Source organism: Pinus tabuliformis, chromosome 3_1 (assembly GCF_031772625.1).
Source record: "Pinus tabuliformis cultivar Carrire ecotype Pingquan chromosome 3_1, CPIR1, whole genome shotgun sequence".
NCBI classification, from domain to species: Eukaryota; Viridiplantae; Streptophyta; class Pinopsida; order Pinales; family Pinaceae; genus Pinus; species Pinus tabuliformis.
In genome coordinates this window covers 865,948,514-866,020,602 of record NC_142301.1, presented here as the reverse complement: position 1 = coordinate 866,020,602, position 72,089 = coordinate 865,948,514, and the positions used below count along the sequence as shown (strand labels likewise).

Below are 72,089 nucleotides of genomic sequence, written 5' to 3'. Positions count from 1 at the left end.
TATATTAATTAACTTAACCAGTATTATTTATTAAAAATTAAAAATATTTTGTATATCATTTAAATTTTAAAATTAAACATTCATTAATTTTATTATATTTATTCACAACAAAGGTAAAAAAAAAATAAAAAATTAATGTAATTTGCTTTTACCTTAGTTGCATATATCATTATTTTAGAATTTGGAATGTAGTGAAATGGTTTGTCTATTTAGTTAATATTGTTTTACGTAATTATGTAGAAAAAGATAAAATCTAGTGGTAGGTGTGGTTTGTTTGTAAATTTGATGAATAATATGAATTAATTTATTTTGAACTTTTAGTGAAACTTTTTATCAATTAGAAGTCGTAATTTTATGGAAGAAATATTATTACAGAGAAATACCATGTTGGCAATTTAAAAAAAAGTTCATTTTGAACTCCAAATCGTTGTGTATTCAGAGTTGTAGAAGTAGGAATCTTCAGCTCCAACAGTGTAATCTACAAAAATACATCGTAGAATGACATACAAAAAAGTTGTATACGTTAAAAAACATTTAATTTACTAATTTCAAATTTCAATAATCAAACTAAGCGACACATAACCCTAACTATCTTGGCACAACTCCCACTAAGTTGTTTATGAAACTTTATACTAAAGTCTAAATATAAACTTAATTCAAGCTAACACATACTTAACTCAATTAACTTCACACTCTCAATCTATACTACTTTACATGAGTAATTACTATTTCTAGCCATATAACCTAAAACCTACCATGCTATTCCTTTTAGCCTTTAGTAGTAACTAGTGTGTTTTTTAACCTTTAGCAATAACTGGCGTGATTTTTAAGCTTTACCAGTAGCCGGTGTGATTTTTAAGCTTTGCTAGGAAGTAGTTGGTTGCAAGCTAGATCTCAAAATGGAAACACCGCAAAGGATAATATAGAAGCGTCGCAAAGATTAATTTGACAAAAGTGAGAGAGGTTTTTGTCCACCATTGATCCAACAAGAAAAACCTCCTTCAGTTTTTACATAGGTCTCATATTTTGGGAGAAATGTCGAAAACATCATTTTCCTCATGAAGGTTAATGCACCTCCGGAGTGACCTTGGTAAAATCAATTTTTCTCCTAGATGGAATGATCCAATGACTTGCTGGATGAGTCAAATAATAAGTAGACACAAAGAGATTTCCAATGAGCTATCATGAGCTCAATTTGGAGTTGAGGAAGACCTTCAAAAGTTGACTGCAACAACACTATGCATTTTGGCAGCCTCATTCTGCACATTTTGACTAGTCTTGGGAGATTGAGATTTTGATAGGGCAAATGAACTCCAAATTGAAAAATTCATGATTTTCTAGAAATTAGACTCTACAATATTTCCAACGAGCTAACCCATGCCTAATTTGGACACTGAGAAGGTATTCAAATCTATTTGAAAGTGGTGCTACGCTTTTGGCCGGGTGGCGCTACGCTTTTGGCAATGGTGCTGCACTTTTAGCAGGAGAGCTTAAAAACCCTCAAAACTTCAAGAAAATTTCAAAATTTCTCTCTCTTACCTTCATTACAAATAATTTGACCTCCCTCACTTCAGTTTTGGTTTGCAAATCACACTTTAAAGCATCATTTCCCATGGTAAATATGAAACCCTAAATTTGCCCCTAGTATGCCTAAAACCCTAAATCCTCATTATTCCTCCTATCACCTATCACTACAACTCTAAACTCTTTCCCTATCCCTTTATCCATTTATCCTTATTCCATATTATTCCTATCCCTTTATCCCTCTTCCCAAAAGGAAATTTCTCAAACAAATCAAGCCCTCCCTTTCATTTTTATCATTCCTACTCCCTCACTCATTCTCTAGCACATAAGGTCATCTCCCATCCCCTCACTCCTAAATCACCCATAATAACTCCTTACATACCTTCTCTAGGGGTACATAACTTCAAAACTTAGCAAACATGGACAAGGAAAGCCTTCCAGTAGTGCTTAGGTGAAGACAAATGAGAAGGCCAAAGAGACTCGAACTATTGAGATACCGGTGTTCTTGACATATCAAAGATGGTCAAGGAAGTTGTTTGCAACTTCCAGGCAAGTGTTCACTCCACAAGATGTGGAAGGGACCTTGCCTTTTTCATCAGTCCACAGGAAAATGTTATCTCAACAAGTTGTGGAAGGGGCTTTGCCTTCTACATCAACAAAACAGCTACAGGTTGAGCAACTGAACAAAAGCAAGTAAAAGGTACGAGAAGATGAATTGGGTGATGACCATGAAAGGGAATTTCAGTTGGAGGAGCATGATGATGAGCCTGAGCAGCATGACACTGAGATCATTGATCTAGAGGTTCAAGAGAGGGAAAATGTCAAAGATGTCATTATTCAGGAGAAAGAAGCCCAAATACAAGCTTTCACAGACAACTTAAAGAGAGATAAGTTTGTCATCACTTACCTAGAGCAAGGAAACAAACAACTAAGTCATAAACATGTCCTCATGGAACTTGAGCTACTGAAGACAAAGAGACAAAGTGACAAAGAGGCTCATGTCACTTTGACTCCTATTGAGCAAGAAATTGAACAATATAGGGAAAATTGGCTTGAAAGAGTCAACCTACATCTTGAAGGGCTCATTGACAAGGCCAACAGGGATAAGAAAATGCTCCGACACATGGCATGCCATTACATGGTTAGTAACAAAATTTGTAACATGAGGATCAGGAAGCTAAAAGCTAGGTTGAGGAGAGCCTTAGAGGGCAAGAAAGAGCAAGATAGACTAAAGATGTTGGCTGAAACCTCCCTAGCCCATCAAAGCAGTTGATGGTGGTGTTCCATGCCAAATTTGGGTAAATTTTGAGGAGTTTTTGCATTTTTGAAATTTTGAAATTCTTTAACACAGAAAATTTGCCAAGAAGGGCAGCGTTGGCTTTTTCCTGAGGCATCCATTGGAGAAAAGGTTGACATTTTTGGATTCAAAATGATGAGGACATGCACCCTAGAAATTTTCAAAAGTTTTGTAGCAGATCTGGTTCACCAAAAGGTCCAAATACTACCAAAAAATAACCTTTCTGCCTCTTTTTGGACATACAAAAGCAGTCTTCGGAGATTCATGTTTTGAGGGGGTAAATGACCTCCAAATTCCAAAAGTTTAGGTGTTCCAGAAACTAGACTTGAATACCTTTTCAGTGAGCTATCATGGGCTCAATTTGGATGCTGGAAGGCCTCCAAAAGTGACTTGATAGTGGCGCTATGCTTCTGGCCAGTGGCGTTGTGCTTATGGCCTTTTTGCTCAGGAAACCAAAATTCACGTGTTTTGACTGTGAATTGGATTTCTCTCTCCTCATGGATGATTTCACTGATGTAATTGATGACATTCCATGTAAATGTAATAGTAAAATAGTGTTAGAGGGTAGATTCATTAGTTAAAGGTGGTTTTGATGCAAAGGAATCAGTTCCCCTCTTTTAGAGGCAAGTTGTTTGACTGCCTATATTCTAGTTCTTTGTTGGGAAATGGTTGAAACAACCCATCTTCTCATGGATTCGACCCCTGAAGGTCAGGATGAGTAGTTTAGATGTCTATATTATGTGTTTTCTTGGTCATTTGGTGAGGTTGGATTCAGCTGGATGCTCATGTACTGAACACATATCACTTTGTAGCAGTTTTGGCAGGAAACTAATAAAGTTGCAGCTATTTTGATGGGATCCCTATGGTATGGAATTTATCTTGTGTTTCTTCTTCTGTTATTATGTTCTAATGTTATTTATGTATGTCTCTTTCATATAATTGCTTCTGATTGGTTGTTTTCAAGCCAGATAGGTGGAATCCATTAAGTTTTGATGCTCTGCCTTGGGAAAACACCAATATTTCATGTCTTTTCTATTGTTTAAGAAGGATTCATGACTTTCTCATGCCATTCTTAGCTCCTCACCAGTCTAGCACTTCACCTCATCAAGCCTAAGGTGCTAAAGCTTATGCCTACCTTGCCCCATAGAACACCCTGCAATTCTGACTTAGTTTCCCAGACCTAAATTGCCCAGCTCCTCCTGATCTGGAAAAACACCAAAAAAACCTATCAAAACCTTTGAGCTACTATACCTAGCATAAAATATTGTTCCTGATCCAATCATCTTGACTGAGATCCATAAGGAGAGAGCCCTCTCCTGACCTAGTAGGGCTAGCTACTAAGTTAAGCTTAGTTTGTGGTTATCTTGGAAATTGCCTCCCTTCAACCTGAGGTAAATCTAGGTGATAACATATTCAACTCAAAAGAGATCGAATACATGGCCCAAATTCAAGCAACATGTGAGGCCATATGGATGAGGAAAATACTTGTGGGACATTACAGTCAGGAGATGGATCCGACAGTGATACATTATGATAATCATAGTTACATTAAGCTCTTTGAGAATTTGGTATTTCATGACAGGTCCAAGCACATTGATATCTAGTATCATCATTTGCGGTACTATGTGTAGATGAGAATTATATTGCTACAGTAACTGAGGAGAAATATGCTGACATATTAAAAAAGGCATTGTCGAAAGTTAAATTCAAATTCCACGTGTGTAGGATAGGGGTGGTGAAAAATCCCTTTCTTGCTAAGAGGGAGCGTTGAAAAAATGTAGCAAGAAAGGATCAAGTTGACTTTAGCCTTAGTCAAATTGAGTAAATTGAATTTCCACATTAGTACAACAACTTGGAGGTAGTTAACTAGTGTGACATGGCTCTTGTGACTTAGTTAGGTAAGTAAATTCGAGTTAGAGGGCTTGGAGTTCAATTATGCATGTTTGATTGCTAAATTTTAGCGATCTAGTTGATTTATTTTTAGTTGTATTCAATTAACCAATCTCTAACTATTGATAGAGTCAGTTGAAGGTCAATTGTACATTGGGATAATATTCTAACTCAAAGATATGTGAGTTAAAACAATGTAAACTTTGAAACGGGAACTGATACTGTTACCCGTTTTGTAGAGGTGGCAAAAAAATGACCCGATTTTCAAAAGTGTTGATGCAGAATACACATGTTTTTTTAAGAACATGGTTTTTGGAACTTTAATTTTTTTCATGTGCATTAAGTTTTAGAATGGTAGTGATTTTCATCCTGATTTTAAAAAGTGAGTATTCTGCATCACACCCTTTTTTTAAAAGACCTATTTTTTGACTTTAAATTTTCTAGTGTGTGAAATGTAAAAAATTATTTTCTAAATTTGATAGTTTTTGAAGTCGTCATTGTATTCATATTTGCTTGTTCTCTATCTTAATTTTTTTTTTTTAGTGGGGTTTTTATTGTTTTGCGTTTTTAAATTAGAAAGTCGATAGTTTGAATTTTAGATAATCTACATATTTAGACATCCTTAATCAATTTTTCAATCCACATGAAATAATTGTTTCTAAAAAACAACATTTTTTAACAATGGACATAAAAAATAACCATTTTTAACATAAATATAACAAAAAAACTAAACGTTTTGATAATTTTTTGCTAGAATTAACATGTCAAAATCACAATTTTTATACAAAAATATTAACTAAAAATGGTCAAATAATAGTTTTTTTTATGAATTTCATGTCAAAAAGATAATAATAACTACTTTTAAAAAAATAAAAATAATGATTAACTTAAAAATCAATGCAAAAATCACATATTACCAATATTGAACGTATAACAACCCTAATTGAGTGTTTATTCTTCTCATAAAATGTCAAAGTCAAAACATTGCAAAGCTTGAGTTACAAGCATAACTTAAATTTAATCAAGAATGTCAGGTAATCCAAACTCTTCGTCCTCTAGAGTTTCATAATTGTCCTCTTCCACAATATTTTCTATTTCATTTTGCTCATTTTGCTCATTTTCCTCTTCTAATGGGTCTTTCATGTCTGCAAATCCCCCAATATATGTCTTTCCATACATTCCATGTAATGGTGATTGGGGTTCCTTTGCCTTTTTTGCCACACGTGATTCACTAAAGTCCCCTTTCTTCAACCCAATTTCTTGCATTGCATCTGGAAGAAATTGAAGAGCATTAATTCTTTGCTGAATGAAATTGCATTGTAATGGATCTTTCTCAATTGCAATGCAATTTCTTCCTTTTTGAAGGCAGCATGCTAGTGTTGTACCTAATTATCAAGCACAAAAAAATAATGAAGTAAATTAGTACAATGACATATTAATTAAAAAAAAGAACATATTGAAATTCAATTCCATGTGGCAAAACGTACCTGAGCCACCCCCCCCGGCCACCACCGCCCGGGCCGCCCCACCTCCCTCCCCCTCCCTCCCCCAGCCGGGCAGGCCCCCCCCCCACCCGGGCCGCCCCCTCCACCCCCCGGCCCCCCGCCCGGGCCGCCTCGCCCAACCCCCCTACCCCTCCCCCTCCCCGGCACCCCCCCGCCTGGGCCGCCCCACCCCCCTCCCCCTCCCCCTCCCTCCCCCGCCCGGCCACCCCCGCCTGGGCCGCCCCCTCCCCCTCCCCCTCCCTCCCCCGCCCGGGCCGCCCCCTCCCCACCCCCACCCCCCGCCCGGGCCGCCCCACCCTCCTCCCCCTCCCCCTCCCTCCCCCGCCAGGGCCGCCCCCTACCCCCCCCCCCCGCCCGGGCCGCCCCACCCCCCTCCCCCTCCCCCTCCCTCCCCCGCCCGGCCACCACCGCCCGGGCCGCCCCCTCCCCCACCCCCGCCCCCCCCCCGCCCGGGCCGCCCCCTCCCCCACCCCCGCCCCCCCCCCCGCCCGGGCCGCCCCACCCCCCTCCACCTCCCCCTCCCTCCCCCGCCCGGCCACCACCGCCCGGGACGCCCCACCCCCCTCCCCCTCCCTCCCCCGCCCGGCCACGCCCGCCCGGGCCGCCCCACCCCTCCCGCCCCTCCCCCTCCCGCGCCCCCTCCCCGGCCCCGCTGCCCACCCCGCCCACCCCTCCACCTCCCCCGCCCCCTCCCCAGCCCCGCCGCCCACCCCGCCCGCCCCCTCTACCCGCACAGGGGCACCCCCGGGTCGCCCCGTCGCGGGCGGGGCAGGGGCGGCCCGGCGGTGGCGCTGCGCAGGCGGTGCCCGCGCAGCGCCAACCCCGGGCCGCCCCACCCCGCCCGAGGGGCGGAGCGTCGATTCCCGGAATCAACGCTCCGCCCCTCGGGCTGGGCGGGGCGGCCCGGGGGTGGCCCTGTGCGGGCGGAGGGGGCGGGCGGGGTGGGCGGCGGGGCTGGGGAGGGGGCGGGGGAGGGGGAGGGGTGGGCAGCGGGGCTGGGGAGGGGGCGCGGGAGGGGGAGGGGCGGGAGGGGTGGGGCGGCCCGGGCGGGGGAGGGGGGTGGGGCGGCTCGGGCGGGGGTGGCCGGGCGGGGGAGGGGGGTGGGGCGGCTCGGGCGGGGGTGGCCGGGCGGGGGAGGGAGGGGTAGGGGGGTGGGGCGGCCCGGGCGGGGGGGGGCTGAGGGGGGCCGGGGGGGGCCGGGGGGGGGAGGGGGCGGCCCGGGCGGGGGTGGCCGGGCGGGGGAGGGCGGGGGAGGGGGAGGGGCTGGGGCGGGCCGGGGGGGGGGGGTTAGGGGTCGGCCCGGGCGGGGGAGGGAGGGGGAGGGGGAGGAGGGTGGGGCGGCCCGGGCGGGGGGGGCCCGGGGGTGGGGAGGGGGCGGCCCGGGCGGGGGAGGGAGGGGGAGGGGGGTGGGGCGGCCCGGGCGGGGGGGGTCCGGGGAGGGGGAGGGGTAGGGGGGTTGGGCGGGGCGGCCCGGGCGGGGGGCCGGGGGGTGGAGAGGGCGGCCCGGGTGGGGGGGGCCTGCCCGGCCGGAAAGAAAAATGATATTCTACCAGAAACATTAATGTGTTTTTCCTTAAAATTTAACTTTGTTTGAGACATAAAAAATTGGTTTTATTAGCATTGTTTAAAAAGTATGAAAATTGACCCTAAAAAAAAATCATTATTCCAGTATCAACACTTTCGTTCTGAAGCTATATTTTGCAGGAAAATTTCGTAGTCACTGCCATTTTTAAAACAACCGCAAAATTGACACCTAAAAAAAAAAAACATCGTTCCAGTATACACACTTTTCGTTTTGAGCACTGTTTTTGTGGTTTTTTTGGGGTTTTTGGGCCAGAGTTCCCGTTTTGAGTTTATAGTTCCCGTTTCAAAGTTTACATTGTTTTAACTAATCAATCAACCCAAAATAGCTTGCATGCATGAAATTCGAATTCCTTAGCTAAAGTGGAGATGAAAAGGTAGTGTAACATGAGTTATATACTAGTTTGAGTGGCTAATTTCCTCAGGATTTGTGCAAGGAAATATGAGGCTTGATGAGAAAATAATTGTCTAAGTGTTGGCCAGAGTTTCTCATTCAGTAGAGAGAACAATTATTCTTTTACAGGTTGTGCCCAGAGATGGAGCAAGCAATTGTAATAGTTCCTCTATTCAACTTATTAATGTAAATAGGCTTGAGGGGTTTTTCCTAGTTGGATTCCCCTAGAAATCACTGTGTACTTGTGGCTTTGCTTATTGCATGTCTATGCATGTTGTTCTAACTTGTGATTTCTATTCCACAGATTAGTAGAGTAGAATTGTGTCTCTTGTTTTTCAGTTTGAAATCTTGAGTGGTTGTAATTTCTATTAAAATTATACACCATTCAGTCCTTCCAGGGTATGAAATTCAAGCTACCCTCCAGGGCATACTCAAATTTCAGTCCGTTGAAAGACATTCTCCCAGATCTGAAAAAGGATGCTACATTGAAACTACAAATTCAAAATTCTTTAGGGAGAAATTTGAAATATTGGTTCTAATGTGATTTCAAGGCTCTAATACCATGTAAAAATTTGATAGAAATTGCAACTACTCAAGAAATCGAACTGAAATCAGGAGACACAAATTCTACTCTACTAATTTGTGGAATGAAAATCACAATTTAGAACAAAAAGCATCGACATTCAATAAGAAAAACCACAAGTACACAGTGATTTCTAAGGGAATCCAACTTGGAAAAACCCCTCAAGCCTCTTTGCATTAATCAATTGAATAGAGAAGCTATTACAATTGCATGCTCTAGCTTTGAGCACCACCTGCAAAAGAAATTTTATTCTCTCTGTTGAATGAGAACTTCTGGCCAACACTTAGTCAATTTTTGCCTCCTCCAGTCTCTTATTTCCTTACACAATTCTAAGCTAATTCTAGCTCCTAAACAACAGGGAAGACACTATTTCCTAGTGCAATTCCCAAGTAATAGATCTCCTGACTACATTAAAAAACTATGCACTCAACTAGTATACAATTAATGTTACACTAGCCATAGCCTCCTCCACTCGAGCTGACCAATTCAAATTCCATGCATGTATGGGCTATTTTGCATTGATTGATCTGTGAATTGACAAATCTCTGAGTTAGACTATTGTTTCACTCCACAATTTACCTTCAACTGACTCTATTAATTGTTAGAGGTCAGTTAATTGAGTACAACTGAAAATAGTTGAACTAGATTGCTAAAATTTAGAAATCAACAAATGCATGATTGAACTCCAAGCCCACTAACTCGAATTTGCTGATCTAACTAAGTGACAAGAGCCATATCACCCTAGTTAATTTCCTCCAAGTTGTCTTGTTGATGTGGGAATTCGATTTAGTGAATTCCACTAAGGTTAAAGTCAAATTCAACCTTTCTTGCTACACTTTCTAACAATATTTTACATGTAGAACTTTAGAGATTAAAATCATGATTGCCAATTTTGATTTTCCATAATTTTGAAAAAGTAAAATGCTTTTGTAGTTGTAAGATGCATACTTTTGAATTATCTTCATATTGAATTTTATATGGTTAGATTTTTATGTATCATATCAAATTCATATTCAAACTTAGTAACTTTGTATCAAAGCTTCTTTCTTCTTAATCTTTTGAATGTACTCTGCCAATCCTATTATAATAGGTTTAAAAAAAATATTTCATGGTTCAAAGTTAGAGGGTTATGCCTTTTAATATTAAATTAATTGAAACAATTAAAGTAATTTATATAATGTCACCAATCATGTCATTTAATGCTACTAATAGTTATATATAATACTATTTTATCAATTAATAATTGTTAAAGTTGTTATTGGCCTTCTTATTTTCCTCTTCTTTCTCTCCCTTATCTTCCACTCCTTTAAAAACCTCTGTTGCTGCAAACTGGTTGTTTTACACTTGGTTTCCAGACACAAGTGGGCTTCTCTCACCAAATAAAAACATATCAATGCGTTCTTTTGGTTGCATCATGTGCAACCACTCATCACAAGTTAAATTATCTCCATCAAAGTTAACATCAACTTAATTTTCATCCACTTTATTGTGGGATATCTGAGCATACATGTGCTCATTAATAATTTCAACTTCACCAAATTCATGAGTTGCGGCTGGATTCACCAATTCACATATCACTTTGAAATCATCGTCGACAAGTGTCTTGTCACAGCGGGATTCACCATCATCTTCACCATCCACGTTACAGTGGAGTCTTCGAGCATTTATATGCTCTTGTTCTACTTCACATACAAATACTCCAACTTCTCTCTTCGTGGTCTTTGTTGCATCTTCTTCATCCATATGCATATCTGCATACTGGGTTTCACTTTTATAGCCTTCACGACCATCATCTACCTTTGAGAGGGATTCTCCAAGTTATGTTGTCCTCCTAGAGTCTTGCTCATCTACTCTCAGATTTGCAACTTATTTCTCTTCTTCGATAGACTCTGGCACATCTTGCTACTGCATGTCACTTTCCTTTTTACCAAAATTTGCTTCTAGGATCTTCCATGCTTCCTTGGAAGATGTAGTTTTTGCTACCTTGCACAAACACTTCTCATTCAATTCTTGTTTTATAAAATCCAATACTAAAACATCACATACTTCATCATATGGGTTATTAGACTGGTACTAAATTAATTCTTTACCTTGAAGAAAGGTTTGTATTTTGACAACACAAAACCAAAATTTTTAGGTGGTAGTAGATCCATGTTAAACCAATCACCCTCGATCTCTTCTCCGTCTTTTGCTAGACTTTTTAGTTCTTCAGCTATGGCTCGAACCTCTCTAATCATGGCAACAATTTATGTCTTTTCTTTTCTATTCATTTTCTTAATGTGTTTTAATCGTGCTTTGCGACCTATGAGTATTGTCTGTTTTTTTTTTGCCTGTCTTATGTATGTGTTCCTTATTATAAGGGTCTTCTAAAAAATAGTATGATTTTCAATATACGCTCCCGTAAGATACAATCTTCACTAAATTCACATACACGGAAATTTTCCGAACCCAAAATCATTATCATGCTTAACAAAACTAAAAAATTTTACTAACACACAAACTTTTATAAAACCTTAAACTCACTTTCCAATAAAAACCTTTTGTTAATTTCTTTTTAATAAAATCCCTTTAAAAATCTTCCAAAAAAATCTCTCCTCCATAAAAAAAAAAGCCCATATCCTTCTCAAACCATTTAACTTGTTTATTCTTAATTGAAAAAACAAAAACAAAACAAAAAATCTATCCTCAAACACCCCTCTCCTCTCTTTATAATCTTTATGATAAAACTCCTTTTTAACCCATGTCCTTTTCAAACCATGTTAACAATGTAACTTATTTACTTTCAATTAAAAAAAAACTAAAAAAAATTCTCTTATCCTCAAACACCCATATTTATAATCTTTATGATAAATCTCCCACGTCACTTTAACTTTCTTATAAATAATAAATATCATATAAATATATTTAACATTATAAATAATAAAATATTATTAAATGTAAAATAATGTTAAATATCAAATTTTAATAGCTTATTTTAAATTCAAATACATATATATCATATGTTTAAAAATCTATCAAATATATATATATATATATATTTATATTTTGAGTAATATAAATATTATTATTGAATATTAAATAATGTAAATATTATTATTGAATATTAAATAGTAAATATTATTATTGCATATTAAATAGTGTAAATATTAAAATGTTTAAATATAGTGGAGTTTTTCTCATTTTAATGTGATATGGAAAAAAATTGAAAATATATAAAATATTTTTGTGTAAAATCTATCAAATTAAAATTATGAAGAGATATCATTGTAATTCATACACACCAGGATGTAACAACAACTTAACTACAGTGCGTAAAAAAATAAAAATAAAATATTATTACATGTTTATTTATGCATTAAATCAAGCCATATACATTAAATCAAACCATATGTGGTGCCACAGAGGCTGAGCAAGTTTCTATGGCATGTCTTGTTAATTTATTTCTACATTACTACCCACAGTTGGCTCTGCCATATCGCAAGGGCTCGCATGGCCTTCCACGAGGCATCCAGGCTATTACTAGACTTGGAAATAAATTCCATCTGCACATGGCTCCACACAACTTGATCCCATGCGACTATATTGATGGCGGTTGTCCATCGTTTCGCTCTAGCTGCGACATGTGGTATGGATCTCGTCCGTTGATTGGGTCTGGGCGATCTGACGGTGAGGAGGGTTTAGGGCTTTTCCAACTACCCAACTCATCGTCTCCTGCCGAAGAGCAGCTCATTTGCAAACTAGAGGTGAGGGTTTTGACTGCTCTGCAACGTTTCGGCTCCCGGTTTCTCTGTTGGTTCTTCCTCTCTGCCTCCATGATCCATGGCTCTCTCTGTTCGTCCTCAGTGGGGAGGTAATCCAGAACCTTCACTCTCTACCATTTCAGTTCTTTATTCTGAGTCATACTCTGTATCTACTTGGGAGTTCTTTCGGTGCATATGGTTAATACGTACTCTTGTTGGTCAATTTTGGCATCCAGCTTCTTAGACTCGGTGAGGAATGGTGATTTCTGTCATCGGCATGAAAAAGCATAAGTCTCTATTTGTGATAAATACTTACAATTCCTTTCATTCCTTTCCCATGCATTTTCCTAACCTCGGGAGGGATTCTATGCAAGGTAGTTGGACAGTGTTTGGTTACAGTCTGCCGAACTCAGGTAAGGTCTGGCTCTTCCCACGAATTACTGGTTGTGTTTTAGATATGATACAGGTCTTTCCCATCCAATTAATAATGTTTGCAATTGGGTTTTTGTAGGTATTCTACTTTACAGTCAGTGTGCTTTTGTGGTTAAGCTTTTGGGTCTCCGACGATTATGCGCACTCGCAACTTTACAAATTGTTACAGGCTAGAAACCCACCATCTCGGATTCTTATGTTTGACACTTTGTGGTTTATGATGCTCGTTTATTCTGGTGAAACACCTAGCTTGAACTTACAGTGCACATGAATATGTGAAATATTGGTTTGGTGATGTCGCACTCCGGAATTTTGTAGTGAACTGTATTTAAGCTTTTCTAAGTCGTCGGTCTTGTAAATTAGTGGCTAAATTTCCAGTTTGAATGTAATTAATCCTTCTGAAGTACTTAAATCCTTGAAGGGATAGAGAAGGGGCCTCTCGGCCTTATTTCGGTTTGGAGAAAAATCTTCTACTTAGTTTCTGAAGTTTGTTAAGTTATATACATATGTTTATTTCTGTGAAAACTTATAAATTCGTTACACAGTTGCATATATATATATATATATATATATATATATATATATATATATATATATATATATATATATGTATAAAGGGTTTGTCTCTGATATCTTGTTGCTGGAAGAATTGTTTATGTTCTCATAATGTAGTTATGATATATATTTTAACTTCAATATTTTTTTTTTACTGAAGGTGAAATAGTTTTTACTCCGAATTTTACATCACTTGACTTTGAAGCGAATCCCTGCTACGCGTTCGTTCAGCCTACGACCCTCATGGCTCCTCCGAATCCAGCGTTCCAACACTACGCGCAGACGCAAGCTGAGGCTCAGAATCAAGATCAAGAGCAAGCCCATCCCAAGGTGGAGGAAGTAAACGTCCATGCCTTACTTCTGGCAGCTCCAGGCATTCCCCAAACCCTTCATCAACGCTTATTCGACAAGCTTCCCACAGAGACTTTCGATAGAGACAACTTCTTCCCGATCGAACTCTGCGAAGATGGCAAGCAGTGGCACCTGGTGCTGTCCCGCAATGCCATGGCCAGGGACTCCATTGTCTTCCTCATCGATCAAGCGTGGCCCTTCCGGCCCCCAAACGCTCGTAATCAGGAAATCTGGGTCTGCGACGCTGTCAGCGGTAGATGGGCAATCCCCTTTAACAGATCTGCTACCTCCGCCCCTGGGAGAACGCTGCAAGGAGCCGGGGTGTTCACTTCTATAGGGGGAAGGTATAAAACCCCCAGATTTGCCATTGATCAATCAGATCGGGATTTCAATAGACAGATCAGTCAAGATCTTGCAGGTCTGATACCCCGGACGAAAAATATCCATGACAGATTTGCTCTTGGAAGCACAAGAGGCCCTGGCACTATGTCTAGGCACTTCTTCGACTCCTTTCAGATCCAAATTTCTCAGCCTACAGGCAGAACCATCCTGGAATGGATCAATTCCTCAGATTTGGTGCTGAATCTCAAACTGGATCTAGAACGGCGGATTGGGATCCCTTCAAGCCATCAGAGACTCCTCTTTCAAGGCAAGGACCTTGAAGACCTTCTTCCCCTCTCTTCTTATAGCATTTCCAGGAACAGCTCTTTGGTGGTTACCCTTTGTCTGAGAGGAGGTGCAGCGGGACAGTCATCCTTTGCTCCTCCTTTCTCATTCAAAGATGCAGTACACTCTGAGAACCCCAAACCCCCAGAGGTCCTTAAATCTAAGCCCTTTTTGGTTGATAAGATAGATGAAGCCCCCTCGGTTGAAATCACCCATGATGATCTTGCAACCCAACTTCAAGAATTTGCAGAAAGAGCCATCATTTGTAGATTTAACGGACTGTGGCCATGATCTCGGGATCTCTATGCATGGATCCATGCAAACTGGACTCATCATTTTAAGATTAGTTTCTGTTCAAAAGGTTACTTCATTGTTCTATTTGATAACATCAAGCATTATAAAAAGGCTTTAGAAGAAGGCCCTTGGTTCATGGGAACTGCAGGGCTCTTCTTGACTCCTTGGTTCCCAGATTTTGATCCAGCAACTGCAGTCATTACCAGGACACCTGTATGGATCAGGCTTCCAAATTTACCTACCCACTTATGGCATACTCTTGTATATAGAGCCATAGGCAACACCTTGGGCATTTTCATTAGGGGACATTTTTGGCGAGAAACCAAAGGTCTCTACACATATGCCAGAATATGTGTGGAGCTGGATTTAAGCAAAGGACTTCCAGACCAAATCATTCTCAAGATCAATGACTTCTTTAGTTTGCAAATTACTGTGGTGTGATTTTTGAAAGGAGTTCGGATTTTCCACAGTGTTCATGTTTTGTAGTCGACGTTTCGAGTCTGCAACTAGACTCATCATCAGGACAATAATGTGATTACGAAAACACTGCCTTCCGCTGCCGCCACTGTCACCTAACAGGGTACCTGCAGAATTCTTGTCCATCGTTGCCTGCAAAATCGAAAAAGGGCAACATTGCAAAGACCAAACCCAAGCGTTGGACCCCTTGTCCTCCGCCGCCAGCAATGAGTTCTGATTCCTCAAGCTCGGAAGATGAGGAGAGCGATGTAGAACCAGAAGAGACGCCTCAGATGATGGATCCGTCCACTGATTCTCCTGCGCACACCACTGTCACAACAATCTCCCAGAAACGCGTCCATGAGACCTCCTCTTCTGAATCGGACAAGGAGATCCCCCTGTTGGAGAACTCCAGTCTTCAAGTTTTTTTAGCTCATACTCCCCAGGATGGTTGGATAAAAGTCAACAAAAAGAAAGGGAAAAAACATCGTGTTGAGAATTCTGCCCCTGTGGGGTAAATGTCAGTTTTTGCTCTCAAGTCAATTGTTGTAGCTCCGTGAATGGTTCACTCCTTCTCCGGGACCGAGGCTGATAGTTTCATCATTTCCGGTCAGCGGGTTTCTTGTCTCTCTTGATTGTACTATATTTTACTTAATAGAAATAGTTTAATTTTGGATTTAAGACCTCTGTGGTTTATTATTTTCGACTTAGTCACCGGAGAATCCACAGTAAGAACCATTTTCTGCCGACATTTCAAATCCCAACTGGGATCCATCATCAGGACAACTTGAATGCTTGATAGAAGAAGAGCTGTTTTAGGGTTTAAATAGTAATGGGGAGAGAAAAGATGAATGTCGGCTCTCAATTTTTGAAAACAATTTTTTGATGAGAAGTCGGCTGACTGATTAATTTAATTAATTTTTTTTTTTTTTTAATTAATTAGTATTATAATATTTAGGATTAATGATATAATGATATTCAAATGATCAAAGTGAATGTTAAAAGAATTAATTCTAGAAAATTGAATTAATATTTAAAATTTTTGATCAATAATATTAATTAATAATGATATTAATTGAAATAATTATTATTATTAGTATTCATTAATATAATAATAAGTAATAATAATAATAATAAGTAATAATAATAATCATTATAATTAATGTTAAAAAGTTATTAATCTAGGAATATTTAATTTTTATTTTTATATTTGTTATATATGTTGGTACAATTTTTATTTATTTATTTATTAATTTTTAGACTAGGATTAAGCTTCGAGAGGAAAATAATAGATAATTGCTATTTGAAAATATTATTGATATTATTATTAATAATTAATATTTATTAATCTAATAGTTAATAATAAAAATTAGAATTAATAATATTAATAATGAACATAATTAGAATAGATTAAATTAATCCAAGAATATTGTATTTAGAATATAATTGAAAATATTAATCAAGAATTTAATATTTATTATTTATTTGGTTATATATAACAATAAATATGTTAGTGCTGATATTTATATTTTTAATTAGAATAATTAGCAAAATAATTTTGAATAAAATTAAAATAGGTTAGAACTATTATTTAAAAGTGTAAATATTAATAATAGTTATTATAATTGGGTTAAAATAGATATTTTAATATTTAAGAAACGAAGAAATTAATATGCTTAATTAATAAAAAGATTAATTAATGAATGATAATTAACAATGTAAATGTTTAATAGTGAATTAATTATTATTATTATTATACCGGTAGCGGGTTAATTTTTCTGATTAGGGGAAGCCAGCTTCCACTAATCTCCATACCACTGTCCCTGTTGAGATTATGCGGGTGTTTGATAATTTCAAGAGCTTCTATGATCTTTCGCCTATGGTGTTGCTCTTCCTTAGCGATAATAGAGGCGCTTTCCAAGCAGACATGGTGCTTAGTTTTTAACGAGTGTTCGGACAAGGCGGAAGTACGAGACCTTTCATTCTTAATATCAGCTCCATGTTCCTTGAGTCTTGTCTGTAGGGCGTGACCTGTTTCACCAATGTAGCTTTTTCCACATGAGCAATCAATTTTATAGACACCTTTAAGTTGATGTTTATCAATATTATCCTTGACAGATCTCATACCTTGCCTAATCGTTCCAGGGGCTAAGAATTGCGTGCTTATGTTTTTCCTTCTTAGGATTTTCGCAATCTTATCTGTAACTCCATGAATGAAAGGTAGAAAAACCCTACCACCTTCAGGTTGATCTCGGGCCTTAGGTTCATGAGATAGCATCCTTTTCTCGGCTTTCTGAATTGCTCTTTTAATCTCATTTTCTTTGTAGCCTATGCCTTTAAAGGTTGAGACTAAATGCTTCTTTTCTTCATCCAGATGATCAGCGTCAGAAATTCGAAGGGCCCTGATAGCAAGAGTGTTTAGAACACCAAGTTTCTGGGCTGGATGATGGTGGGAATCAGCGTGAAGGTAGTTTTCTGTATGGGTTGACTTCCTGAAGACTTTGTGCCCTATGGAGCCATCCTCCTTTCTCATGATGAGGATGTCTAAAAAGGGAATGCTCATGTTTTCTTCAAGCTCCATGGTGAATTTTATTTCTGAGGAGATGGAATTTAGGTGAATAAAAAACTTGTCAAGCTCTACTTTACCATGTGTCCATTTTATATTAGTATCATCGACGAATCTCTTCCACCATACTGGTTTCAGAGAAAAAAAAACTTCAATATTTTTTATTATTTTCGACTTGCTGTCATAATCTGCTAAGGTACCGTTTCCTTCTAGAAGTCGTTTTACATCTTACTTGTAATTATGTGATTTTACTAATACAATAGTTCCAAGAAATGGTTCTTATCCTTTGTCGAAATAAGATTTCGCCTTAGGGTTTTACTACATTTTCTGTTGGGATTTAAGGGTTTGATTTATTTCTTCCAAAACGACCTATTTCACTCGACTCTATATTGCAGAGGGTAGTTATGCCAAAAGGAAACGAAAAGGTTCCTGCATCGTTTCGGGTTTTTGTCAGTATTTTACGAGTGAACAATATATATATATATATATTTTCTTATCAAGAGCTTAGTTAAAAGGGACTCATTGTCTGTTAGTTATTTATATACTACTGCATATGTAATATTGTACAGAAAATGATGTGCGAGGAAGATTTCTTGATCGCTGACTGTTTGACAGTATTATATACTAATGCATATTTATTATTGAATATTACTACATAATTCTTTTTCTAATTCTATTCTTGTAATCAAATAATATCTCATAAAGTCATACCATCCTTTAATTAAAGCCTAGGATACTTATCTTTCTTAAAATTGTAATTCTATGAACCCAGATACGTCTAGAAAGTCACTCCTCCCAGCCTCGAGCCTGGTGATTACGTCCAAGCTCTCCCTCAAGCACATTCTCTATTTCACACCTAGATTATATCCGGCTAGAGTCAGTGCCTTGGGCCTCAGGACTCCACTGTCCAGCTTCAAGTCCTACACTCTGTTGACTGTAAATGAGAAACTTCCCACTGGTCTTTTCCCCCAGCTCTAGGATAGCCCTCTTTTTCCTTCTTTTCCCCTCTATATTTCCCTTTCCAGGGCAGGGGCGTAACTATTTCTTTTAATTAAAGCAAATAGTTATATTTTATTAACATGTCTAAATTCCTAATTAATCATAAATTAGGTAGCAACTCGTTATCTGGCTTTCCAGCCTCAGTCAATGTCACAATGTGAAAGAAATAAATGCATGAAATCATAAATCTGAGTTTCATAACCACAATAATTCTTTCCTAGAGCTTGGGTTGTTACATCTCCCCCCCCCCCATGTGAGGAACATCGTCCTTGGTGTTCTTTATAATTTAAGAAAGCTTCACTCACCTCCGCAAGGTGGTTTCTCTCCGATCAAGAATACGAAGAGTTTCTGCTAGAAACTCTCCTTCCAGTTCGACCTGCAAATACATAATTAACAGTCATAATTTTCTCAAACAATATATAAAAAAACAACATGTATTCTCTTAGCTTATTACCTGAATATTTTCCCAGTTTATTATATGTCGTGGGTTGTAAACATATTTTTTTAACAATGAAACATGAAAAACGTTGTGGACCCAAATGTGGCTTGGTAATGTGAGCTTATAGGCTACTGGTCCAATTCATTCCAAGACTTGAAAAGGTCCACAGTACCGGGGTGCTAACTTAGCACAACCCCTCCACTGTAAGGAACTTTTTTGGGGCTTTACTCTCAGATATACATGATCTCCTGGTTGAAATTCTCTGTATGTCCTCTTTTTATCTGCATACATTTTCTGCCTATCCTGGGCAACCCTTAGATTCTGTTGAACCTTCTTGACAACTTCCTCCATCTCTGCTAGCATGTCAGGACCCAATGCTAGCTTATTAACAGGGTTATTCCAGTCCACGGGCACTCTGCACTTTCTTCCATATAACACCTCAAAGGGGCTCATACCTAGTGATTCATGATGTCCATTATTGTATGCAAATTCCACGAGGTGGAGGTAATCCTCCCACTTATGTGGTTGTTGCATCACAAACATGCATAACATGTCTTCCAGCACTTGATTTACCCATTCAGTTTGTTTGTCCATTTGGGGATGGTAAGCTGTACTAAATTGGATCTAGGTGCCCAACCGTGAAAAAAGGGTTTTCCAGAATGTGGATGCAAATTTCACATCCCGGTCTGAAATTACCACCTTGGGTATTTCGTGTAGGCAAAAAATTTCCTTCATAGATATGTCTACGATTTCCACAGTTTTGTAAGTGGATTTCACAAGTTTTACTCAATTTGTCTACTACAACCATAATCGATTCATGTTTCTTCCTGGTGCAGGGTAAACCGGTGATGAAGTCCAATGATATGGTCTCACATTTCCATTCCGGAATGGGCAGTGGTTGCAACAAACCTGCGATATGCTGATGTTCCGCCTTCACCCATTCACACTCCAAACATTTGGACAAGTACTCAGTAACATCCTTCCTTAATCCGGGCCAAAAATACCCTTTTTTGATGGTTGTTAATAGTTTCTGGTAACCTGGGTGGCCTGCACATGGTTTTCGATGAAACTCATCCATTATTAATTGTTTAACAGAGCTTTGGTTAGGAATATAAATTTTGTTTTCAAAGGTAAGGAGGTAATCAAGATTTATTTTGAAATCTGATTTTTCCCCTTTTAACAGAGCTTCCTTTGTCTGCTACCAAAGAAAAATGTATTCTAGATCTTTGATAGATGCCTCCTTTATAATTTCTGGAATGTTGGAGCATGCTTGGCTGATCTAAACTTCATGAATGCAATGTACCTTTCTACTCAATGCATCAGCCACTCGATTTTCTTTCCCCTTAAGGTGCTTCATTTCAAAATCGAACTCACTTAAAAATGTCGTCCATCTGGCTTGTCAAGCATTTAATCTAGATTGGTTGAAGACGTTGGTAAGGGTGCTATGATCTGTTAGCAACAAAAATTACTTCCCCAACAAGTAATGTTGCCACATTTTAAGTGCATGCACTACCGCTGTTAATTCAAGGTCATAAGCAGAATATCGTTGTTCATATTCTTTCAATTTTCGTGATTCGTAAGCAATAACTTTTCCTTCTTGTGTCAGCACTCCACCAACACCTTCTTTACTTGAATCCATGCAAACCACAAAATAATTTTCTAGATTTGCTACCTTTAGCATGGGTGTAGTGGTAAGTAGGTGTTTTAATCTTTCAAAACTTTGCTGACACTCGACTGTACATTAAAAGTTGCATCCCTTTTTCTGTAAGGAGGTCATTGGAAAGACAATTTTTGAAAATCCTTCAATGAAACGATACCCGGCCAAACCCAGGAAGGATCTGATATCAGCAACATTCTTTGGAGCGGTCCATTCCATAAGCGTTTTGATCTTTTTTGGGTCCACCGCTATTCCCTCTACTTCTATAACGTGACCCAAGTATTGGATCTGATCTTTGAAAAAGTCGTGCTTGCTAAATTTAGCATATAACTAGTTCTCCGGTAAAGTTTGAAACACAATTCTCAAATGTTCTTTGTGCTCCTCTTGATTTTTAGAGAATATCAAAATGTCGTCAATAAAAATTAATACAAACTTATCAAGATAGGGCTAGAAAATACCGTTCATAAAACTCATAAAGGTAGTTGGGGCATTTGTGAGGGAAAATGGCAACACTATGAACTCATAATGACCATAACGAGTTCGGAATGCAGTTTTGTAGATGTATTTGTTGAAAATAGCAACAATAAATGCTAAAAATAGCACTGATATAAATAGCATTTTGGGATACATTCCAATTTTAGTTAGTCCCTAAACTAAAATTGAGAATTAAAATTCGAATTTGATCTTAGTAGTTGTTTGCAAAATAATTAACTAATTCATCTTGAGTTAGTTAGTTGTAGAAAATCAAACATGAAGTCTATGTGAAGACATGCAACAATTTCCCCTTTGATTGAGGAAGTTATCCCTTGATTAAAAGATATTAGGATGAGTTGTACTTTGAGTTGTAATTAGTTAGCTTAGTTAACTGAGTTAAGTCTAGTTAGATTAGTTCCAACAGTCCGTGGAACTGATTGTGAGTTCAATTAGTTAATGCATGCATGCATGTAACTACTGCACTTCAGATAACTGAATATTCTCTCATAAATAACTCATGCACGTCAGTTCAGTCAGAGACCCAGTTGAGATCAGATGATGGGACAATGTACTATCAGTTGCAGGAGTATTCCATTGAGGATATCTCTTGCATGCAGAAGGAATTCATTCCTTGGAGATTGCACAGTTACTTCTGAGTTTTGATGAGTGTGTGATGAGGCCAATTCACACAGGTGGCAGCATTGGACCCCAGGAGAAACTGCACAAGGAAATAGGAGGTTTGGAGGATTGGAGGAAGGCATATGTTGTGTCTATTCAATCTGTGAGTGGTATTGAGGGATTGTACTGAGAGCTGGATAGCTTGTGAGCTAAAGCTTTGTGTAATCCGACATATTTCCACTTGTATGATAACACAGAGATCGAGGTTTTTAGCTGAGGCTTTCCCCAGAGTATTCTTCTGTGTTCATGTGTGATTGATTTCTCATTCTCTATTATATGTGTTCTATTTGATCTTGCTTAAACTCGATTAAGCTTCCGCAAGTTTGTTTGTTGAAGTAGATCAAGTATTTTTCTTTCGTATATTGCATTATCAGGTGATCTACAATGGGAATTTCTACATGGTATCAGAGCAAAGGTGATCAAATTGAAAAAAATAATACAAGTAAGGGAGTAGTTCGAAGTTTGAAGTTCCTGATTATAGAATTCGAGTTCTTATCACATCTCAAATTTCACCAATGGTGCTCAACGGTTTAAGACTTAAGTATGCCCTTGATGGAAACTCAAATTATATAGCCTGGAAGGATCGCATGGAAGCGGTATTAGAGGAAAATGGTCTAAAGGACTTCATTGATCAAGAAGTCCCCAAGCCAGCAGCTGCTAATGCCCAAGAATTGGCGAAATTAAAGAAATGTGTGGCTAGAGCGAGGAGAATCCGTCTGGAGGGAGTTCGAGACCACATAGTCTCGAGTCTCCATGGGAAGGAGACACCGTTTTCAATGTGGAAAACATTGAAGGATCTATATCAGAACAACATTGATCAGAGGAAGCTAGCACTGAAAGACAAGCTTCGGAAAATCAAGTGCGAAAAGGGCGACACGATCTCTACATATCTGAACAAGCTTACCACCTACAGGGATGAGCTTGGAAGTGTAGGGATCACGGCAGCCGATGATGACATGGTGAGTCTTGCTCTCCTCGGTCTTCCTAAGAGCTGACATAGCTACCAAGACTCGGTAAATGGAAGAGAGAAACTGTCAGATTGGGAATGACTTTGGTCGGATCTGATGCAGGAGGAGATAAGGAGAAGCACCAGAGATGGATCTTCATCAAAGCAAGATGATGAAGAAAATATAGCCTTAGCGAGTAAGGCGAGGGAAGGGAAAGGGAAGGCATCCCATTCCAAATCTAGTTCTTCCCATGGTGGGAAGAAGCTTGACAAATCGAAAGTGAGATGCTTTCATTATCATGAGGTGGGCCATTATGCTACGGATTGTCCAAAGAAGAAATCAAAGAAAGGATCCTCGAAGGAATCAGATGGTGAGGCACTAGCCTCAAAATTTGAATTGGATTTCTCTCTCATCGCATCCATGGTTTCATCCATGGTGGGATGTGTTTGGTACCTGGACAGTGGAGCCTCTTTCCACATGTCTGGCAACAAGAATATTTTCAGTACCTTGGAGGAGAAGGATCTCCAGATGCGGATCGAGATGGGCAATGATGGAAAGTACTGAGTTTCAGGTGAAGGTACGGTTGTGTTTTAGAGGGAGCATGGAGCTCCTCTCACCCTAACTAATGTAAAGTATGTACCGGGTCTGAAGAAGAATCTTGTGTCCATTTCTATGCTGGAAGACAAAGGCTATGATGTAGTCTTTAGTAAAGGAAAGGTATTCCCGAGGCATATCGGCACTAGACAGACCAAGAGGATTGGGATTCGAGTAAAGAATCTCTACAAGCTGGAGGTAAACGACTGTGCTGCATTGAGTTCCAAAGCTGAGTTGGTGCAGAGCCAAGATTTTGGCGAGCTATGGCATAGAAGATTGGGCCACTTGCACCATGGGGCCTTGAAGATCATGCAATAGATTTCTACCGAACTTCCCAAGTGAAAATTGGAGTAGATGGATACATGAAAAGGTTGTACCTTGGGTAAGTACGCAAAATCTTCCTTTCAGGATTGAGACAGTAGAGCTGGAGCAATCCTGGAGTGAGTTCACACAGATGTGTATGGACCATTCTATGTAGCCTCCATCGCTAAACAAAGGTACTATGTTATTTTTATTGATGATTTTTCTTGTAGATGTTGGATCTACTTTATGCAGAAGAATGATCAAAACTTCTCAAGGTTTTGTGAGTTTAAAGCCTTGGCAGAGAAAGAATCTGGAAAGAAAATAGGGCCTTGTGTAATGGTGGAGAGTATGTCTCCCAACATTTTAAGGACTTTTGCATAGAATAAGGAATTAAACGGGAGTTGATGGCACCCCATAACCTACAACAGAATGGGGTGGCCGAAAGGAAGAATAGATTGATTGTGGGAGTAGCTCGAGCGATGTTGCATGATCAAAGCTTACCACTTCATTTGTGGGTTGAGGCATGCAATACAACAGTATACTTGCAGAACAAAAGCCTGCACCGTATACTGGGGATGAAGACACCAATGGAAGCCTTTTTAGGGAAGAGACCAGATGTGAGTCACTTCAGGATCTTTGGATCATCGTTTTATTGCCAAGTGACCAAAGATGCTCGGAATAAGCTATATCCAATAGCTGAGTTGGGGATACTTGTGGGGTACACTGATACACCCCACAACTATTGGGTGTTCCTACCTACCAGTCAGAGGACAGTGGTACGCAAAGATCTGAAGTTCGACGAGCATAAAGCCATGCGAGTATCTCTTCAGAGGGAGCTCAAGTTGCATGCAAAGGAGGAACTTTTAGTTCCTAAGGAGGAGGAGCCTCAGACTGATGCGGAGCAGCCGCATGGAGAGGATCCGGGAGTGGAGACATCCACTCATGCTGAGTCTTCCAGAGATGGGCCAAAATTCTCAAGGGAAGCTGAGAGGTTGATGATGGATGCGCGAGAGAATGTGGGACAACCATCTTCTCAGTGCAGACAGAGGAGGTCACCCGAGTGGTACATTGGTTACATGGCCCTAGTTGGGGAGTGTGTAGAGACCGAACCTTCTTCATTCAAGGAAGAAGTGCAACAACCAGTCTGGGTTGATGCTATGGTGGAGGAGTACGACTCCATCATTCGAAACTGTGTTTGGCATGTTGTCCCAAGACCGGAGGACAGGTCAATAGTGAGTTCCCGATGGCTTTACAAGGTAAAGCGGGTAGCTGAAGGTAGTGTTGAGAAACATAAGGCAAGGTTTATTGCCCGTGGTTTCTCACAGGTCGAGGGGATCGACTACGATGAGACTTTTGCTCCTGTAGCAAGGTACTCATCTATCATATCGATGCTGGTACTATAAGCTCAGATGGGTTGGAAGATCCATCAGATGGATGTGAAGACTGTGTTCCTCAATGGGAAGATTGAGGAAGAGGTGTACATTGAGTAGTCGGAAGGTTTTGAGACCTTTGATCATGAGTAGCATGTGTGCCAACTCAAGAGGGCTTTGTACGGGCTAAAGCAAGCACCTCATGCTTGGTACACCAGGATCGACAACTATTTCACCGGGTTGGGCTTCACCAAGAGTGAAGCAGATGCGAACCTTTACCACATCATGGTAGAAGGTAAGCCATTGATCATTGTTCTTTATGTGGATGATCTGATTTTGACAGGTGATGATCATTTGATCAATTCTTGCAAGGAGTACCTTGCAAGAGATTTCGAGATGAAAGACATGGGTCTTATGCACTACTTTCTAGGCATAGAAGTGTGGCAGAAAGATAGGGAAGTATTTGTGTCTCAAGGAAAGTGTGCCAATGAGATACTCAGGCGATTCCCCATGGAGAAGTGCAAGCCCATGCAGACTCCTCTAGTTGGTAACTAGAGGAAGGAGGATGCTACTTCAAGTGAGGTAGTAGCTGCTACTGTTTATCGACAGCTCGTGGGTTCCTTGATGTATCTAGTGAACAGATGACCAGATTTATGCTCTGTGGTGAACTAGCTGAGTCAAGCTATGGTTCAACCTACCAAGCTATTTTAGAAGGCAGCGAAGCATGTGCTGAGATACCTCAGAGGCACATCTCAGTATGGATTGTGGTACAGACAGACAGAGGGAGTGAAGCTTCCGAGCTTCACAGATGCAGATTGGGCAGGGATTCCATCAAACCGGAAGAGAACCTCTGGAGGAATCTTCAACCTTGGTTCAGTTGCAGTTTCTTGGTATAGTAGGAAACAGAGGTCAGTTTCACTTAGCTTAGCAAAGGCTGAATACATGGCTGCCAGTCAGGCAACATGCGAGGCCATTTGGATGTGAAAGATTCTAGTGGAATTGTTTGGTTAGAGGATGGATCCAACTCTAATCTACTGCGATAATCATAGTTGTATCAAACTCTCTGAGAATCCAGTTTTTCATGACGGTTTTAAGCACATAGATATCAGGTATCATCATCTTCGAGACTGTGTGGTGAAGAGTATCATGTTGTTTCTGTATGTTTCGACCGAGGAACAGGATGCAAATATTTTGACAAAGGAATTGTCAAAATGCAAGTTCGAGTTCCACAGAGACAGGATTGGGGTGACTGATAATCCCTTTCTTGTTGAGAGGGAGTGTTGAAAATAGCAACAAGAAACGCTAAAAATAGCACTACTATAAATAGCATTTTGGGATACATTCCAATTTCAGTTAGTCCCTAAACTAAAATTGAGAATTAAAATTCGAATTTGATCTTAGCAGTTGTTTGTAAAATAATTAATTAATTCATCTTGAGTTAATTAGTTGTAGAAAATCAAACATGAAGTCTATGCGAAGACATGCAATAGTTTCCCCTTTGACTGAGGAAGTTATCCCTTGATTAAGGGAGATCAGGATGAGTTGTACTTTGAGTTTTAATTTGTTAGCTCAGTTAACTGAGTTAAGTCCAGTTAGATTAGTTCCAACAATTTGTGGAACTGATTGTGAGTTCAGTTAGTTAATGCATGCATGTATGTAACTACTGCACTTCAGATAACTGAATATTCTCTCATAAATAACTCATGCATGTTAGTTCAGTCAAAGACCCAGTTGGGATTAGATGATGGGACAGTGTACTATCAGTTGTAGGAATATTCCATTGAGGATATCTCTTTCATGCAGAAGGAATTCATTCCTTGGAGATTGCACAGTTACTTTTGAGTTTTGATGAGTGTGTGATGAGGTCAATTCACACAGGTGGTAGCATTGGACCCCAGGAGAAACTGCATAAGGAAATAGGAGGCTTGGAGGATTGGAGGAAGGCATACGTCGCGTCTATTCAGTCTATGAGTGGTATTGAGGTATTGTACTGAGCGCTGGATAGCTTGTGAGCTAAAGCTTTGTGTAATCTGAACATATTTCCACTTGTATGATAATATAGAGATCGGGGTTTTTAGCCGAGTCTTTCCCTAGATTATTCTTCTATGTTCATGTGTGATTGATTTCTCATTCTCTGTTATATGTGTTCTATTTGATCTTGCACAAAATTGATTAAGCCTCCGCAAGTTTGTTTGTAGAAGTAGATCAAGTATTTTGCTTTAGGATATTGCATTATCAGGTGATCTACAGTGGTAATTTCTACAGTCTTCCTCCTTTATGATTATTTAGTGGTAACCGAACCTTAAATACATTTTTGAAAATACTTTGGCTCCCCACACTTGATCAAATAAATCATTAATACGTGGCAAGGGATACTTATTTTTGATGGTCAACTTATTTAGCTGATGATAATCGATACACAATCTCAACCTTCCATCTTTCTTCCGTACAAATAGTATGAGGGCTCCCCAAGGGGACACATTGGGGTGGATGTACTTTTTATCCAAAAGTTCCTAAAGTTGCATCTTGAGTTCTATCAACTCAGGTATGCTCATGTGGTAAGGAGTTTTGGATACCGGGGCTACACCCAGAATTAGTTCAATGGTGAAGTCAATATCTTGCTTGGGTGGTAATCCAGGGATGGATTCAGGAAATACATTGGCAAATTCCTGAATGACAGGAATATTATCCAAGGAGGTCATTTTATTCTTGGTGTTGGTAAATCCCACTTGAACAACAAATATTTGACAGCCCTTCCTAATACATTTTCCTAATTGACAAACAGTAAGAGGGCACAGTTTGGTATTGGTCTTGATTCCTTGAAGTTCCTTTCTTTGTCCCGATTCTGAAATAAAACTGATAGTTTTTTGTTTGCAATCAACCAAGGACCAACATTTTTCCCATTAATCCATTCCGATTAAAATGTCATATGAACCCAAATGAGGAATGTTAAGGTTCACGTGAATGGGTTGTCCTGAGATTAATATGGGACATTATTCTGTTTTGGTAACTACCTTTCTTTTTGCCCCAGTGGCTAGTTGAACTAGCCATGGTTTTGGGAAGTTACTGCTCTGCAGTTGACACTTTTCTATCACTTTAGGACTAACATAACTTAAGCTAGCATTGGGATCAAACAAAACCAAAACATGTTGCTTAGCGATCATACCTTCACATTCAATCATGGTGGGTTGATATTCTGCTTGGCGATCATCTAGGGTGGCATTAATTCTGCGCATGCTCCTCACCACTTCTCTGATAGTGGATGCTTCCTGCATGTTTGCTAGCTGTTCCGTTCTTGCCTTATGTGGACAGTTTTTGTAGTAGTGTGGTTCTCCGCATCCCCAACATTGCAGTGGTGGTTTTGACTATTGATCATTACTAAATTTATTAACCCCTTCTGATTGTTTATGTTCGGAATAAGAAACCTTGGGTTGATTCCTTGCTAGGAATTTACTCAGAGGCTTTTGTTGTGTATTTCTACTATTAGAAAATTTTGGATTTCTGTTTGAAATAAGACTTCTTCCTTTCTTGTTCAACCCTCCTTTAGCTCCTTCGTTTTTCTGTTTCATTTGCTGATAGAAGATGCGGGCTTTCTGCATTACATCATCCATCATTTTGGGGTAGTCAAACTCAAGCTTCTTCTTCATAAAATTGGGTAAGCTACTAATAAAACGCTGAATCTTAGCCTTTTCTTCTTGCATATAAGGCACATAATGCAGTAAGGAAGTGAACCATGCCACATATTCGTCCATGGTTAAGGTTCCCAATCTTAACTCGTGGAATTCCTTGGATTTTTCATCATAATAACGTTCAATTAAATACTTGTCTTTAAAATTCTTTTGGAATTCATTCCATGTAACCTGTTCTTCGTCAAATTTTCTCACTGTTTTAATTTATTCCCACCAAAGAGTAGCCTTACCTCTTAACTGATATACTTCCAATCAAGTTTTTTGTTTATATGTGTATTCGTAAATCTAAAAATATTTGCTCATATCAATGAGCCAAGATTCTGATGCCTCCTTAGATTCTCCTTCAAAAAGTGATGGTTTAATCTTTTTAAAATCCCCTTGTAATTTAGATTTCTGTCTTTTTGTCTTGCGCTGGTCAAAAACATTATCCAAGTGCCCTTCTTTATCTTCCCCGTGTTTTTTGGCTGACTCCGCATTTTCCTCTCTATGCTGAGTTGTTGGGGTCTTATCCCTATCCTCAGCACTGGGGTCTGGATGTTGTTGGTTCTATCGATTGGACAGACTTCTTAGGATTTTCTCCTATTCTAAACAGAGTCGCTCATTATCTGTTCTTGTTTTGTCAATTAGACAAACTTCTTAGGATTTTCTCCTGTTATAGACAGAGTCGCTCGTTATCTGTTCTTAAATTGGTCATATTTGCATGGAGCTGTTGTACAGTTTCGAGTAAGACAACATTAGCTTGACGAGACTCCTCGCCCAGCTGAATCCAAATATCAGGGTTAGCATTCACATAGTTTGTTCCTGGTGAATTGGGTGGTCCTGGGCTCCTCTGCATTTTTCCCCTTCTTGTATGGAGGCGATCTCTATGTTCACATACAGGTTCACTTAGTTAAATTACAGAGATCACATTCATTGTACATATATATATAAATTCCCCAAGAGTCTCAGTGTACGAACCTGAGCTCTGATACCATTTGTAACAACAACTTAAACTACAGTACATAAAAATAAAAATATTATTACATGTCTATCTATGCATTAAATCAAACCATATGTGGTGCCATGGAGGCTAGGTGAGTTTCTATGGCACGTCTTGTTAATTTATTTCTACATTACTACCCATAGTTGGCTCTGCCATACTGTAAGGGCTCACATGGCCTTCCACGAGGCATCCAAGCTACTACCTAACTTGGAAATAAATTCCATCTGCACATGGCTCCACGCGACTTGATCCCAGGCAAGTATATTGAAGCAGTTGTCCATCATTTCACTTTGGCTGCTACATGTGGTATGGATCTCTTCCGTTGATTGGATCTAGGCGATCTGACGGTGAGGACGGTTTAGGGCTTTTCCAACTAGCCAACTCAACGTCTCCCGCCGAAGAGAAGCTCATTTTCATACTGGAGGTGAGGGTTTTGACTGCTCTGCAACGTTTCGGCTCCCGGTTTCTCCGCTGGTTCTTCGTCTTTGCCTCCATGATCCATGGCTCTATCTGTTCGTCCTCTGCAGGGAGGTAATCCAAAACCTTCACTCTTTTCCATTTTAGTTCTTTGTTATGAGTCATATTCTGTATCTACTTAGGAGTTCTTTCGGCACATAGGGTTAATACATACTCTTGTTGGCCAGGTTTGGCATCGAGCTTCTTAGACTTGATGGGGAATGGTGATTTTCATCATTAGCTGAAAAGGGTAAGACTCTATTTGTGATAAACACTTACAGTTCCTTTTATTCCTTTCCCATGCATTTTCCTAACCCCAGGAGGGATTCTATGCAAGGTAGTTGGACGACCTCCGGTTGCAATCTGCCAAGCTCAGGTAAGGTCTAGCTCTTCCCATGAATTATTGGTTTTGTTTTAGATATGATACAGGTCTTTCCCATTCAATTAATAATGTTTTCTATTGGGTTTTTGCCGGTATGCTGCTATACAGTCAAGGTGCTTTTGTGGTTAAGCTTTTGCATCTCCAACGATTATGCACACTCACAACTTTACAAATTGTTACAGGTTGGAAACCCACCACCCTGGATTCTTATGTTTGACACTTTACGGTTTATGATGCTCGTTTATTCTGGTAAAATGCATAGCTTGAACTTAGAGTGCACATAAATATGTGAAAGACTGTTTTGGTGATGTCACACTCTAGATTTTTGTAATGAACTGTATTTAAGCTTTTCTAGGTCATAAATTAGTGGCTAAATTGCCAGTTTGAATGTAATTAATCCTTCCGAAGTACTTAAATATTTTGAGGGACAGAGAAGGGGCCTCTCAGCCTTATTTCGATTTGGAGAAAAACTCTGCTACTTAATTTGTGAAGTTCGTTAAGTTATATACATAAGTTTATTTATGTGAAACTTATAAATTCCTTACACAGTTGCATATATATATCTATATCTATATATATATATATATATATATATATATATATATATATATATATATATATATATATATAGATAAAGGGTTTGTCTTCGATATCTTGTTGCTATAAGAATTGTTTATGTTTTCATAATGTAGTTATGATATATATTTTAACTTGAATATTTTTTATTATTTTCGACTTGTTGTCATACTCTGCTAAGGTATTGTTTCCTTCTAGAAGTTGTTTTACTTCTTACTTGTAATTCTGTGATTTTACTAATACAGTAGTCCCAAGAAATGGTTCTGAGCCTTTGTCTAAACAAGAATTTGCTTTAGGGTTTTACTACACTTTCTGTCCGGATTTAAGGGTTTGACTTATTTCCTCGAAAATGGCCTCTTTCATCCGACTCTAACTTGTAGAGGTTAGTTAAGCCAAAAGGAAACAAAAAGGTTCTTGCATCATTTTGGGTTTTCGTCAGTATTTTACGAGTGAACATAATATATATTTTTCTTATCAAGAGATTAGTTAAAAGGGACTCATTGTCTGTTAGTTATTTATATACTACTGCATATGTAATATTCTACACTAATGCATATTTATTATTGAATATTACTGCATAATTCTTTTGCTAATTCTATTACTGCAATCAAATAATTTCTCATAAAGTAATACCATCCTTTAATTAAAGCCTAGGATACTTATCTGTCTTAAACTTGTAAATATATGAATCCAGATTCGTCTGGAAAGTCTCTCCTCCCAGCCTTGAGCCTGGCGATTACGTCCAGGCTCTCCCTCGAGCACTTTCTCTGTTTCACACCTGGATTATATCCAGCTACAGTCAGTGCCTTGGGCCTTAGGACTCCACTATCCAGCCTCAAGTCCTGCACTCTGTTGACTGTAAATGAGAAACTTCCCACTGGTCTTTTCCCTAGCTCTAGGATAGCCCTCTTTTTCCTTCTTTTCCCCTCTATATTTCCCTTTCCAGGGCAAGGGTGTAACTGTTTCTTGTTAGCTGTTTCTTTTAATTAAAGCAAACAATTATATTTTATTAACATGTCTAAATTCCTAATTAATCATAAATTAGGTAGCAACTTGTTATCTGGCTTTCCAACCCCAGTCAATGTCATAATGTAAAAGAAATAAATGCAATAAATCATAAAATTGAGTTTAATAACCACAGTAATTAGTGTTACAGAGGGTAATGAAATACTGAAAATAAAATATGATGAATGTAAATATGAAACATGATTTCAAATTTCAAAATATATTATAATATATTTTGTTTTTTATTTTATGTTGTTTGATGTAAAATATTTGTATTATATATTTAAAATTGTTTTTTAATATTTTGATTATATTTAATATTATATTGCTTTAAGTATAATGTTTATATTACACATTAAGTTATTCATTATTATATTTGGTGCAGGGTAGGAATAATGCATTGGGTAAATTATTGACTACCCAATTAGTAATCATTTGACCAAAAATTAGAAATCTTTGTCTAAAGTTAATTTTATAAAAACATTTTTATTTTTATTTTTTGAAATACTTTTTTTTTTAGTTTTCTGGTCATCTATTGGTTAGGCTTTTATTTTGCAATGATTTCAGAGTACTGGTATGACAGTACTGACACCAATACTGACTATGTGCCCCGTCAATATTATATATTTGCAATCGTTACTGGCATGGAATTAATCACTAGCTTGCATCCTTATATTTTACATGTGTTCTCCTACTGCTCGGCATAACGTGGGTACAACAACTTTAATAGTCTGTATTTAATTATGGAATACAAGTTGCTAGTATAAAAAATTTAGATCAACGAAAAGCCAATAAATTCACATCAACGATACTTTATGTCATTGTGTATTGTGATTTGTGCCACCTGTCTTTTTATCATTTTCCTTTGTGTATCATTCCATCCCGTATAAATAAAGCTCTCTGAGAAAACTTATTTTCCAGGATTTTGACTTTGGAGGAATAGGCATCCTTCGTCAAGACATAATGGTCATGAAAAGCAAATATACTTTAAGCTAGTTTTTAAAATCGATTTGTGAAAAATACTAATAAATTATTTAATTATATTTTATTTTCATTTTGAAAATATTTTTTTCATTATTTTTTATATATTAATTAACTTAACTTTTATTTATTAAAAATAAAAAATATTTTGTATATCATTTAAATTTTAAAATTAAACATTCATTAATTTTATTATATTTATTCAAAGGAAAGGTAAAAAAAAAAAAGTTTTAATGTAATTTACTTTTACCTTAGTTGCATATATCATTATTTTAGAATTTGGAATGTAGTGAAATGGTTTGTCTATTTAGTTAATATTGTTTTACTTAATTATGTAGAAAAAAGATAAAATCTAGTGGTAGGTGTGGTTTGTTTGTAAATTTTATGAATAATATGAATTAATTTATTTTGAAATTTTAGTTAAACTTTAGTGAAACTTTTTATCAATTAAAAGCCGTAATTTTATGGAAACAATATTATTACTGAGAAATAACGTTGGCAGTTTAAACAAAAAGTTCATTTTAAACTCCAAATCGTTGTGTATTCAGAGTTGTAGAAGTAGGAACCTTAAGTTCCAATAGTGTAATCTGCATAAATACATCACAAAATGACATACAAAAAAGTTGTATACATTAAAAAAAAACATTTAATTTACTAATTTCAAATTTCAATAATCAAACTAAACAACACATAATCCTAACTATCTTCACTCAACTCCCACTAACTTGTTTATGAAATTTTATACTAAAATCCAAATATAAACTTAATTCAAACTAACACATACTTAACTCAATTAACTTCACACTCTCAATCTATACTACTTTACATGAGTAATTACTATTTCTAGCCATATAACGTAAAACCTACCATGCTATGCCTTTCAGCTTTTAGTAGTAACTAGTGCGATTTTTAACCTTTAGCAATAACTGGTGTGATTTTTAAGCTTTACCAGTAACTAGTGTGATTTTTGAGCTTTGCTAGGAAATAGTTGTTTGCAAGCTAGATCTCAAAATGGAAGCGCCGCAAAGGATAATATGTAATAGTAGGCCTCACGTGGTGATGTTTCCTCTGATGGCCCACGGTCACATCATTCCCTTCTTTGATCTCGCCAAGCTTCTTGCAAAGCGAAGGCAATTTATTGTAACAACCGTCAATACTCTTAAAAATGTTAAGCGTTAGAGGCGATGGAAGCATGGATATCAACCTGGAGGAGCTGCGATTTCCGAAGGGCATCGACGGCCTGCCCCCAGATGTGGAGAACACTGACGCTCTTCCATACAATCTCTTTTTTTCTCTCATACGCAGTTGCGAGATGCTTCAACACCCCTTTGGGCAACTGTTGTGACGCCTCTTTGATGGGCCAGGCGCACGCCCGACGTGCGTTGTCACTGATATTTACTTCGGTTGGAGTCTCGATGTCACCAACAGAGTCGGGATTCCGAGGGTGACGTTCAACACCATTGGGGCATTTTCTACATCTGTGTATTATTCTTTGTGGTTGCATCTTCCCCACAAGCAGAACAATTCCGATGTATTTTCACTCGCTTCTGATTTTCCAGACGTCTGGTCTCATAAATCTCAGCTCCCTCTCAGCCTCAGGATGACCAATGAGACTGACCCGTGGTATTATTTTTTGAAGCAGCAGATACCCAAGAATCTCCACAGTTGGGGTACCCTGCTCAACACCTTCGACGACCTGGAATCGGAGTTTCTTGAACATATGAAAACGAATGGTTGTTGTTGAGCTTGGTTAGTAGGTCCTTTGCTACCAGAGGGTCTCCTCGGGGCTTCGAACTACAAGGGCTATTCGATTCAAGTGCCCACGCGGGTCAAGGCAACAGGGCACGCTGAGGGAGATTGTCTACTGAACTGGCTGGATTCTCATCCTCTGTCATCGGTTCTTTATATCTCATTCGACACACTAGAGATAATCTCATATTCCCAGACACAAGAATTGGCACTGGGCCTGGAAGCAAGCAGACACCCAATCATCTGGCTCATGAGACCACTGTCTGATGAAGTGGCAGACGGTTCATCCGATTTTCTGTCTGACGGATTTGAGAAGAGAATGATTGAGAAAAAGTAGGGATTTCTCATCAGAGAGTGGGCACCGCAGCTGTTGGTTCTCTCCCCACCCATCCATCGACTTCCTTAGCCATTGTGGGTGGAATTCGATTGTGGAGAGCATAAGTCGGGGGGTGCCCATTATAGGGTGGCCCATGGCAGTAGATTAGTTCTATAACTCGAAGCAGTTGGAGCACATGTTGAGCATGAGCATGGAGATTTGCAGGGGTGTCGATGCAGAATTGCAGAGGACGAATGTGGAGAGCACTATGAAAGTGCTGATGGAGGAGAAGCGTGGTGGAATCACAATGAAAATGAGGGCAATGGTGATGAGAGACTTAGCTACCAGGGTAGTCACGTCGGACGAAGGCAGAGTCGTCAAAGGTTCATCAGTTGCTAACGTTGATGATTTCATAGCAGAAATCAACAACCTGTTCTGCATACCAAAACCAGGAACGGAAGCCAATGAAGCCTCCATGGAAGGCTAGTACTTCTATTGATTAAATGCATCCTTTTTCCATGTTATAGTATTGTGATTATGTTACACGTTTGTCTACCATTATGCCATATGCTATTATTGTGTTGTTTTAATACTATATTTCAATCCATGCATTCAACTGATTATGTTACACGTTTGTTTGCCATATGCTATTACTGTACTGTTTAAATACTATATTTCAATCCATGCATTCAAGTGATTATGTTACACGTTTGTCCGCCATATGCTATTATTGTGTTGTTTTAATTCTATATTTCAATCCATGCATTCAAGTCCCTGATGGCCGGAAGAGCAGGGCCAAGAAAATTGATAGGATGAACAATTTTCATGCAAATTACAATATTGTAAGGCCCGTCGAACATGGATTAATTTTAATTTGAGATTTTAAGATTCAGTATTAGAAACGAAGTAGGATGTGGATTGATTTTATATATATATATATATATATATATATTATTTTATATATTAAATTGATTTTCATATATATATATTTTAAGTTTTTTTATACCTTAAATTGATATTATTATTATTTTCTAGCTTTACAATTTAGTGTTTGTATTAGGGGATCTGTTGGCTTAGTATTAGTATTAAGGAGATGTATTGGTTCTAGATTTTTTTATTTATTTATTTTTAATAATTATATTAAAATTTAATTAATAAGTATATAAAATTTTATTTTTTACAATAAATTATAAATATAATAAGATTTTTAACCATGTATTTTTAATCTGTTTTATCATAGATATTATTAATTTACAAATAAGATGAACAAGAGGGATTGTATGATAGGTTTTGATATTTACATTTCGTCGGACCGTATGCATGTAGGACGGCGGACGCGGATGAAAAGCTGGGGTTCCAAGTTTCTACAACTGTTGAACTCCATGGAGGGGCGCAAAGGGGGGAGCTCCACTCCCTCCTACAAGCAGGCAGTGGCCAGCCGAGGTAAGAAACCAATAGAATCTGACAGAGGTCCTTTAGGAGAAGGGAAAAGGAACATGGAAGAGGATCAAGATTTAACCAAATCAAGGGAGGAAAATAGCACAAAATAAAATGAAGAAGAAGATAAGAAACAGGGAGTAGAAAACAAAGCGCGAAAGGGGCCATGTAAACCCAAGGCTGAGGTCACACCCAGAGTAGTTTTAAATGATCCTGCTCTGTAAGCGCGCAGGGACCACATGCAGACCTATGCTATCATTTGTAAATTCATGGGATTATGGCCCGCTGAAAAGGCATTACAAGAGTGGATTAAATACCATTGGAAACCAAAAGGAAGCATAGACCTACATCTTGGTTCAAAGGGTTTCTTCACTGTGGTCTTTACAAATATCGAAGACAAGGACAGGGTGTTTGAAGGAGGGCCCTACTTCTATGTAGCAACAGGACTCTACATGTGATCGTGGATGATGAATTTTGTCCCGGAGCGAGAGACTTTCACTTCAGTCCTGGTCTGGGTAAGACTCTACTCCCTACTTCTTGATTACTGGCAAACATAATCATTATCTGCCATAGGAAATAAACTAGGGTGTTTTGTCAAAGCTTCTGAGGCCACCAGAAGGGGAAAATACACTTCCTTCGCACGAATGTGTGGAGATGGATCTCTCTAGAGCTCTATTGGATGAGGTCATCTTGGAAGTTTTTGATGAAGAATGGGTGCAAACAGTAGATTATGAACATATCCCTTTCAGATGTCATAGGTGCCATGAGCATGAGCACCTATTTAGAGACTGCCCTCTCTCGGTAAAATAGAGAACAAAAGTAAAGCTACCACAATGAAAGATACTGAAAGCTTTCACAAAGTGGGATATAGAGGAAAAGGGGGAAAAAGGGGGCCAAAGCTACATCAAACAGAAGGGCAACAGGCTAGTCTGAACAGGTTCCAAGTTCTCGAAGAAGAGGAAGAGATAACAAAATTAGATCAGTTAATGGAGGGAAGCCCAGGGGAGAAGGAGAAAGAAGAAGATAGTGAACAAACACATGATATGAATAAACAGAAAGAGACTATGCTGAGTGATGGAGAACTGGATATGGATCAAGAAATGACCTAGAGTGAGATGGAAATGGAGGATCATGAACTGCAGGAGATTCTTGATAGATAACACCTAGATCTGGAAGGGTTCTTGAAACAGGGGACCATGGGAGGGGTAGACTCATTACCTCAAGAAGATTTCAACAGAGTACAACAACTGTTCTTATGGAAAACTCAGGCTAAAGGGCTGGAAAGGCAAAGAAACAACGAAAGGCAGGGCAATGAAGGTGTGAAAACAATGAAAACCACACCAGGATTAGCTCCTAGAAACCCAGGAAAGAAACGAGGCAGAAAAAGTAGAACGAGTTATTGATGGAATGTGGAAAGCTAATGATAGATTCAGGTAAGATGAAAGACCTAACCAGCTACTCCTTTACAAATCTTTAATAATGAAGTTCACATCTTGGAATATCAGAGGTCTAGGTAGTAAAAGAAAACAAAGAATACTTAGCAATAGAATGAAACAAGAAGCTCCGGATATGATCTTTATTTAGGAAACTAAATGTTCCATTCAAAAAATAAAAGAAATTCACAGCAAATGGCTCAATAGATTTGAGTTTCTAGAAGTTAAAGCAGATAATATAGCAGGAGGCATACTCACTCTTTGGAACCCCCAAAAGATTGGAATAATAGATGCTAAGGCATCTAGGAATTATTTATCAGTGGTTATTCAGCCTGTGGGAGATAGGGAGACTTATCTGGTCATCAATGTTTATAGCCCTCAAAGAATGGATGATAAACTCAGGTTTCTAGATTCTCTTGTGGATCTAAGAGATAGACATGAAGGAGTACCATGGATCATGGGTGGGGACTTCAACATGATCAAATCACTTTTGGAGAAAAAAGGGGGAACCAGAACTTTAAGCAAAGAATCTACAGCATTTCAAACTTTTATAGACAATATGAAGCTAGTTGACACTAATATGAGTAATTGCCTCTTTACTTGGAACAATAAAAGAGGAGGAGAGTCTCAAGTAGCCTCAAAGTTAGACATATTCATAATCTCAGAGGACCTTATGCTCACCGACAAGGAAATGATAGTGAGAATTCTCCCCTTTGTAGGCTCGGACCATTGGCCTATACAACTTGAGGTTCAGGGCATTGGTACCCCCAAGAAAAGACCTTTTAGATTTGAGAATATCTGGCTCACCCACCCAAATTTCATCAGCAACGTTGCAAAATGGTGGGCAGAAAATCTGCATATTCAGGGAACAAGAATGTTTCTGCTACACAAAAGACTAAAGCACATCAAGCTCAGACTTAAAGATTGGAACAAGAATGAATTTGGCAATATTTTTGAAGTGAAAAAAAACTGTTGAAGACAAAATGCAAGAACTCAATCAAGCCCTTATCACGGATGGCTTTGATAAAGTCAGAAATGATCAAGTCACCAAACATCATCAAGACTGGGAGAATTTATGTAAACAAGAGGAAATATTTTGGAGACAAAAATCTAGAGTTCAATGGCTAAAAGAAGGGGAGCGAAACACTAGATTTTTCCATAAATCCACCATGGCAAACAGATCTCATAATAGGATCTCTTCGATCAAGAACGAGGGAGGATAATTTCAATCTTAATAGGCTAGTGACTGAAGAGGAGGTTGGTGAGGTCATCAAAGAAATGCAAAATGGTAAAGCGCCAGGCCCTAATGGTTTCAATGTGGATTTCTTTAAAGCTTGCCAGAACATTGTTAAACAAGACATTCTGAATGTGGTGGAGGATTCCAGGATGAATAGAACCATTTTGAAGGTGCTCAATACTTCCTTCATCTCCTTGATCCCCAAACAGGACAATGCTCAGACTCCAGATAGGTTTAGACCCATAGCTTTGTGCAATGTGGTGTACAAGATAATATACAAGGTTGTTGCCAATAGTCTCAAACTACTTCTTCCTACTCTAGTTTCTGTGGCACAATCTGATTATGTGGAGGGCAGAAAAATTCTCAATAACATCATTCAAGAACATGAGGTGGCGCACTCTTTGTTAAGCAATAGGAAGGCTAACATGATTATACAATTGGATTTAGCCAAAGCTTACGATAATTTGAATTGGACCTATATCAGGAAGGTCCTTATAGCCTTTGGGTTTGATCATAACTGGGTAAGATGGGTCATGGCCCTAGTAACTTCTTCTAGCTTTTCAATTCTGGTTAATGGTTCTCCTTCCAAGACTTCTACTCCTTCAAGAGGGCTGAGGCAGGGAGATCCGCTCTCTCCCTTTCTCTTCATCCTCATGATGGAAGGACTTGGTTGGTCAATCAAGCATGCGAAAGAAGTTGGTAACATCAAGGGTCTCCAACTTTCTAAGACTGGATAGGCTTTTACCCATCAACAATTTGTTGATGATACTATGCTACAGGGAATTCCCGCGGTAAAAGAAGCACTAGCTTATAAGAAAATCCTGTGCAACTTTTCCATGGCTACAGGTATAGAAGTTAATCTCTGCAAATCTAAGATTTTTTCTTTAATGCCAATATTGCTATTCAGAGAAATATCTCCAGAATTCTAGGCTTCCAAAGGGATGTCCTTCCTTCCAAATACTTGGGAGTTCCTCTAACTGATAAACCTTTGCACAAGAGCATTTGGGAGCCGGTGATTAATAATATGCAGGATAAAATCAGGAAATGGACTATTAGATCTTTAAACTTGGCTGGTCGGTTAGTGCTTACCAAAGCTATACTTCAATCAATCCCCGTCTTCATGCTATCAGCCCTTCCAGCTCCAAAAGGAGTTCTGCAACAATTTATAACCATTCAAAGAGACTTTGTTTGGGGTAAGGGGGAGGAGAGAAAAAAATGGTCCTTGGTAGCCTGGGATAAGATTTGCAAACCTAAAAACCATGGGGCTCTTGGATTGGATGATCCGGAAGTACTAAGCAAAGTTTTAGGGGCTAAATTATGGTGGCATTGGGTAAAAGATCCAAAGGCTCAGTGGGCTAGTATCTGGAAAGAAAAATATGCCAGCACTTGGCAAGATAATGATCACATAAGGATGACTGGCATCATAAAAGGCTCACACATCTGGAATAAGGCCTGGGAGAATAGAGGCTTAGTACAAAAAAACAGCTTTTGGGAAATCAGAGAGGGAGATCTTGCTTTGTTTTGGGAGGATAAATGGCAACAAGAACCGACACTGTTAAGAGAGGACTTTCTGGACATCAAGAAAGAAACTGATACCAAAGGGCTACTTACGGTAAAATATTTTTGGGATCAAACCAATAGTGAAGGAAAATGGAGAACCTAGAAGAATATAGATTACAGGGATGATAGACCCTTGAAAGAAAAAGCTAAGGCACTTCTGAAAATGTTGGATCAAAGGAAAATTTTAGTGACAGGGGGGCATGACCAACTTAGATGGGGCAACAATAATGAAGGTACCTTCAATCTTAAGGAGGAAAAATGCATACTCCTTGAGCTGGACTCCAATGTACCGGACTGGGTTTGGCAGAACCTATGGAGGCATCAAGGATGGATGAAAATCAAACTCTTCATGTGGTTGTTTCATCATAAGAAAATTATGACTTGGGAAAACATTCGGAAGAGGGGTGTTCTGGGTCCTTCTAGATGCAAGCTTTGTGAAGCCCAAGAGGAAACAATGGAGCAGCTTCTCAATAATTGTATTTTCAACTCCAGGTTGTGGGATACTTTTGCCACTATTTTCAAACAGACAGACAGGGACAAAGGAAGCATTAACAACACCCTAAATAACTGGAGACAAAATTTATCTGATTATGATTTCTTTGCTCAGCTTGGGCTTTAACGCCAAGCTTCATAATATGGAATGTCTGGAAAGAAAGGAACAACAAAATCTTCAAAAATGAAAAAAGTTCCTCCCAACACATCTTTGAGTAGATCCTAAGACAACTTAAGGAGACGGTAGGTATTATAGTGTGAACTTCCCCAAGGAATCCACCTTCAGAAGCTGAAATGCAGATACTTCTTCAGTTGGGTATGTAGAGGCTTATACCACAGGACTTGGATAGGAAGGTAACGAAACTGGACATTAAGTAGGATTACTAGCAATGGCATCCCCCCCCTCAGGGTTTTTTGAGATACAACATTGATGGGACCCAAAAGGCAACTCGGGTATTGCTAGCTTTCGAGGGGTGTTAAGGGATGAAAATGGCTACATCCATTTTATTTTCTATTGCCATTTGGGAAGAGCCACTAACAATATGGCGGAATTAATGGCACTTGAGCAATGTTTAGAATTCCTAAAGGAGGATAATCTCTAGAATATAATAGTTGAAGCTGATTATGAGTTAATCATCAACTCAGTCAAGAGAATCAACTATGGCATGGACCTAGAAAATGTCTCAAAACACTGGAGGCTGCTTCAGGTCTTTCAACGGATTCAACTTCACCTCCTGTGCTTACGTACCATGAGTTTTACCCATGTGCGAAGAACGAAAAATAAATTGGCAGACATTCTGGCCAATCAGGGGGTGCTCTGCACCAAAAGCAGGGCCAAGCTGAGTTGGCAAGAGATGCCTTAGAATAGATTAAAGGCACATTGTCAAGATCAGGCGGATGAGGACAGAATGGTGTTTCGAAACAGAGCCAAAGAAACGGGGTTTAGTTGATTTGGATTTATTATGAAGTGTTATTTCCGAAGTGAGGTCATTTTTGGATTGCAAGTCACTGGGAGCCTCCTCAACCCTGGTAAGTACAAATATAGAAGTCTCAAGTGGATGTTGCTCGACTGATGTTGTTTCTCGGATGAACGGTTGGACGGATGGATTTTCATCTTCCTTTGGTTCATTTGCCCAAGGAGATGGGATGGTGCGAAGGGCCAGAGTCCCGGCTTTCTCGGCAGACTCAAAACCCCTATTTTTCTTTCTGTGGTGGCAATACCGCTCTCGGGGTGGTATCTGATTTTTCGCATTCCCCTCAAGCTAGAAGTAGTTTTTCGGAGTTGGGAGTGATTCCACTCACTAAGCAACACGTGGCCCAGGTAGGGGAGGAAATACCACCCTCATCGCGAGTTAATTCTCAGTGTTTTTGGTTCGTGCGATATGTTCCTCAGCCGTTGGATCAAGCACGACGAATCCACGGTCAACAATAAGCGAGCATGTTGGTGGGTCCTGGTCGTTTATTGCACGGTAATCTCCGTGCTTTTAGGTCTTGCGATTTTATCCTCCGCCGTTGGATTTGGAGAGGAGAATCAACGGTTAAGGAAAAGTATGTAGGTCCGGGTGAGGGTTATCTTCCGTGCTTGTTTCGCTTCAAGGTGGGAATCGATGGATTTCGGGTGAACTACATGCTTGAGGGTTATCCCCCCTTTCGGACTTGAAATCCTTTTAGAATGGTCCCTATTTCCTCATCGGGTCCAATTCTTATTTTAAAGTGTTTGCATGTTCTCACCCCGATTTGAGCCTCGTCCATTTGATCTCTGAGGGGGGATCAAATGGTCTTGGCTTTTGCTTGTATTTCAAGGGTTTTATAGTTATGGTTGTGGGCCCTTAGCTCGATTTTTAAGCCTTTAGCTTGGTGACCTAGGCTATAAGCGGATAGTTATTTCTTTGGCCCACAGTTCCTTTGGGACTATCGTATTTTATGTATTTTGTTTTATGATTTAATGAAATAGAAGGTACGCTCTTGCTTTAGCAAAAAAATAATAATTTAAAAATAAGTTTTTTTTACAATATTATGGCCTAATACTATTGCTTATTAATACCACATATCCAAAAACCATAACTCATTTCAAAATTAAATTATTTTATTATATTTTTATCTTATATCTTTTAAATTAAACCTGAAAACAAACATGTAAAAAAAATGTTAAAGTACCCTTCATTTTGACTCTATAAATAAAATAAAATAAATTAAAAATTAAATTATAATTATCTTCCCATGATTTTTAGGTTATGTATTTATAACTTATTTATCGTCTAACTTTCCTTTATATATAAAATATTATTAAATTAAAAAAAATTTAACATCCTTCTATAAGTTCTTACCTTATAATATTATGATGATGATGATGGTGGTTAACGCCCGCTGAGACCAAACAATGATCTATCGGACCTAAAAAAACAAATTATTTATTTTGATTTAAGATTTTATTCTATGCTCAAAAAGCTTGGAGAGAAGCCTCCCGGGCTCACTATAATTTTGACATTGTAAAAGGCTAGGAAGGTCAGTATTGTGACAAAGATTGTGAAATTGAGATCTAATGTGGTTGTACGCAGGGCACTCTAAGAGGAAGTGGTTTTCATCCTCGATGCTCCTATTCTCACAAATATGGCAGATCCTTTCCATCCATGGCATTTTAGGAACTGCCCAACGACCTGTTTCACTATGGAGCTCATGAGAATTCGTTCTATAATAGTATTTATTAAAACAAATAATAATATTATAAATTTATATTTATTTTTTTTTCCAGCTGGTTCACGGGCCCTGGTCAGTTGATCCGCTACTCCAGGTTCGAGAAATCTGGGTGGACCCACCCGAAGGGGGTCCACCCCTCGGTCACCACAGACCTAACCCCAAGAGCTTTCGGGTTTCGAGCCTGTGACCTCCCATTGGCGAGGCTCCGACTTGACCGATTGAGCTAACCCTTGGGGCTTAATATTATAAATTTATATTGTATGAAAGTAATATTTATAAAATTGTATAAGTAGTTATATTTGATATTTTTTTATGGTAATTTTATTATTTTTTGGGGTATTTTATGATTAATAGTTTATTTATTATTCCATTAAAAATAATAAAATAATAGAATTTCTTTTATGTGATCTCTTGATTTTATTATTTATTTTTTTGATGTCTTTTTCCTAATAATGAACTTCAGTATGGATTTGAATCAGGTCGATCCTAAAATATTGATTTGATTTATCCAGAAGAGTTTTGCTTTAATCATGAATCATAAAAGCTTCCACTCTGAGAAAATAAAATAAAATAAAAATTAAAAATTATAATTATTAATACAACATTTTGACTCAGTCAAATTGCACAAAACTAAAGCTAAAAAAATAAATAAAAAAATTAACCAATATGAAAGAGATATAATAATACAATGTTTAATGTTTTAACTATGTGAAATTACATAAAAATAAAAGTAAAATTAAATAAAATGATTAATATAATGTAGTGTAACATTTTAACTATATAAAAAAAACCTTATTAAAAAAAATGGCCCATGGTATTTATTGGAATATAGCGTATTTAAATGGAGAAATTAAACCAATCTAGATCCATCTTAACTTTGGATCTACCAAGCACTTATCAAATTTCGTGATATACAAACCTATCAAATTTCGTGATATACAAACCTCTTGTAGAGTGAAAAGAAATTTGATCCCTCTCCGGACTTGGTCAATTTGAATTAAGATGGATCTAGACTAGTTAATAAGCACATATCTCTTACAAAATCAATTTATCTTATTTTTTTATATATTATAATTTTTTTCCCTTATATAAAATTATATATTAAAATTTATTTCATAAATAATTTCTTTTATTTTTTTATTATATAAAATAATAGAAAATTTATGTAGCTACGATCAAATTTACAATTTATAATGCAGTTAGTTGTCTTTATATATATATATATATATAATATTAATTAAAAAATATTATATATATTAATAAAGTAATCAATTTTTATAATTAAATTATAATTTATCCTCCATATAATAATTAAAATATATTATATAATAAAAACTATTAAGCAGATAAGAAAACCGAAAAATATATACACATTCAAATCATAGTATTTTTTATTATTACCCATTACTTATCGACTCGCTATTTGTTGTCAGAACATTTACAAACATTATCTAACACAGGATAGAATTATATCTTTATAATTGCAACATTCTCTCTCCTTCACGGATATGTTAGATTCCCTTAGGATGGGAATACCTTTCCGTTTAAAAAAATTGTTTTATTGAATCCAAGAAGGAAGCAAATAACCGCATACGAACCGTCGGGTAGTCGATTGTTATCTCCTGGCCGACAGAGGCCCGTCTCATTCACGGTGCTTCCTCGGGCCGCCAACTGATGCTTCTTCACGCCTCCGCGTGGAATTGATGATCATCACTCCAAGTCTTAGCATCGCATCTTTATCGCTGGACCCGAAGTGGAGGTTGTTGCAGTGAATTCGACCTTTGAGCTCCACCGTCTCTTCTCGAGGATTTGGCAGAGTCCTGGCTTCCATCTGCGACGTAAAGCCCAAGATCGTGACTGTGGTTGAACAAGAGGCCGATCACAACGGCTAGAGCTAACCAGCCATAGGTATTTAATGTCCTTGGTTGAACAAGAGGCCGATCACAACGGCTAGAGCTAACCAGCCATATATTAGGTATTTAATGTCCTTAGAGCAGCACGCCACTTAGCCCGATAACACGGAGCAGCACGCCACTTAGCCCGATAACACGGGAGCGGGCAAATATTATTCAATGCCGAATTTGCCCGCTTCCGTGTTATCGCGTTAAGTCGCGCTCTGAGGACATTAAATACCCAATATATGACTGGTTAGCTCTTTCCGACCACAACCACCCTATTTTATTGGAATGATTCACAAAGGCATTGCACCATTAATGCATAATTTTTTATTCCCGGAGCAGCCCTGGAAATTGTTTGGGTTTTTAAACGTATTTGACGGTTTAAAGATATTTGGAAACATTGAAAGTGACATATAAATAATAAAAACAAAAAAAATCTAAAACCGTATATTTGATGTTCACATATTTAATTTAACTGTCATAATTCATAGTAACCTAACCAATAACAACAGCTATAGTTTGGAATTTTGGAGTGAAAAGCCATAGATCAACTATAAAAATCATAACAATGGGAAGACCATCTCGGCTGTAGAGAATCGAGATGATAGTAGGTTGCACCATCTGATGGGGATTAGATGTGATCTTCCACATTCATTGTGTATCTTGCCAGCGATGTGGACCATCAAACAAGATTCCTCTCCCGTATCTTCAAGGGGTCTCAAACTATTTACTCCACCACTAACCATTTATCCGCCTCCGGACAACAGAGTTTGAAACCATAGTTACCGAATTCTAATTCGAATTCGAATACGAATTCGAATTCGATACGATACGATACGGAAATAATTTTACTCTATAAAATCTAATACAGAAAAAATTCGATAGTATACATGTTAGAAATAACTAAACTTGTTAATTTTTTTAATAAAAGTTATCTATTTGAAACTAAAATTTATTATTTTATAATTTTTTCTAATATAGAAGTTATAGTTTTTTATTATTTTTATAGAGGAATCACTGATTTACAACCAATTTTCTATTTTATAATTTTTGCTATCTATTTGAAACTAAAATTTACCACTTTATAATTTTATCCAGTATAGAAGTTACAATTTTTTATTATTTTTATATAGAAATTATTGTTTTGAAACCAATCCACTATTTTATAGCTTTTGTTAATTGAAAAGTTATTACTCTATACTTTTTCATATTGCCATTTATTATTTTATAATTCTTTAATTAATTTTTCCCTATCACAGACTCGCTAAAAATACCATATTAATTTTCTAGCGTGATTGGATTTCAAACTCAAGCCGAGTTACCTGCCTTACACACCACCATTGGCATTGCTATTTCTAACTGCTGGCAGAATGTGGCGTGGAACAATCTTCGTCTTCTTGTTATCTCTTGCGGCCTTTCCAGCCAACGAGCACCTCGGGGGCGAGATATTTTGGCAATATGCCCAATGGAGAACTGAAGAGCTCTGGGAACAGGTTTCTTACCATCAGCTGATTTCCCTCCTTATACCATTGCTCAAGCTAGATGGAAAAATACTTCATGCACCAAACCGAATTAGATTTGGCCGAATTTTTAATCGTATCGAACCGAATCAGCGAAGTTGCGAATTTTTTTTTTGCCAATAAGCCCAAATTTGGTAACTATGTTTGAAACTAGCTGAATCTCTTTGATCAAGTGAGAGGAAAACCATATGCAAATATTACGTAAATAAAATCTCGTTTACTGAGTTAGTACTCAATCCTTCTTTTTGGAATGAATGATTATATGGTGTGGTGATTGACAGAGTGAAAAAAACTGCTTTGTATAGCGAGGAACTACGTACCTCTTCTTCAAGCCTAGCAGTTGTCAGAAAGGAAGTAAATTTCATAAGCAAGCCAGGAAAGTTCATATATATGATCAGGTATATAACTGTCGGCAAAGGAAGGACTCTACTTATAGCGAAGCGAGGAGCTTCTTCCTGAAGCCCAACCAAAGCGATCAGTGTAAGCACTTTGAATCTTGAATATGTACCCTTTGCTGTTGATAAATCCCTTATCTTTATTCTTACCACCAACCCTGTTATGATCTTGCCTTCCCTTCGCTACAGTGGTCTAGGTCTTACGCATAGCAAATATAATGTTTTTCTCTTCCTCGAACTATACTCCAGTCGAACCCGTCAGATGACAAACATCTATCTATTTCTTGGGAGAATAGGGCTTCGGCCTGTGTGAATCAGATCCTTTCTGGCGGGTCCACATTCATGATCTTCTTACTTTACTGGATTCCAAAAGAACTTCTCTTCACCATGGTCATGTGTGCAAGGAATCATGTCATTGTTCTTTCCCGAACTCTAGAATTCATGAGTTACATTTTATCAAACCTGCAACAAAATTGGGTTGAAGGAAATCACCATAAATCATCTAGGGAATCACAAACATCCTACAATTGCATAGATTACTGCTCTAGCATTACAGTGAATCACCAACACCAAGGGAAGATGGTTTCACTCCCTCAAACACCTTCAATTATGGTATGTATATTTATAGCATAATTTTTTCATGTAAAACTCTCTCTCTATTTTGTAAACTTGATTAGATGAGATACATTTCCAAACCAAGTTTTAGCCACAAGTCATTCCTATGTGAAATTAGAAACAGGGCAAAAAAACGACCACAATTCAAAGCTCTTTTGTAGAGTTCAATGCATGCTGATTCCTATTCTTAACTCAAACTTGGCACGATTAGAACCATTTAATGACAACTGCAAACTATAACTGCTTTTTTCACTGCTACAAGCTTCCGCTTCCTTACATGAGTGGAATTTTCAGCTTTGGATTCAATTGATCTTTTAGAAGAGTTTGGTCATTATGTAAAATATCTGCTTGAAATAGTTGTTAATGATTCAATCATGTACTGTTTTGGGTTTTAGGCTTGGTTTCTGAAATCAGAATTGGACTTATCCTTTACAACTTACATTCTTGATCCTTTAGTTTTGTTTTAAGAACTTTTTCTTCCATAGTTTACCATTGTATTGTATTGGCAAGCTGTGAGAATTTTGCAGATAACATTTGATTAAATCCTAGTTTTCAGCATAGATTCAGTTTTTTGTATCTTGTAGAATTTCTTTCATGTAATGAAAGAAAATTGTTGGCACTCTCGGACTGTAGTCACGGCTTGTCGAGGTGATTGAAGGATGCCTTAAGGATGGGATATCGGGTGAGTCTTCCTTCAATCGTTGTTTTGGATTTGTTTGTTTTGTATGCTAGAATGCTAGAGTTGCTTATTGTTTTGTAGCTTTCTGAATTTGGGTAGAATCACAGCAGGTGTTAAGATGGATAGTTCATCTCCATGGTGCTAATGGGACTGGGATGTGTTTGCAAAACAAGACCTGTATAAATTTTGCATTTTTTTCTTCAGTTTCTCGATTTGATTTATGAGGGAGACAATGAATATAAAAAAAACTCTTGAAAACCTCAAGATTGGAAAAAAATTGACAGCCATAAATTTACTTAAAACATAAATTGACAAGCATAAAAAAAACACCCGTCTTCAAATTTTCATTTGACAGGCAAAAATTATTTGAAATTCCAGGCCTGCCCGGGAGGTATTGGAAGATATTAATTCCAACTACCACTGTTAATGCAGTAGCTAGATTAATCTAGAATACAGGGGATAGTCAAAGTGCAGGTTAGAATACAGGGGATAGTCAAAGTGCAGGTTTTGGAGAAGTCGGCAGCAAGCTACGGTAGTCGGCAAATCACTATAGAATTTACGGCTATCTGTGTGTATAAATTTGCGTGTTTGTTAATGCAATGATCAAGCTCTTTTATGAGTCTTCCATGCCTCTAACATGGTATCAGAGCCGAGGGTTTGAGCTCGGGTTTGTTGCCGCCTGGTGAGGTCTGTTTGTGTAAGAGCAATGTTGTGTAAACCGTGAGGAGGAAGGCGCGCCCTTGTCCAGAGTGGTGGAGCTGTGTGCTCATCGAGTTGGGAGCTGTGCGTGTGGCTGCGTGTGGTGGAGCTGTGTGCTCATATAGTTGGGAGTTGTGTGCTCGGCCAGTTGTTGGCTCAGTTAGGTGAGCTAAGAGGAGACAAAGGTTCTGGCTCAGTCAGGTGAGCTACGAGGAGACAAAGGTTCTTCTGTGAGAAGTCGTGGAGTTGCCATTACCTGTGGAGACAGAGCTCGCTGTCAAGTAAGGACCTTGGTGTTCTTGATTTGCAGTGAAGGGAAATCGACCAGCCAGTCAGGTTCGTTTGTGAAGGTTCGGTGTGCTGTGTTATGGTGTGGCCGCTGGGATTCGAGCCCAGGACGTGGATGCTGAAGGAGTGTGAGCATTATCTGGAGGTGATTCTTTGTGGAAATCGTTGTTGCTTCGGCTACTAGTTGGGCTTGTTGTGAGACATCAGCTGTTGTGTTAAGTGTCTGCTATTCGTGGACCTATAGCAACCTGCAGAGGACTGAGAGAAGAGCGTCGAAGAGCGCCAAGGGCTGTGAATGTCATTTGAGCAGTGTTATTGTTGTCAACTGTTAGAGCCCAAGATTGATTTGTGTGGGACTGCGAAATCTAGCTTGATTGACTTATGTGCGTGGAGAGGTTTCTTCAAAGCCACATGGTGCAAAAGGAGTATGTAGCTGAGGAGCCTCCGAGAACAAATTAATTGGATTAAGGTAAAAATATTGCTTTTGGCCATGTGAAAAACTTCTTTGTCATATGTGAAAGTTTGAATGCTAGAAAGGAGATAAGGTTTTTAAATATATATTTTTTGAATGCTAGAATGGAGATAAGGTTTTTAAATATATATTTTTTTAAGTGGTGAAGGGAGTTTATTAAAAAAAAAACGTGGAGGTTTGGTGCATTGAGGGAGATCGGTTGCATTGCCGCTACAACTTTGTCAACAAAGTGTGTTGAAGTATGTGTTGAATGTAAAATTTGAAAGGAGTATTGTGTTGACTATTGTGTGGTGTAATCAGAGCCGATTGAGGAGTATTGTGTTGACTATTGTGTGGTGTAATCAGAGCCGATTGTGGAGATCAAGACTCTAGATATCAAGTGAGAAATTTGACCGTGAGAGTTGATATGTCACCGGTGGGAAACTGTGTGCTATTTTTGCTGCTGTAGTACCAGAGGGCCGATATCTGTGGGTAGAATTTTTTTCTTTCGAGCCGGTGAGGAGTCTCTTGCGGCCTGGACAATTGAACACTGGTGTGTTGCCTGCTAAGAAGCTAGCCGTGAGAAGGAGTGCGTGTAAAGACCTGGAGTCTTTTTGCGGATTGAAGGGCGTTGATGTTGAAAGAATGTGAGCGCTGCGTGGAGATGATTTGCAAAAATCGTGCAAGTGGGTCTTGTTCAAGAGAGTGCTGTTAGTGAGCACCGTTTGTGACACCCAGCAAAAGGTCACTGGTCTGATTGGAGGAGCCTGGAGGGCCAAGGAGAGCCGAGAGAGGCAGTAGAAGAGGCGTTTTGTTTGAAGTGTGATAAAGCTAGCTGATATGTCTATTTTTTTAGACTTTTTTGACAATGATCCTTTCAATGATCATTTTCTCAGGAACCCATTTGCGATTAGCAGTATTTTTGAGTTCATTGACAAACAGTATCATGTTGTTGAAGAAATCACTCATGTTGTTGAGGATCATGCTGTTCAAGAAATCACTCATGTTGTTGAGGATCATGTCGTTGAAGAAATCACTCAGAGTAAAACTTGCTTCTCTCATAAACCAGTTGTTAGAAGTTTTATTGGATTTGCTTTCAAAAATGACTACATTTTGATGGCTCGTTTGTTCGTTCCACATGGAAAGTGGGGAGAAATTGAATTAGATTACCTTGTGCGGGGTCTTGATCCAGAAAAGGTTGTTGACGTTAAGTACATAAGAAAGGAGCAGAGGAATTCTTTTAGGAAAGCCAGAAAGGTGAAGATGAAACTGCACCACAAGAAGGCAAAAATGAAATATTTTGTAAGCCTAGCTGAGACTTAGACCAGCAGGCAAGTTAAAGTTTAGGTCGTCATGATTAAGAGTATAGTGTCTTGTATATCGTGCTATCGTATATATTTGTTATATAGTTGGAATTAAGGGAGAGTATTGGAAGATATTAATTCCAACTACCACTGTTAATGCAGTAGCTAGATTAATCTAGAATACAGGGGATAGTCAAAGTGCAGGTTAGAATACAGGGGATAGTCAAGGTGCAGGTTCTGGAGAAGTCGGCAGCAAGCTACGGTAGTCGGAAAATCACTATAGAATTTACGGCTATCTGTGTGTATAAATTTGCGTGTTTGTTAATGCAATGATCAAGCTCTTTTATGAGTCTTCCATGTCTCTAACAAGACCTGTATAAATTTTGCATTTTTTTCTTCAGTTTCTCGATTTGATTTATGAGGGAGACAATGAATATAAAAAAAACTATTGAAAACCTCAAGATTGGAAAAAAATTGACAGCCATAAATTTACTTAAAACATAAATTGACAAGCATAAAAAAAACACCCGTCTTCAAATTTTCATTTGACCCGTCTTCAAATTTTCATTTGACAGGCAAAAATTATTTGAAATTCCAGGCCTGCCCGGGAGGCGCGTGGGTGCAGGCCAAAGAGAAGAGCGATGATGTTGGAAGTGTTGAACCCAGTGTTTGCGTAAAAAAGTGCCATCATGACTAAAAGTACGGGCATTGTTAAAAGCATGCACAGTGAGTTATTTTAAAGTGAACATAAAATTCACTTTTTCCATTTTTTTTGAAAGGAACTTCATAAAATTCTTTTAATGGGAGTTTAAAAGGGATTAAAAAATGAAAGACTATTTTGTTGGAGAGACAAGGTGTGTTCATATTTCATTTTTTTTGGGGGAGTGATAAGGTGTGTTTCAAAAATCTTCAGAATCGTGATAAAGTAAAGACTTGTAATGCAGTGATAAGGGGTATATTTTATGGGAGTGATAAGAAGATATTTTTGATACATAAGCTATAATAGTTTTAAATTAAAGTTTTTTTGAGGTGTAATGAGGTGTGGTTTATTGTATGAGATGAGTTTAAAGTTTAGGGAATGGAGTTGAAATCTATGAAACCAAAATTTAATTTTTATTTTGGAGAGATACGATCTTTTTTTTTAAATTTGGAGTAATAAATGAACATTTTTAAAAGGGAAGTTCATTCTTGTATTTTGAAGAAAGTTTTTACTTTGAGATTGAGTCAGTGTACATTTATTTTTGAAGACAAGTTGTTTCAAGGGGTTGTGAGCTTGGCATTCTCATTGCTTGAGAAATTTCAATCACGATCTTGTGAAGTTGAAGGTTGATGTACTCAATATTTAATAAAGACATATTTTTGTGGTGATTGTGTCTTAGATCCATCTGAAATTGAATAAAGGGATCATAGGTACACCATGCGTATGTTTGTGATAGCTCATGCATTTTTGGAATTTTGATGTTGCTTATTTTTTGTTTCTATTTTTTGACACTATCTTTGTAAAATGGTACACATGGAGTACACAACAAATTAAAGAAATGCATTCTCTTCAAGACTCGTGTAATCAAACATACATAAGAAAACTACAAGCAATCAAGAAATTGCAACACATAATCAAATATATCAAGTTGTCAACATTAACAACAATTCTACAAGCAATTCAACATCATTCACTCAAGACAATCAAGTTAAGAACAAACTCAAATATTCCAAGACAAGTCTACATCAACATTCAACAACATCAACAACACATGGTCTTTGTGTAACTTGCAAATAAACTTTTTTTTGTTTGTAAGTTAGCTTGTAATTCAATTCAAATTGAGTTGACTTGTAAGGGTGCATTCTCTGTTGAAACTGACACCCAAGCTTTGAATTGTTAAAGACTCAATTAAGTCAAGTGAGTCCATTATTTTCAACTGAGTCATCAAATTCATTTGAACTAGTCATTCAAATCATTGTAAGTGTTTATCTTGGGTGCATTTTCGATAGTATTCAACACCCTTCTTTTGATCAATCAAGTGAGTGTGTTCAAGAAAGTGCAAAGTTGAAAACATCGAGCGAGCCTGAAGCTGATTGAAGCAAACATCAAGCAAGCAAGTTCAATTGTAAAGCAAGCGAGCGTGCAATTCAAGAAATAATCAAAACAAACATCAAGCAAGAGAATCAAGCAAATAGAAAAGCAAGCGAGTGTGAAGTTGATTGAAGAATTCACAAAGTTCAAGCTAGCGTGTCAAAACTCATAATGGGTGAAGGAGGAAAACATATTCAAAGTGAAGAAATGGAGATTAAAGAGTTGAAAGATTACAATCATGAGTTACATAACACAATTGAAATACTGGAACAGAAGTTGAAGCAAAGTCAAACCTTAATCAATCAAATGAACATTACATTAGAAGCAGTGAAAGAATTTCAAATTGAGCTCAAAGTGAAAGAAAATCTCATTCATGCACTCCAAATTAAGTGAAAAACAAGATTTACTTGATGCACAATGTGTAGAGAAGACAGATGCAAGTTGTGACACAAAATACCTCATCACAACAAAAAATGAAAGTTGTGATACAAGTGATCTTATTTAGAATATTAATGAAGGTTGCAACACAGATGATCTAATCAAGAAAGTTGACATAAGTTGTGACACAGATGAACTAATCAATCAAGTTGATATAAGTTGTGACATAAGTGATCTTAACCAACCAGTTGTACTACTTAATGATGTAACAAGTAGTACCAAAGATCAAATTGATTAGTTTGATGTAACATGTCTAACTGATGAACTATTAATGGTTGATGCCCAGTGTGACACAAAAGATTTAATAAATCAAGGACAGGATGTTAGTAGCAGCAGCAAGTATGAAAAACAACAGTAGGATATTATTTCCAAGATAGTGATCATACCTTGGGAAGAAATATCCTTCAATAAAGATCGACATGGCCTAGGATACAACAAAGCAAACACTTTGTTTGTTCCAGATTTCTCAAAACTAGTTCAGTTTGTAAGCATTGGTTTTCTAGACAATGATCAGAATTTGGTTAAGTGTAATCATTGTAAGAGAAATGGCCATTTGGAGACTAAATGCTTTGACCTCCATCCTTGTCACCATTGTGGAAAGAAAAATTATTCATCCGAAAGATGTTGCAAGTGAAATAAACCACCCAGAGTGAAGATCAATTACGCATAGATTGATCCTTGGAAGTGGACATCTATGGTAAAACAATTGTTTATGTGTTACAGAAGGGTTCAGTCTCACATGAAGACAAATTCTACAGTAAAATAAAGATGGTAAAACTCTCCTACACATGAAGGGGGGGAGTTCCAAAATCAAATGTCGATTGTCTCTCCTTTTAGCTGACAAAGGAGGGAAAATGATAATAATGGAATTGAAGGTTGTTAGACTAAAAGTTTCGACAACATAAACAAGTAGTGGTAAACAGTTTTTGACATAATCAACTCAGCCATTGGGCGATCATCATCAGTAGCCAATGGGAATTCAACATCAAGCAACCAATGAGCGTTCAACATCAAGCAACCACTAAGTGGTCAACATCAAGTAGCCAATGGGAAGTCATCATCTTCCTCAAAGAAACTAGTGAGCAGTTTTCAACAAACAACAGTGAGAATTTTCGATATCAACAAATTCGCTAGTCGACGTTCTCAATATTTTGTCAGTGGAAAAAGCACATTCGCCAGTGGGTTTCATCAACATTTTGTCAGTGGATAAATGATCCTGATTGCAAGAAAATGACAGATGGATCCTTTTGCATCTTGGCACGTGATGGGGTCGTCAAGCAAAATTCAAAGATGAATCAGTCTTACAGCTGATTCGTGTTCTCTTGAGATTGAAGTTTTTTCAGCATCCAGGTTTGGTGGTTTTTCAGGTAGTTTTTTTTAGGATCAATAGTTTCAGCATAAGAATATGGAAGTTGCTTCCTAGTTCTTATTTTGGAATTATCATTAGGGAGGGAATGTTAGTCTCACTCTCATGTGTTTAAAACAATTATAAGTCCAAAATAATTAAATTAATTAAAATCAAGAAAGTTGGATTCAATCCTACCTTTCTAGATTGAGTTTGTCTCTCATGGTTAGGAGTCAGTTTAGGCCTAATTGGTTGAGAGATTCTCTCAAACTAGCTAGGCTCCTAGATTAGTGTTTGGTTAAGATATTTTCTCAACCATAGTGTCCAAGATAGACGCACTATCTTGAGACAAATTCTCCTCAAGTATTTATATGTATCATAAACATTATTTTAATAATGAGAATGTGAGGAATACATCAAGGCTCTCAGGCCTTTTCCGCCATGTCTGGTTTATTTTATGTCTCTACTATTTTTATATATTCTTATTTGATCCCCTTCAATGAAAATGAGCATATAGTTGTAAGACCTTTTATATACATGTGCCTGCTTAGGAGAAGTAAGATGGGTTCTGCTAGACTAATGAGCTCATGTAGGCTAAGGCTGGGAATTTTTTTAATAAGGGAAGATGATTCACCTAGGAAAACTTTATAATTGCCTAAGGGGTGAAAATGGGGACATATCCTAGGCTAGTGAAAATTCACTTAATTTTATAAAGTGAAAGTTTCTTAAAGTGACTTAATAAAATATTAAAAGGGTAAAATAGTGGCAAAAATGGTCACTCAATTATAAAAACATAAAAGTGAGGAATCTTCCCTCATTATTTCACTTGCATTTTGAGAAAAAGAGCTCCTAGTGAGTTTTTGGGGAGAAGCTTAGGGTTTTGGAAACCCTACACACCATTGCTAGCTTCGGTGTTGAAACTAGATACCCCAGTTGGTCTTGAGAGTGGAATAACGTAGATTTCACCACTGGGATTCAAAGTTAAAGATGTTTTTAGAAGATATTGAGGTAAATAGGTCTTATTGGTTGATTTTATCTATTAATATTGTGTGTTCTATATATCTTCTCATGTGTGGAGATTCAAGCTATTTCCAAGGAAGACATTACCAATGAAGAGGCCCATGCTTTACTATACTTCAATGGGTCAAAGTTTAAGGATATAAGGCCTAGTTATTTCATTCAAAGGGCTCATGTAATATATGGTTATTTGAGGTCGAAGTTCCATACAAAAGGGTTCGAGTTGCATTCTATCTAGAGGGCCAAGTTACCTTTTTTTCCTATTGGCTGATTTCAGACCATAAAAGGGGTTGAGTTTATTACTGTAGATTGGACACATTCCTCTTGTATGCAACTGTGTAAATTCACTCAATAAGGGACCAAGTTTAGATATACTTCTAAATTTATTTGGACACAAAGATCAATATTCTTACTCCTATGCATATTTATCTGTCCATTGGTCACACATTTCTAGTAACGTGGTGAGTTTTACGGGACTAGTTTGATTGTTGCTTCATAAAGAAAGAACACTCATGGTATTTCTTTCTTAGAGCCTTCACTGTTCAATAAACTCAGAAATTGGAATTATTTAGAAGATTACCTAGCTAAGCCATCTATCCCAGATTCTACTGTGTGTTTTTTTTTCCAAGTTGTAATTATGTTATGTGTGTAATAAAAGGTTGAACCTTGTTGGACATGTGCTATATAAATATGGACTGATATTTAATAAATGAAAGTGAGTTTTATATGTTGTCCTGTGATGTTCATCTCTCCTAATTTGCTTGTTACTATTCACTTTGTTTTTGGACCATCATTTAAGTAGCATTAATCTATGGTGTACCATTGTTTAGGAATGAAATTATTTAAATACACTTACAACAATACATTCATAACATGTTTAACAAAATCCCTCACTGAAAAGGCTCATTGAAAACTTAAAAAAAATGTGATCATTTTGGGAAATTTCTAAATAGGAATTTTATAGTGGTATCAGAGCATGTTCTTGGATAGTTGTGGGGTCTAAGGATAGATTATCAGTGATTTAATGAGTGGTGAAGATCATCCTTACGTCACTTACAAAAAACATTGCAAAAATATATATCCCACTCATATCCAAGAGGAAGAAGATATTTTAGAAATAGAAGAAGAAACCCCTAGTAAGCGCAAAGGGGTAGAAGAGTCGCTCAAGAGAGAAAATCCAGACAAGGGGGATAAGGAGGCTCAAGCATTTAACAACTTTCTTAGTGCACTGAAGGGTTTGACCAAGGGCCAAAAGGAGATGGTTGGTTTGATCTAAGTAATATAAACAGGGGGAATTCTATTGAAAATGATCTTGTAAATGGGGAAGGGTCTAACAGTGTGTTGAGGGTGCTAGATACCGCCAACATACATGGGATCTACCTGATATGAGGTCCCAATTATACCTCACATTGTTTGGTGTAGGAATCCCATCTAGAAATACAACTTTGTCGTTTACCTAAATATATGCCTTGGCTTAAACAGTTAGCATGAGAGAGAAGCACACATGTGCTTTTGAATGATCAAGAGAGTGTACCTTGTGGAACATTCAATTATCGATGTGTCAAGGTCATTTCATCGTGAGGGAGAAAAGGTGAGCCTCTAAAAGATAAGTAATAATACTAATCTAGTGGAGACATATGCACATAAGGGAAAGAATCATTCGACACCAAGTGAATAGCTCACATAGGTGCCATGATCGTTAAATCAGTACAACACATTTCCAATAATTTTAGCACCCAAGTCATCAAAATAGTTCAATTACTCTAGTACATGTGAAAGCTAACATGAATCACAAACATTAGAATAATAGTCTTAAAACATCCACAATCCATGCATGAAAATGTGTAGGCCAAAAGTATTTAAGTATTAAGAAAAAGTTCCAAGATACACAAGTACAATGAATACCACTAGCTCCAATAGTGGACCGTTAGAGCCACTACTTTCTCCCCAAAATTACTATCTCTATCTCTCTAATGCCTATGGAAGAATCCAAGGTTAAAAGTCCCTTTGCTTGAGAAATGAGGACCCTTTTATAGCTTGATGCATGACTTTCCTATCCCCATAAAGGAAGACTTGGTTCTTTAGGGCACAACTCAGAAAAAGCAAGGGTAAATATGCTTTAGGAGTGTGCTTTGCACTCTTGGAGGGTGCAGGGGGCACTTCCGAACAAAGAAGGATTCTTGATAAAGGATTAAGAGTTTTCTCATGTGCTCTGTGCCTTAATGGGTTCACTTTGCAACCAAAGTTTGTTTAAGTCTGGAAGATAAAACAAGGGACGAACACAATGAGTTTTGACATAAAATTGTGTGTGACAGATACCAACTCATAAATAAAATATAGACAAGCTTTAACAATGATAAATAGACATAAAAATGCCACTTTACATACATTCCCCAAGAACAATAAATAAAGTGTGTGATACTATGACCAAAAAGTGTCATTTTATAACAACAAAGGTGTTATGACCATGAAATGAACTTGAGATATTATAATCAACACGATGACACATTAAGATGATCAAGAACACTTGAAACATATAGAATTATTTGAAAAAACACTCGACGACCAAGGTGACACTAGATACGACGATGAATTAAGATCCAAATTTGAATGTAGTGAAATTGTGGAGGGTTTTGTAGCAACGAAAACACTTAGCAACACACTGAGCAAGCTTTAGCTTCTCTATATGGGAATGGATTTTTAGTTAAAGGGTCAATCCTTCAGGAAGCATTGATTCACCAATTATATTATCTTTACTTCCCCCTTTCGGCCTAGTTAGATACGTAGTACCTCACTTTCCTACACTTGGTTCAACACACAAGATATATGCCATATCACAATTGTTTGAATCTAGGAAAGGGTAATATGCGTAGCGCGTTTGTGATATTCAAAGTACGAGTTTTCATCTATGGTGTTGCTCTGCTGCCAACAGGCTTGAACAGTACCTCGATGGACTCACTATAGGAGCACAAACATTGATTCGCTACTAATGGGCCTAGATAATACCCCAACAAAGTCACTTGCTTCACCTCCCTTCATATGAATCCTTTCTCTTCTTTCAACATTTATTTATTTATTTAATAGGATTTTGCTTCGACACTTATTATTTTCAACGGGAGGAAGAGGGATCCTGACTTATTGATAACAAAGGAGGCTTCAATTTCAGAGAAGTATTTATATAACCTTTGATATTGATTTTCTCACTTTAGACTTCCACCTTATCTTTTCTCTACTGGAGTGGATAAGCGTGTAACACACAAGTAGACATACACCAAGTTGAAGAGTTTGGATACTAAAATAGATGTGGATCTAATAGAAACTACATGTCCAATACATGTAGTTTCTTTAGCCGTTGCAGGTTCATTTGTTTCTTCTGTTTGCTCAGACTGTTCATTTTCTAGTAAAGTATCAACAATGTGCGTGTCTAGAGCATTCATGTTGTGGTTTCATTGTGGGCACGTTTTATAGGAATCTCATTCCTGGTGGAAAGAACAATAGTTATCCATGCCTATACTTTTAATATTCAACACAAAATTCAAACTCTGGCGAAACTTAGCTGGATGATTGTTGTTGTTATTGTTTTTGTTATTCCTTTTGAATGGAAAAGAATTTGGGGGCTTGCTACTAGTAGGAGTATTGCTTGACCTTCTCTTTAATTCTAAAACTTGTGTGTTTAATGTCCTCATCAAGCTTTCAATATCTACATAATCCTTTTCTTTAGCCTTACTCGAAGAAGGATAAAACGTCTGTCCAGTGTCCTTGGAGTCTTTAGATTCATCATTGTCAGTAATAATTCCAATAACAAGCAAGTATTCCTCAACAACGATTTCTTTTGTAAAGTTTAGAGCCAATGTCTCCTTCGCAGCTCGTTTAACAAAAGAGGAAATGTTTGTGGGCAAGGAAACTGTATAATAATCAATAGTGATAGAGTTGTGAGGTTACGTGCCCAAGGGAAACTTGTTCAATATGCAGTTGAAATTTTTATTGAAGTCTTTAACTTTCTCCTTTCCCCCCATATTGATGTTCCTAAGCTCTTTTAATAACATGGGAGGAGTCTTGTCATCAATGAATTTCTCCAAAAACAATTTCTTAAATTCCCTCCAACCATGGACTAAATTAACACACATACTATGGTACCATGCTGCTACTCTACATACTAATGTAAAAGGAAAAAAAACCTACAAGCAACATTATCATACCGTACCTCTAACATTCGTAGATGCATGTAGAAATCATCAATATAATCTTCTGCCTTAGTCTTCTTGTCTGGATAAAAATTTGATAACAACTTCTCTAGATGTTTGGGCATTTTATGAAGGTTATTATTGGGTCTCCAAAATATCATTCATTTTACTGTCTTTTCTTTCACTTTTCTTCAAAATTTTCCATATTTTGCAGCTCCATAACTATGCACTAAGACAATCTTCATAATCAAATATAGGTTTAGACACATAATTTTCCAATATATTTATTTTGGTATTTTATGTGAATTTATGGTTAAATATTAGAAAAATAACATGTATTCACTTATATATAAAAGTTGGATGAGTTTTGTGATGTGTGTAGGCACATTTGAATATTCCAGGACATTCATATTTGGCCTCTAAGTCTCAAATTCGAATTTCCTCTTCAAACTCATGAAGATTTGAGATCATTGGTCAAACACATTTCGTGGTGAAGGATCATGGAAGTTTTCATAAGTGTCTCCTATCAAAGCTAGGAGAGATTTGTGAGATGATATGAAGAGATGCTAATTTCTATATGTCAACACATGGTTGTAACCACATGATATATTTATGGATCTACATTTATGAATTAATTATCTTAGTTTTTTTTTATAAATAGGAGTACCTTATCCTCTCAAAGGGTGTGAAAGGCTTGGGAGCTATAATCATGTTTCAATGTAGAGTTTTGGATGTTAAGGATTGAAACTATGCTTATGACTGATGTAATGAATACCATTGTAATTCACTTTAATATGGTTATGCATTCACGATGAAATATGGTGTTTGATCAATAGTTTTCTCAACTTTCCACCTCTCATGCACTTCATGATGGCCACTTGATAAGCATGAATGTATTTTAGTGTTTAATTTTCGCAAGATAGATTAATTTCTTTTTGTGTAATGTTTATTTCATGTCTTTTGATTAGATTCTTTGTTGCTCATTCCATTCATGTTCTTTTGCAGGTCAAGCGTTATTGTTTTCATTCAATATATTCATTGCTTTTATTTTTTATTTTTTTTAGATTCATAGAAAATCATGAATGATTCTAGTTTGATAATGCACACATTAGTAATTTCAGTTGATCTCTCACTACTTTCAGAATAGGCTTCCTTTAAATTTCATAGTTTAATAATTCAATGCTTTCTTAGTATAGGATTTTAGATTAAATTTAATTTCAAGTCATTAGAATAGATTTTCTTTCCTATTGATAAGATAGATCTACTTTCATTTCACTATAATTGACTTATTTTCATGTCAATAGAGTAAGTTTATTTTCATGTCAATTGTCATTTCAATTTCATGGATTAAAATATTGCTTTCCAAGTTTTGAATTTAAGACTTTTGAAAAAGAAAGTATGTGCATACTCATCTTAGACATTTTTCATGAACAAATTTTATTTCAATCTTGCAATTTCTTTAAATAGAGTAGAATTTCCTTTTTGAAATTCAAAGTTGATTCCTAGCATATACTATGCAGGTGTACTTCGCAAGTTCATGAACCCCGGGTTTGAAAATTTAGTGACAAGTAATTTAACTAACAATTAAATTAGCCAATAGTTATCCAGAATAAAAGTAGGCCCTTGGGCCATCCAATCTAGGTCTCGATCGACGATGTCTTCGTCTATTGGCTCCTCCTCCTTTTCAGAATCCAACGAGCCTTCTCCTTCATGGTTTAAACTGTCATTAAACTCAAAATCAGCTCCTAGTTGTTCTTTGTTAGAAAGAACAATATCTTCCTTGTACTATTAATGAATGGGTGAAAGTGTCTCTTGTTGAAATGTGTCTTCTGAAGACTCTGCTAATTCCTCAAGAGTGGTGAAAACCAAACCTTCCATTGATGCAACTAATACATTGGTACAATTTGTTTCTTAGGATGATGTGGAATATTATAATCAACAAGGAGTAAACCGATAGATTTTGCAAACCCATGGGTTATAGGTCGAATCACCCAGAGTTATTCATAGGTAACTTCGTAAGGAAACTCTAGACTAGACTGATAAGACCCTCCTACTTCAAAAATAGGAGTTGGAATTATGCTCGGAATATTACTGCCTTGTCCAGAAGATGAATGATTGGGATGTGTCGATTTATCAGCCATAAAATATTGATTTCCCTCCTTTTAGAAACAGAATGTTGATGGTGCTAGATATCACCAACATATATGGGATCTCCTTGATATGAGATCCCAATTAGACCTCACACGTTTGGTGTAAGAGTCCCATCCACAAATATAACCCGACTACGATTTACTTAAATATATTCCTTGGCTTAAGAAGTTAGCACGAGAGAGAACCACACATGTGATTTTGAATGAGAAAGAGAGTGTTCCTTGTGGAATTTTCAATTGTCGATGTATCAAGGTTCTTTCATTGCCAGGGACAAAAGTTGAGCCTGTAAAAGATAACTAATAGTACTAATCTAGTGGAAGAAAAAGTACATAAGAGAAAGAATCATTTGACATCAAGAAAATAGTTCACATAGATGCCATGATTGTTAAATAACTACAGCACATTTCCAATAAGTTTACCACCCAAGTTACTAAAATAGTTCAATTTCTCTAGTACATGTGAAAGTCAACATGAATCACAAACATTAGAAGGATAGTCTTAAAATATCCACAATCCATGCATGAAAATGTGTTGGCCAAAAGGCTTCAAATATTAAGAAAAAGTTCTAAGATACATAAGTATAATGAACAAGAACATTGCAACTGCCAAGGCTACTGATTTAAATTATAAACCCGGGGTTTGTACAAACTTAAGAGGTGTCGATACTATATGTATCGCATGCAATGTGTCATTCTTTCATTGATATGATGTAATGGAGTGAATGTCATGAAATCAAAGCCTGAACTAATTGCAGAAATGAAAATGTTACTCTATTTGCAAGAAATGGAAATGTTTCTTTCTCAAATGTAAATGCTAATCCTAATTGCAGAAATGAAAAGGATATACTACTTGCAAAAATTTAAACCTTAAGCTACTTGAAAAATGTAATTGTTTCATTGAAAGGAAACCTAGTCTATGGAATGGAAATAATAATGCTTGAAATATAAACCCTAGCTTAAAAATCAAGAAAGAAAACTAATCTAAATTTCATGAAGGAAAGATAATGTAATTAATCAATTCTTCCAAAGAAATTAGATCCATTATCAGACTTCATAACATGTGGCAATCATTATTGTGCTATAGAATTCATAAATCTACCCACTAACCCAAATTGTTTAGATGTGTTGCAGGGGTAAAAAGGAAAGTCCTAAGTGGTATTTAGCCTTCCTCAATCATGGTTTCAGAGACTAAGGGTCATTATTCAAGGCTAAGAGGAAAAAATTAAGCTTTTGGAGAGAATATGGCCAAGTTTACATGGCACCACAGGACTACTACTCCTCAAGATAACTTGCAAAATACCCAAGCAAATCAAATGAAAATGAGACAGGATTTATTATTATTATTATTATTATTATTAATTAGCATGTCATATGACTCCATTCCAAGTGGAATCACTTAAAAATACCTCTATTAACATGTGCTAAAGAACAACAGAAATTTACTACTCTACAAACCGAAAATTCAAGAATTAGCGAGCAAGTTAATTTATCAAATGCTGAACTTGATCAAGTGAAAATGCTATGTGATAAATTTTGCTATTAACTTGAATGTTTTTATGACTCAATAAAAGTTAATCAACTCAAATGAATCTCATTAACATGTTCTAAAAAATAACAGAAAATTACTTCTATGTTGGAGCAAGAGACTTCCATAAATTCTAGATTTGTGAACTAGTAAACCAATCCAAGTAGCTCAATGATGAATATGAATTTTCAAAATTGTTCTAAGGTTGAATCATGATTTTTACTCTATAAATAAACTGCAAAATATCTGACTTCAATCATTTAACAAATATGACCTACAACAAAAGAAGCATGAATAGTAAATTTGGAAATAAGAGATTCAAATGAAAAAAAAACAAATAAAATAAAGAAATTGTACAAGAGGGCTCTAAGGCTCCTGGGATGGAAAAGCCCAAGGAGAATCAGAGTCCTATGAGGGAAACCAAGCTTTAGAATCTAAAAATAACACCAAACTTCATTATTTGAATCAATCCAAGTACATCTCTGCTAGAAATGAAAGTGGAGTTTCTAAATATCAAGTTTTCTTCACAAGAAGACTAAGAAATACATGCCCCTAGAGGAAAATTTGAATTGGTACTTATAAAAAGTGATGAGGAAGCATTCTCCTTGAAAGGAGGCAGCTTTCCCCTCTAGGTTTACTCAAGTTTGTGATGAGCTTGGAGGGGTTGGGGTGAATGTTGCAGAAGATGACTTGGTGAGCCTAGCTCTTCTAGGCCTTCCATAGTCCCGACACAGCTACCAAGACTCTATGAATGGAAGGGAAAAATTACCAAATCAGGAAATGTTGTGGTCCGATTTGGTTCACGAAGAGTTCAGGAGAAATAACAGAGATGGAACATCATCCAAATCTGAGGATGAAGATAATTTTTCCTTGGTTGGAAAGGGGAAGAAGGGGAATGGGAAGAAAACCTAGAGAAAATGTCGAGCGGTCCCCACGGACACGTGAAACTGGCAGCAATACCTTGGATGGGTATCATGGTGCACAAAAAGAGTATCCGTCGGGAGGAAGGGGGCTATAGGCTACGAGCCTGGATAATGTCTCGTGTAGTTGTTGGAGGACCAAGGGTGCAGAAAAATAAAAGAGCCACAGAGGCTTCAGGAGTATCTAAGTGCTAGCCCTGTAGATTGTTTCACATAAAAACAAAGGAGATCTAGCCTTCTGGCTAAGGTTTGGTCACCTCGCGTAGAGGTTTTCCCAATGACGCATAGGCATTAATACAGGGAAATAGATCCCCGAAAGTAGTTATAATGGTTAAGCACCCAATGGCTTAGACTGTGATCATGGAGACAGATCTAATGGCAAGTAAAACAGGTAAGGGAGTCAAAGAAAAGGCGATAAAGGGAAAAATTGCAGAACAACTAGTTTAGCCGTTTTGGCAGTTAATCCAACTTAACTGCAAATAAAAATAGCAGACGTATTGTTAAATTTTGTAAAAGGCTAGAATGGCTAAAATTGGAAAATAAATTCATTTTAAGTTGCAGAAAGTGGCTGATAATATGAGAGAACTTGGTGAACAAGTCCAAAAGACTAAACTAAATAGGATAAAGGTAAAAATAAAGAAGCATGCAAGCAATCAAAGAAACTATAAAATAAGGCCTAATCAAGCATGATGAAATACAAGTTTTTTTAGATAGAGCTTCTATTGTAGCGAGGTGTTGGTATGACATTGTTAATGATTAGGGATTGCTGAAGATGTTGGTGCTTAAGAGATTCATTTGCTATGTAAGCAGAGAAGGCATTCATGTTTTTGAGCTTGAAACTAGATGAATGATTGAAACAGTGAGTGTCTAGCAAGTTCTAGCTTGTTGATTAGGGGTTGGTGCTCCTTTCAGTGGGTGCTGGAGAATAGTTGGGGTTGTAGCTCCATTCAGTTGCAACTAATAAACTAGGAAGTTGTAGCTTTTTTTTGGTTGTAGCCATTACTTTGTAATTGCAAATTGTATCTTGCCCTATGAATGAAATAAAGAGTAGTTTTGAAGGTTACTTCTTCTTGTGTGTTCCATTGTTATTGTTGATATTAATATAAAGTTATTGTTGAAGTATTTTATGGTGTGCAAAAGGAAAGAGGAAATTTAAATTGGTAAAATTCCTACAACACTGATTCACACCCCCCCTTTTAGTATTTTCAAGGTTTCCAACAATTGGTATCAGAGCTAGGTTACTTCTGATCATTGTAATAGTTGGAAGAAATATAAAGGAACATGGGGAACTAGGAAGGAGAATTTACCAAAAAGGAACCTATGTTCAATGGAACAAATTTTATGTTCTGGAAAGTGAAGATCATGACCTATATTCAATCACTTGGAGCTGATGTATGGGATGTTGTGGAAGAATAATATCAAAGACCCCCAAAATCGGTAACCAAATATCATAAGTTGGAGTTCACATACAATGCTAAAGAAACACATGCCGTGCTTGTTGTCCTACACGAATCAAAACTTGTCAAGGTGATGGATTGCAAATCTGCCAGAGAAATATGGGACAAGATGAGAAACTACTATGAAGGAGACAACGAGGTAAAGAAAGCTAAACTCCAAGGTTTTAAGATAAAATTTGAATCATTGAGCTTGAATGATGATGAAGATATTGCAAAGTATTTTCAAAGAGTTGATGAAGTTGTGAACACCATAAGAGGGCTTGACGAGAAGCTGGATGAAGATGTGGTAATTCAAAATGTGTTGAGATCTCTTCCTGAGAGGTTTAATCCTAAAGTGTCAGCCATTGAAGAAATGGAAAATCTAAACACTCTCACTCTAGATAAACTCCTTGGAATACTCATTGCCTAAGAGATGCACTAGATCAACTCCTTGGAATACTCAATGCCTATGAGATGTTGTAGGTCAACTCCTTGGAATACTCGTTGCCTATGAGATGAGAAGTTCTAAAGGAAATTATGTAGCCAGATAATGAACCTTCAAAGAAGAAAATAAGTGTCAGGATGAGCATGATGATACATGCTATGAATCAAATGAAGAATAAGTTGAAGATGCTCAAGCGAGGATTATGAAAGCATAAAGGTAAGTTCCCCTTTAAATGTTTTAACTATGGCTGATCGGAAATGGTGCCTAAAGGCTTATTATCATGCTTACAAGAACCTCTCCCACTCCAAAGCTTATATATTCCCAAGATCTAGCTTATGATTGATAATTTTCGGAATTAAAAGAACTGGAAATAGATGTATGCTTTGTTTACCTTTAACTGTTCAAGTGCTTGAGTTCATTTTCTTAAACTGATATTTAAACATATAATAGTAAATGAAATGCAACAATAAGCAATCAAAAAAGGCAACAATATAATATGGAGTTCACCCTGATATCTTGGGTTACGTCTCCTTGAGCTCTAATCAACTCAACTAGGCTATTTTGGATTATGGCTTGAATTCTTTTAAAAGTTCATTACTCAACTCCAATGGTTTACAACTGAACCAATGGGCTTAGAATGCCATCTTACCCCTAGTTGTCCTTTATCCGCAAACAGATCTAGGCTTATCTGGACTAGACTCCTTCAATTAGTGCTCTGAGCTATCTTGAGCTCTAGCTTGCACCAACTCCCTTAGAATTCTGTTAATTGTCTCTGGAACTCCTTCTTCTATCTTCAGCACACATCGGACATCAGAAATAGCTTGATCATTTGATCTCTTTGTTGTTCTCTAGCTCTGTTTTCCCTCTGGCTCTCTGGCTTTGGCTTTCGGCTGTAGCTCTCAGCTCATGGCTCTCGGCTCTGGCTCTCGGCTCTTGGCTCTCAGCTCCGGCTCTTGGCTCTTGGCTCTTGGCTCTTGGCTCTGGCTCTTAGCTCTCTGGCTCTCGGCTCTTGGATCTCGGCTTTGGCTCTCGGCTCTCGGCTCTCGGCATTGGCTCTTGGCTCTGGCTCTCGGTTCTTGGCTCTCGTCTCTGACTCTCAGCTCTTGGCTATTGGCTCTAGCTCTCGGCTCTTAGATCTTGGCTCTTTGTAAGGAGAATAATTGCCTCCAACCTCTGGTGGCTTCTCTTTGTTCTCCTCTCACTGGCTCAGATTATTACAAAGTGTGAGCTCCCCCCTGAGTCTCTACACAACAATGGGATTTATCCCTACGATGGCTCAAACTCCTCGAGTCCACAAGAATAACGCCTCCAGACCCCTGGTCAGTTACAAAACCTCTTTGGTTCCCAAAAACGCCTTCCTCTATGCTGGACCCTTCTATTCGTTTCTTCCCCTTCTCTTTTGCGTTCTAACTCGTGTTTTCATGACACATTCTATCTCATCATTTCCTTATGGTGGGGAACAATGATGTTTAAAATAGAAATGGTTTGGAGATGAAAGGACTGGCAGGCGATATAGTCCCCACCGTACGACCTTTCTCCGTAACAAAATCCCCAAAACAGAGAAAACTTAAACAATATGCAATATACACGGAAATACATTGCAAAACAGATTAATCCGGATCTCAAAGATCATCAACCCACATCTATAATATTTCGGGTCCACGCATCCATCGCAAATCACAATGTTGCATGGTCTATTGTTCCCCTTTGCTTTGCTACGCTCCGATCTCCAAATCTCCGATCACTTCGATCGGTGCCTCTTCGGTTATCGGCATTATCGCTATATCGCTTATTGGCAATTGTTGCTTCCATGGTCCGTAGCCCTTAAGCTTGCCCGATCAGATCCTGATCGTTGATTCCTTTTCCGATCCGACGGCTCAAAGTGCTCATCGCAATCGCTTATGGCCCAAGGTCCATTCCTTTGAACTTGACTCATTGCGATGTGACTTAATCTGGTCCGTCAATTTGCCTTTTAATCCGACGGTTCGCACTAAACCTGAAACATCAAGCAGTCCACTCAATCTCCACCATTGATCCATGATCTCCAATCCAATAGCTGACATTCATTTTGGGTGGCCCACTTGCACGGAGATTACCCGCCTGAAAAAGCGGTTTTCTCTCTCCTGCGGCATGCTCGAAATACCACTTACTGCCTAAAGCCTGCTCGAAATACCGTTTACCATGGAACTCAATTCCTTCACTATTTTGTTCAATAATCCTTCAGGTCCGCTTCATCACATTTCTCTTAAGGCCACAATCCAAACACATCGCTGGCTTTTCTTCGATGCGATAACAATGGATGACTGCTCCATTGTTTTTCTCCTGTTCGTTGATATTTCAGATCCAATGGTCCTTAAGCATTAACACTGCATTTCTTTGAAGGGCTTACGTTTCAATGTAGTTTCCTTGTCATACTTCGATTTAAAACATTTTCGAAGACTTGGAAGGTTTATTAAATATCCATTTTGGATCGCGCCTCCCCATTGGGAATCTTTTGGACCCCAAAAGGCTGACATACTGATTTGAACAATAGATGAGAGTAACAACACTCTATTCTTTCAGCCTCCATCTGAACCAAAGCCTTTGAACACTTCCTTCCGGGATGTGCTGGTCATCTGGTTAAGAACTGTCTTCCTCCTTGACTTCATGTAGAACTCCTGCTGAGAAGGTTACAGAAGGTAGTTTGAACTTCTCTTCCTTGATCATTAATCCAAGGTGGCTCAAACAAATGTGAAGTTACATCTTCTTCACGAAAATTTACATTTGTATCTGTTTGACATATTGTCAACAACAACTGTTAACGACACCAGAATTACAGGCAACAACTGGATGGCCTAAACTCTTGCTTCATCAAAAGAAACAGATTTCACATCTTGTGAACACCTCCATGTCTATACATCTGCATATAAATGAATGACTAGATAACAAGCCAACAAAACATGCCTTTAAGACAATTGACCCTTCAAGTCATGCATGTAGAAAAAGAACCGTAGGATTCTTTTTCAAAGATGAAACACTTCATCATTATCTCCATCTTGGAGACCAAATCAACTTTTTCCAAGTCAATATTACATTACATGCATGTTTAAAAACAAAGCAATCAACCCTTCAAGTTAATCACACATACATGTTCAAATACAAGGAAATCATCAGCATCCCTGTGCTCATGCACATCATTCTCATGCATGCATTTCATCCTTCAACTTTCACTTAAGCACACTGTACTTTCGAAGTTGAAATGAATATAATGTTGCAGCAATAAAGTGAGTCTCCTACTCAACTTTTCCATTCAACTTCTTGGTAAAATCCTACAACTTGCATCTCATTAACAAAGAAATGCAAATAGATGTGATACATTTCTTTTCGCAATCAAAAGATATGCAACTTTTAATTGGATAAGGAATCTAATCATTTCTTAACAATCCATTTCAAAGGTCCTTCCTTTGTCTACACATCAACAGCAACATGTGAATCATCTTGAAACACATCATTTATGGAATCTTTCTTTCGATTCCTACCATTCTCTCTTTCCACCTTCTTCAAGCTTCGTGGAAGCATCGTTGGATTCAAAGTCCAACACCTTTCAGTAATATGTCCTTGCTTATGGAAGTAAGTGCAACACATGTGCATCTTCTCAACAACATGATTTTCCTTGTCCAATGGACCTTAGGCTTCTTGCTTCTTTTCCTTCCAAAGTTTCCTGCATGTGGCCATCTTCTTCCAACAGCTAGAAACATTATGGTTATCCAAACCACAAAAGGAACTTGCAATTCTTTTCCCATGCTTATATGGAAATTTATCATTCTTAACATAATCAAAAGGAATATGATTAGAACCAGATTTATACCTTTATTTTGCACCTTTATTACCTTCATGAGGATGTGAATCAAATGAAGAAGTGGCTCCCTTTGGAATACCATCAATCTCTTCAAGGCTTTCAGAGTTTCCACAACTCTCTGGTTCAAGTGTATGCTTTTGAACACCTTTCATCCTGCAAATGATGTTTCAAGCTATTGCATTCCCCATGAATACAATCTTTACACTCTTGAGGTAGAAGACCTGAAATGAAACTCATTCTTGGAACTGTTTCAATTGTCTTCATGGCAGCTTTGTAATTTTCTCCATAAGATTGTTTGTAGCCAAGACCCAAATACTTAGGCCTTTCCTCAACCATTATTGGCTCAACAATAACCTGTGCATGTTTTCCCAATCATTTTCCTTCATAGCCCATTTTGGACATTAACTTGGACCCTATGCCTCTGGTATGTTTTTCAAAAGAACCAACATAAACATTTCTACTGGAATTTGAAGAAAAACTAGAACTGTTTACCTCTTCTTCAAGCTGATACTTAACTAAGGCTTTTTTGGCAACAAGGAGTTCTGTCTCCAACTCATGCACCCTTTCCAGGTTCATTTTTGCAA

The 72,089-nt window shown here is 37.8% G+C and overlaps 1 pseudogene; it reads left to right on the top strand.

Moving 5' to 3' along the window:
• Nucleotides 1–34,377: 34,377 nt before the first annotated feature.
• Nucleotides 34,378–35,918, top strand: LOC149190330 (UDP-glycosyltransferase 92A1-like; annotated as a pseudogene).
• Nucleotides 35,919–72,089: the final 36,171 nt, after the last annotated feature.